Here is a 72,089-nt window from a genome sequence, read left to right as displayed (position 1 = left end):
GTGATATTTTTTGTGTAACATTAAAGATTTTGGTGGTATAAATGTAATTTTCAAATGCAGCCCTTCAGTTGTTGATCGTGGCCCTCTTGTGAGGGAGAGAGCCTCGACGCTCTGTTCCTATGCAAATGCCCTTGCCGGCGACTTGCCCATTCTTGCTCGTGCCCCTCCTCCAAGTTTAGAGTCTTCTTTTGCTATGGGTAAGTTCTGAAAAGTTTCACAATCGTACCACAAGGCTCTTAAAGGTGGTGGTGATCACACTTTTATTAAAAAACTTGGGAAAAAAAATGGAAAGTTTGCACTTATTCTCACTGAGGTTGAAACTGGTGCTCTAGCGTCCTCTTGGGCGTCCTCTTGGCGTTTTTTGGCGTTTTGCTCTAGTGGAGAAATTTCTTTATGGTCACCCAAAATTGCAGATCATTAGGAAAGAATTTGATGCTATGAGACTATTGGATAGTTGGAACATTGGTTTACTAGACGGTCGACATATATTCAACTATCTCACGATGCCGATTACACTCGCATTTTCTCTCGAAAAGTTATCAAGATTGACAATCGTTTTATGAAAATTCTGAAGTGAACCCTGATTATGTGATGGGGATTAAATTAGACATTGAAGGTGATGTCGTCTTACTTAATGGTGCTATTTTGCATTTGGTTTCCTCCTTCCGATGACATTAAAAAACTTATATAGTTATTTATATAATAATATATTACATATATTATTTTTATAATAAAATATTATATATATATATATATATATCGTAACACTTTGTGTGGTAATGTGATTGTGCATTCTTTTGCGTCCAGATTCGAATACAACACTTTGTATCTATTTTTTTAATTTAAACAAGCCAATTCCGAGTCAAACACGAGCCGAACACGAACACGAATATTTAAACCGAGCAGAACACACAAACATTGTTCATGAGCTGATTTTGAACACGATCGTTTACAGCTCTATTTGTGTGTAACTGCTGTTTCCTTGAGTCACTGCTTGGTGTATTATTTTCAAGGAAAGTGCCAAAATAGTCCCGTGATTGTTTACATGTGGTCATTTTAATCCTAGAATTTGTAAAAGTGCCAAAGTCATTTTCAAACTTTTTAAATTGTGCTGAAGTAGCCCTTCGTGGGAATGTTGATTAAATCCAACATGCAAGGTGATTTTGTTCCTGTTCTAGGTGATTTACAGATCTCTTCTCTCGTTAAATGCACATGAAGCAGCTCGGGTGTCGTTGGTTGAGAAAATGCTATTATTTATGATTTTGATGGAACTTAGTTTCTGTATTATTTTACCGATTTTTTGAATGCTCGGTATACTAAAGCCGCAAGCTGCAAGTTAATAGAGACCCTAACTCAAATGGGATGCATAAATATATTAGTGATGCGTCACAATGCTAAGAAAATTAATGACTCGATAGAAAACTTTATGGTACTTTTTTGGCTGCTTTAATATATTTTGAGTTTATTTTGAATTAATATATATTTTTTAAATAAGCTGGCTCACGAGCTAAAGTGTCTGAGTGAAGGTTAGCTTGAGCCTTACTTTTTTTAAGAGCTATACACATTTTCTTGCATATTTTATGATTTGGTTTGTGTTATATGCACGAAATGCATTTCCATCAAGAAAGTCTATGGATTCTTCAAATTTTACCTCTGAATTCCATGAATATCTTTCTCGACAACAACTCTTCTCTGAGTTTCTCCAGCTATGACTTGGGGTTTTAGTATGAATTTTGATATTTGAGTTAGAATTTAGAACGTGGATGAAAGAAGGTGGTTGATGTGTAAATAGCAATGTTTCTACTTCTTTGCCTCATTTCATTATGTGTGTGGAAGTAATATACTTCTATTTTCATCAGATCGCTAGAGGTAGTATCACTAGTAAATTTCAATAGCATGAAATGTATTTGTTACTAGTTGTGGGGCCAAACAAAAATATAAAGATGTTTCACGTCAATGTCTCGTTTTCTCTACTTTTCTGCCTCATTTCACAGTGTGTGTGATATAATTCTCTTTTAATCAGAATGTCACAGGTGGTACCACTAGTAAATTTCGGTCGCTTTGAATCAAATTAGACATATTTGTTATTAGTTGTGAGACCAAAAAATAAGAAAGCATGACTCACATCATTGCCTCATTCTTTGTACTTCTCTGTCTTATTTCATAGTGTGTAAAAATATCCTTCTCTCATCACTATGAATGTGGGATCGAAAGAGGGGTCTGCGCGTAAAAATCTTGAGGATAAACGCGGAGCTGGGTGGCGCTGCCGCCGCGATTTGAAAGCCGCCCCAAATGACGCAATGTCATGGTTTGCTGCTGCGACGCGCTAAAATAACTACCCCAAATAAAGCCTTATTCTTTTTGTCATTCTAAAGCATTCTAAGCCGTTGAATATGTATTATCATTTTTTTTATTTTGTTTGAACTCATCATCTTTTTATTTTTGGCTATACAATGAAGTAATAAATAAATTAATATAACTATATAACTATATCTCTGTCTCTCTCTCTCTCTCTCTCTCTATATATATATATATCAAGCCAAAATATTTGACTCTTGTACTTGTTCGGTTCATTTTTAAATCAAGCTTGAAAAAAATATTGATATCCGATTTAATGAATAAATCAAATTAAAATTATTTAATGAGATTGCAATTGGTTCACGAAGGAGCTATGCGTATCTATGTGTATGTGTTCTTCTTTGAAACGCCTGCCAAGTGCCATCGTGCATATTGTAACAGTGGAACGGATTTTTCAATCTTCAATTACAATCTATCCGAATATCATGTTTACAACTGCTGTCTTCTGTTTTTTTCAGAGTCGTCGTCGTACAAGACCGCTAATGGCCTTTTGGTGCGCGAAGTCCTGTTCTTATAAAGGCAGTCTGTCCGGTGCATTGAAAACCCTAATTGATTTGTTTTATAAAGCTCTTGGAGGATGGCTCAACCTTGACTCTTCTACTAGCCTTCTCCAAGGCGGTTGATTTTCTTGACCTAACCCTTCGAGAGAGCAATCCATTAACTAAATGTCAGCATAACATAAACAGTTACAGCGACAACAACTTCGAAAAAACTGAATACCACTAAAGTAACACTCAGATAAATCCAGAGAAACAACTGGTTGAACACAAATAATGAGACAAATGACAGAAGTATCTCTCCGATAAACTACTAAAAGTAACTATCAAAACATCTAATTAAACCTCCGATATACTCATACAGATGCTACAAATATCCATTAAATAAAACAATAAAACTCACACAAATCCTTGAACTATAAAACCGTCACGAGGTCTTCAAGACAAAAAGAAAAAAAATTGAGCAAGGCCAAACTCACTTAGATCTGGAAGTCGTTGTCATCGACGAAACACTCTGATCGAAGATCTGGAATTCGTTGTCGTTGTCGTTGTCTTCGGCGAGAGAGCAATCCATTTCGGCAGCTCCAAACCCTAAAGTGAGAAAATAATGTGGGGGAAACCTTTATTTTACAAAAAAAGGCTGGTTGGGTCGGGCCGCAGTACCGCAGTAGTTAAAAAATAAGATATTTGAATATTGTGTTAGTGGGCAGGATTCCACGTGGCAGTTTGTAATTGGGTACCGCATGCAAGCCTGCATGTGTTGCACGTACTGAATAAAAATCCCTCTAAAGTAGCTTGGATGGCCTGTGCATCTGTTGTGGGTCACAATTACTTCCGTTGTCCCTGAGAGAGAATCGGTGTTTTGATCTGCCCGTTGATTGAATGAAAAAAAATTTTGAGCCGATTTTCTTTCCCATTTTTCTATAAAACATGTTTTTATATCTTAAAACGGTTTGGTTAGGGTTGCTGGATGAGCTTTAGTTAGTAGAGAATGATCTAAACCTGCCTCCTACTTAGGTTTTAAGAATTTACAGGTATTGAAATTAAATTCTGTTACTTTTTTTTTGATTTTAATTTATGGCCGTTGATCTGTTCTTTTTAACCTTCTATATGTTGATTAGCTTATATTCTTATCATCGAAATATAGTCATGGGTTCATAGTGCCGTGCACTCAGATCAGTTGGTTGGGCGCCTGCTTGTCAGTTGTACGTCCCCTCTGGTCTGGGATTCAATTCCTCCTTAATGCAGGGTGTGGTACTCAAATTTTTAGGCGCATGAGGTATGTCTGGGCTCGTATAATAACCTCTGGTCATTCCTTTAGAAAAAAAAAAGTTATGGGTTCAAAACTGTGCGGTACTTTTCTACCACACAGTAGGCCCAAGCGTTCCTCGGCCTCAACCATCTTTATAGCTTTTAAGCACACACCAAAAAAGGATGTTCCGCGTAGAAGTGTCACAAAATTTACTTTGGATAAAATTACAACTAATCAGAGAAAAACTCTAATAATCAAGGGCTGCATATTAACGTTCAAGACATCTAAAACTGATTTGAACGCAAATTTGCATTCAAATTGTTAAGGATCAGATTTTTATATAAATGAGGATGGTTGAGGTGGAGGACTGCTTCTGGCCTATTGTGTGATTGAAAAATACCTCATAGATTTGAAGAAAGTTGTGTTGCTTTCATTGAGCTGTATGGCATAAAATGGTTGCATGTAAAAGGGAAGCATAAAATTAAGGTCTTGTTGGGATGAGAATGCTCAGGTGCATGCGTGGCTTTATATTTAGAGACAAAATACGAAATAAATATATTTGTGAAAGGTTTGGAGTAGTTCCAGTTGCCCTAAAGTTTATTTTTGCTTCATTTATCCAAATTTTGCCGATTATGAAGTATATAAAGTCAAATATTTCTTTTCTCCCTCTCTCTTTCTCTCTCTCTCTTATATCTATATATATATATATATATTTGCAGACATATATATTTTTGAGCGATGTTGATGAAATCCCTCTGTCAAGGCTATCTTTTTTTGTTCCGTCAGAGATCTGCCCTCTTCTTATGCAGTGGCGAGGAACCAGCTTGGATAGCCCATGTCTTTGTTGTTAAGTGCTGCTTCCATGAGAAAAATGTTGGGAATTTGTTGGATAAATTTTTTGATGGAAGGTTTGTTGAACAAATCTGAGGTGTTGATTCTCCCCTTTTCCACTTTTCTTATCTTGGAGCAATCGAATTAGCTCTTAAAGTTTATATAGTATCTTTGAATTAAGAGAGTCAAAAATTTTTTTTTTTTGGGATATGATTTCTGACGAATTATAGATAAATCCGAGCTTCTGATTGTTTAATTTTCTATATATTCAAGCAACTCAATGAGCCCTTTAAGCATTTAGTTTCTTGTAATTTATGCAAAGTTTAAGTTTGTTTTGGTTCCTTTTTTATGTACAGCAGTTGAATGTTCCTTATATTGGTGCCAAAGGTCGGTTGGGACCTGAAATCCTTGCCTTGTTTGAACACGTGAGTAATGCGTCATCCTCCAAAGAAAACTCCTTTGTTTTACAAAATATATATGACGGGTAGAGTGTAGTGGTCAGTTCATTAAAATATCTCTATTGAGTTTCCTAAATTTCTCTCTCGCTAATTATGCGACATTATTGGGGCCTTAGAAAGTTTGTGTTTATTCAAGCGGGATTTTAAATGATCCATATAATTATGCCACGTGATAATGGTGACTTGAGCCTGGATGGTATGCATTAACGCATCAATGCTGTTTCACTCTTCCAAGATAACTCAATGTTTTTCGGTTACTTTATTGGCCGCATTTTCATTTACTTTTTAGAAAGTTGAAACAGTTATGTTTGATTGTCATTTTCTTGTTTCTTTTTAAGAATTGTCAGTGGTGAGATCTGCATGTGTTTTCATATCTACCTCTAAACTTTTATATTTATTTTTACTTAAAACAATTTTTTTTATATTTCTTTAACATTGGCCCAATTTCTCTCTCTCTCTCTCTCTTCACCTGCGCGCGTGTTCTGCTCTCTTCACATGCAATGGCAATGGAGATGCTTGGAAAGCTTTGTGTCTTTCAGTGTAAGCGCTGCTTCCTTGAGTCATTGGTTGGTGTATTTATTTTTGTGGGAAGTGCAGAAATAGTCCCCTGGTTTCTTACATGAGGCCATTTTAGTTCCAGACTCTTTAAATATAAAAGTGCCAAATTAGTTTGAAGGCATTTTAAATTTGAACTGAAGTTATACTTCATGATGATCTGGAAGGCGATCTTGTTCCTGTCCCTGATGATGTTTAAATTCACTCTTACCCCTACACAGAGGCACACACACGGTCCTTTAGGGATCCTCTCTTCCCCAACTCCTTGACCTTGTGAAATCCATCAACAAAGGCAATCACTTTGCGGTCCTTCATAGATCAACTCTACTAAAGCAGTGTAGATATAGCAGCTTGGATGGCCCATGTGTTTGAGCACAACCACTAACAAAATTGAAGTTTAGCTGTTAGATATGCAAATAGAGGAGTATGGAGTAGCTTGTATGTAGATCTCTCTCTCTCTCTCTCTCTCTCACACACACACACACTCACACACACACACACACATATATATATATGTATATATGTATATATGTATATATATATGGCGGCTTTCTCCCTATTGTTTGTTTGTAATTTTCTGAATTTTAAAAAATGTAGTGACTTGTGTTTTTGCAAGATATATATGGTATATTGGTGAGCTTTTCACAAAGGTCATGAATTTTTGTCTCGCTGATTATGTGATCAAGATTAAATTGAACATTGCAGGGGATCTTGTCTCTTATCGTGGTGGCTTGAAGATCACTGCTTTTCCTAAGCAATGCTCATGGTCAGACTTGAATGACCAATGTCTTACGAAGCCGAGCTATGAGTAGCTTATGGAATGCTCGGCTTCGACTCTAAAGTAAACCCCCATAATTCAAGTTTTTCCTAAATTCTTTCTCTGGTCTTATCCACAAGAAGGATATCATCCGCTAAGAGCATACAGTAAGATACATACTCTTGTAAATGTCCAGTGGGAGCATCCATAACTAAAGCAAAAAGATATGGGCTTAAAGCTGATCCCTGATTTAATCTAATTGAAATAAGAAAATACTTGATCAATCCTACTTCTGCTCAAACAAAAGTAACAGCTCTAGTATACATATCTTTAATGGCTTGTATAGAAATCACATCAACACTTTTCTTTTCTAGTACTCTCCAAAGAACTTTTCCAGAATGTGTTCTGATTGTATTACTTAAATTTTTTATAAGAGTAAATATTAAACTTTAGGTGTTAAATATGTAAATGTGAAGAACTTGTTTGTTATGTCGGTATATCACCCAATATTTTTAGGAAATATCTTAGTACCATGTCCAAATTCGAGTTCATATCAGTCTTAGAGGGCTTTGAACTTTGTTTTAAGTTTCTTAAAATTTTCTTTTTAGGATTTAATCTGATAAAGCTGTTTGCAATACCGGAATGCAGCCCTCGTGATTTTAGATATGTATATACGTAGAAATTGAGTGGTATGCTTATTTATATCTTCCTAAAATGAATCTCTTGATGAATCTCAAAGAATAAATGAATTTCACAGGTTTTATCTCTATGTATTTCAGAACTCTAGTGATTTCCATTAATTAGTATTTCTTGAAGCTTAAAAGCCCAACTCATTAGGCACGTGGAGAATGGTTTGACGCTTGCGCTGAAGCCTTCTATCCATCTCTCATGATTACTTTCAAGCTAACCCTTCACCTTGGACGTTTGTTCTCTCTCTCTCTCTCTCTCTGCAATTGGCTAATGAAGATGAAATCAATGTCATAATACAATCTTGCCCCTTTAAGAGTGGTTCAGGCGGTTATTCTGAAATTGTAATTTTGCTAAGCTATTAGGGTTTGGTTATTGTGAGTTTATTTTAGGTTTTGTTTGAATAGCCGCCGGTGTCTTGTTTCACCTTTTTAGGGTTGTATCCGAGGATGAGTGGTGCTCTGCTTGTATCTCTCTCCGAGGCGGTGGTTGTCCTCGACGTATCCATTCTCCCTGCCAAACTTCCTCCCATCATCCTTCCTGCTGCAGCCAATAGAAATTGAGTGTTATGTATGTAAATCTTCCTAAAAGTAAATCTTGTTAGATTTTCACGAGTTTCTTCTCTATGTATTCTGGAACTTCAGTGTCGTGCATAAAGTGTTATTCCAGCAAGATTAAAAGCCTAACTTATTTTCCCGACTTTAATTTCTATCTTCTCCATGGTTACTTTCAAGCTTACCCTTACCCTACACAGTGGCTCTCTCTCTCTCTCTCTCTCTAGTTGGGCGATGAAGATTAAATAAATTTTGATAATGCAATTTAGCCTCGGTTTATGAATCGTTCTGCGGATTTTCTGTGATTTTAGTTTTGTTAAGCTATTTTGTTGTGATGGTGTAGGAGAGCATCTTGGATGACCCTTGCATGTGGGAAACCGCCGCCGCGCTGCATTTTTTGCGTTAATGGTGAGGTGCATATTCAGTGGATTTGCTTTGATGGAGCAGTGAAGAATGTGCACTCTCTTACTCATCTCTTTGTTCCTTTTCTTAAAAATGTTTTTCTTACTAAGAATTGTGTGGTATGTATGTAAATTCTCTAATATTTTTATATTATAACTAGAATCATGTTGAGCTTTAAAAGTTTGAATGTTTTTTTAAAGGGTTCCGGCATTAATGAGCCTGCTCCAAATGCTAGAGGTTATTATGCCTCTTTAATTTTTTTTTTTGTAATATCGGCCAAAAAGGAAATTTTGGCATATTCATACAAATGAACATAATGTGGTAATGTATGGTTAATGTTGGTTATTATGACGCGTTGAAAGTTAAATTTTCATACTGATATTGGTTTAGTAAAATTTTTGTTGCACTCATTTTAAAAAAGTCTGATGGTTATAAAATTTTTGTTACCTAATTTCAATCAAACATCGTGGCCCAATTTCTTTTTCATTTAACTTGTTCTGGTTTTCTGTTCGTATATTTGAATCAAATGCTTGGATTTCTAATTTTCAAATCCAGATGGGTAATGTTACGCCTACTGAGTTTCCAGCAATAAACTCCTTTGGAACGGTTAATGGCAAGCCACGGAAACCTGTTAAAACAATTTAGTATTACATTTCCAAATTGGCATTGAATTACTCAATGTTTCATCTTTATTAATTCCTTAAATTTCCAACAATTGCCTTCATTATTGTTATTATTATTATTACTATTATTTCTTGAATCCAAATTTGTTCATAAATCATACCTCAATGGTTAGTGTGCATGATAAGAGAAAGTGACAGAGGTTCACAGTAGTTCATTTGATAAAATGATTCCCTATTTATAAGATAGTGGGTACAATATATGAATTTATACGTTTGCTCCTGCTTTAATGGGGCTTTAATAATTCCTATTTTAATTTTGCTCTTGCTATCCTAGCTTTTCGTTTCGCTGTCAACATGATTCCAGCAAATCCTTTGGCTGTCCCAACAACATACAATCCTATTTTAACTTTCTACCTTCGCTCCTGAACGACCAAGCCGACCTCCACCACCCATGGGTCGAGTCCTAGCCTTCTTTCTACTTTGTTGATTGTAAGTTTATATTTGTTTTCGGTAATAATATCTATTTTTTCTACTGTGTTTTTGGCTTAACTCCGGTATCTTCCTTACTTCAAGTTAGAAGCAATCGATGTTGTCGTCCGATCTTCAGTGCAAAAATGATGTTGAATCATTTTTAATTAAAATTGGAACCAGCTGATGATTTATGCTATGCCTCAAGATTCATGTCGGATGATGAAAATTTGTTGATGGCTTCTCCCTCTCTCTCTCTCACACACGCGCGAGCACACACACACACAATAAACACACACACACACACACACATATATATTTTATTTATTGATATATTTAAAAGAAATGACCAGAGGCTATTGTATGAGCCTCCAATCACCCCTAATGTGCCTAACAATTCAAGTACCACGTCCCTTTTAATATATAAATAGTGCTTTTTTTATGAGATAGGAAAGATTTCAGTGATTAACGATCTTTGTGCTGAAATTTGAATTAATTGTCAAGGGAGTAACGATCTTTAAGCTGAATTCACAGCCCTACTCGTGTAATGGCGATGAAGCAGCTTGGATGAGCTACGCATCTGCAGGGAACCGCTGCTTTATTATGTCATTGGTTGAGGATGTGCGTTTGTTTATGATGTTTGATGGAATTAAGGCGAACTCCCTCCCTTTTTTTCTCTCAGTTTCTGTTTTATTTACCTAGTTTTGAATGATGAATATGCTAAAGCCGCAATATAATGGTGATCCTAACTGCGGTGGTATGTATAAATATATCAGTGATGCTTTACTATCTAAAGAAAACTAATGACTGACAGAAAACTTGCATGGTTTCTTTTGTGGCTGCTTTGGCTGTTTTAATATATTTTAGATTATTGATGAGTCGGGAGAGCTTAAACTTGACTTGTTAGTTTATCGAACTCAACTCATGAGCCACTTATCGAGATGAGTCTAAGTGTGCTCACTAGTCTGGTTTGGGCTTTTGGGGCTGTGTGGTGGCGCAATTTCTGCAGTATTGTACTAGTTTTTGGCCTACGTTCTGCCGAAGAGCCAAAATGACAACTTTGAATCCAACAGAATCTTAAATCCGGGTTTTCTTTCTTTTTACTGTTATTGCCAGACTTCATTAGTCCTGGCATCTAACGGATTCAACTCTAATCTGCTGGTCTTTGAGCTCTGATTCAAGTAAATGCCTTGTTGAATCTTAGTTGGACATTTTTCGATGAGACTTTCTGTACCATGCCAAAGATGGTCCAATTTGAGCCCACATGAGCTGAGATCAGAGTATTTGAAGCATTTTTGGGAAATTTGAGACATGAACCTTGATACTTATATATTACACCTCATTCTTTAGCATCATATCAATACTGTCTTATGCTCATTCAACTGATCCGTAGGGTGCACTCTAATTCTGTCTCTCCTCTCTTCTCTCTATCCCGTTTTATCCTCCGTTCGTTCAGTGCGACTCCCGGAAAGATTCGGATTCAGCAATCACTAATAATAACTTTTCTGAAGTGTAATACGCATATTCTTGCATATGTTATGATGATGTTGTGACTTTGAAGAGTTAAAAGCAAGATTTGCATACATAGCACTCAATTCCGATGTATTAACGTTGTTAACAACCAAACTTTTAACTTCTAAGTTCATGCAACTTTACCTATATGAGAGGTGTATGTCACTTTTTAATATATAAATAGTGCATTTTTGATGTGATAGGAAATATTTGAGTGAATGTAAAAAGTAAAGTATAGGTGCCACGTATGTGCATAAGAATTGAGTGGTATGGCTGCATGTAAATGGGCCCAGTAAATAAATCTTCAGTTGCTTTTCTCTCTCTCTCTCTCTCTCTCCAGGTCCCCTCTTTGATGGAATAAATCTTCAGTAAATAAATCCAAATTCTTGAGGGATGATGGAATATTGTTGATGGTATATCACACATAGGGGTGTAAACGAACCGAACACGAACGAACAGAGCTTGTGTTCGTGTTCGGTTCGTTTGAAATTTAGTTTGTTTGAAATAAGCTCGTGTTTGAAATTGTTCGTGAAGTCACTGTTCGTGTTCGTTTCTTAACGAACGAACCGAACACGAATAACACGAGTTTTTCGCAAACAACAAGCCAGTTTGACATCCCTAATATTAATATATATAAATTAATTATTCAACTTATATTATATAAATATATAATATATATATATCAGTATATTACTAATATAGTATATTAATATACTATTATTATTATTTTACTATATATTGTAATTTATAAAATTTAATTTTTTGAATATCATAAATTATATATATATAATTATTTTACATTATTAAATTATTTTATATTTCAAACAATAACGATTCAAACACGAACGAACGCATCACCGTTTATGCTTGGTTCATTTAACTACTTGTTCATGTTCGTCTCGTCTACTTATTGAACAAATCGAACACAAATTTATTGACGAACCGAACACGAACTGTTCGCGAACAACGAGCTTTTTTGACAGCCTTAATCACACACATACATACATATATATATAAATGGCCGGAGGCTATTATATGAGCCCCGTCCATCCCTAAGAGTTCGAGTACCACTCCCTATACTCGGAAGGGAATCGAACCCCAGACCAGAGGGGATTTGCAACTGACAAGTAGATGCCTGGCCAACTGTTCTGATTACACGTTGCATATATATAGATGGATAGATAGATATGTATATATAGGTGAGCCAATCTTCGGATGAAGAATGACAGGTCTATTCCAAGAGAAAGAAGAAGAGGAGGCAAGAATGGAGGCCGACTCGAGCTCGGGAACTTATTGGATGATACATTGGTTACTACTAGCAATGACATTCTTCTTACCAATTTATTAGTTGACTCCTTCCCTAGAACTAGAGGCAGAGGCAAGGCCAAATTGGGTCGCTCTCTAGTCACATGATACTATGTACTTCGATACTTTCAGGCTTTTTTTTAAGTCTCTCATGTACTTTTCTGTATTTTCTAGTTTTGGAACCATTTGTATCTGTATCTTTCTTTCTATTTTTTCTATTTATTATTATTAGCCTTTGGGCTTTATATATATATATCGATATGACTTCATTATATAAGGCGATCATGCTTGTCATGTAGTGATGTATAATTCTTTTCTTGTTGTGCTGCATGGATATGCACTCTTCTTATGCTGTGGAAATATAGCAGTTTGGATTGCCCATTCCTGTGATGGCGTCAATGAGGTAACCAATACATTCATGAATTTTTGCATGGTAATCCTTTTTCTTCTCTAATTTTATGCAGTGCTTTTTTCAGATTCAAGAGAAGGGAGTGAAATGAAATTTAATTAGATTTACGGGCACGCCAGTTATTTCTTATAAATTTACATGCCTCACACCTAATTTTTAATATTTTGGTTGGCCTGGAAGATTATGGTGGCTTTTTTTTTTTTTTTTTTTTCCAATTTTTCTTTTTTTTTTTATTGACTCAGAAGGTCTATTCTCTCTCTCTTTCTCGAGTTTGGGGCAGAAGAAACATGAGAGTGGAGTGGTCACGGGATATGAGAGGGCAGCTGAGTAATAAATTTGCGAGGAAATGCAGGCCGTGGCCCCCGTTTAACATAAATTATTTAGAAACGCTGCTTCTATGAGTCGCTCAGTAATTGTTGTATGTGGTTTCTGATAGAACAGTGGTAAATTTATGGGGATTGTTTGGTTGCATATGGGATTTAGTTTCAATAAGATTTAATAAATTTTGCAAACCCCTGAAAATTGTTTGGTTTGTTAATAAGTTTTAGAAGGATTTAATAAGTTTTATGAGAATAAATAGCAAAAAATAAATATTAAATTAGATAAAATATAAATGAGTATATCAAATGCATAAAAAGATTTTTGATGGCATTCGCGAACATACCTTCACAATATGGTCGGCATTAGAGCTACCTAGGAAGGCAACGATTGGATCGTGGCTTACATAGACCACTGAAACTCCAATCTTTCTCATCCTTTTGCTCCGATCCTACCATAAACCATTGAGGAAGGTAAGTCTGTTCGCGCCATTCTCCCTCTTTGCTCATCCCGGATTTACTAAATCCGCCAATTCACGGGATTTACTGAATCCAGGATTTTCGACAAATTGGCATCATTTTAGGATTTACGGAGATGCATTTTGCTGTTTGAATCCTGCGTAAATCCTGCTTAAAACAGGCTACCAAACAGCCCCTAAGCTTCTGATTCTCCATTTTTTTCTGCAGTTTTCTATTTATTCTGGCAAGTATATGAGCTCTTAAAAATGTATCATTTATTGCAACTAAGTTGAAGTTGAAGTCTTGGCTTCTTTTTTGGGGCATTTACTTAAATACCACAATTTTTATTTATTTGCATATCTAGCACATAAATTTTACTTTATATTTCTTGAAGAAACAAACGGTGGGCATATTTCTTGAATTTGAGTGGCCTATAAAGGCAAATCTCTCTCTCTCTCTCTCTCTCTCTCTCTCTCTCTCTCTCTCACTGTGATTTGGGGATGATGATTAAATTCAACATGGAAAGCAATCTTTTCCTTGTCCATGCTGCTTTAGGTATCTTTTCTTTTCTCATGCAATGGCCGAGCGGCTTGGATGACCTATGTTTTTGAGTGTAACCGCTGCATCCTTGTGCCATTGGTAGAGAACATTTTTTGTATATCTGACTTTTGTTGGAATTAAGGAGAATTTGAGCCACTGTTTTCCGTTTTCTTTTAAATTTTTTATATCTTCAAGCAACCAATTTGGATGTTAAAAGTGGATTGATGTTTGTAATTGCTGTGTTCAACAGCTACCATTGTAATCCCCATTCCATGCTGGTTCAAATGGTGCTCTATATTTTTCCCCCTAATTTCTGAAAGTGTCTTTTCAAATTGAAAAAAAAAGGATGTGAAATAAAACTATGGGAAATTTACATACATACCACTCAATGCCGATATATTTATGAGCAGCTTGGAAGGCCCTTACTGTTGAGGGTAGTCGCTGTTTCCATGAGTTCCTGGGAAAGAACTGGTGGGTGGATATGTTTTGATGGAACAAAGATGAAACATGGCTTCTGATTTCCCATTTCTATGTTTTCAAGTTCCTATATGAGCTCTTATAAGTGTGTTGATCCTTACAATTTAGTCCTAGTTGGAGTCTGTGTTGGTTTCTTTTCTTCTTTCAACCAAATGAGCCCCTTTAAGTGTTGATTCTTACAATTCAGTCATAGTTGCCATCTATATTGGTTCTTTTATATTGCCAAATGAACCGTTTATTGATAATAAAATGATTAATGCTTCACCCTCCAAGAAAACTTTTTTTTTAAGTGCCTGTAGGTGGCAGTTTTCTCACTTTTGTTTGGTTGTAATTTTTTTGTTGATTTAGTGATTTGTGCTATTCTTTCTAGTGGCAATGGAGTAGCTTGTGTGGCCTATGCATCTATTGTTGGCAACCGCTACTTCCATTGCCACTTATTAATAATTGGTGGTTGGAGTTGCCTGTTGATTGAATGAAAATGAATTGGAGCACATTTCCTATCCCCACTTTTCTAGGAAATACACATTTTTATATCTTAAAAAGTTTATTTAGGATTGTTAGATAAGCTTTAATTATTATTGACGGATCCAAACCGGTCTCCTACTTAGGTAGGAAGAACTTGCATGAAATGAAATTAAAATTTGTTACTTCTAAGAGAATTAATTAATTGCTCCAAAAAGCTTCCTCTATTCATTCATGACATGGGCTTATATGGCCCATTACATTGTTTAAGTAAACTTCTAGTCTTCTTCTATATGTTCTTTTTACCAATAAGATCCTAAACTAGATACAAATCTGAACTCCTCGAGATGGGAAAAGATGTAAATGGCAGCATATTAGATTATTTGTTTGTTGTGTGATGTCGTTTCTTGCATTGTTTTGCAGAACATGATTTGGGTTCAAATCAATTTCAAAGCTTGAACTTCAATAGTCAGTCCGCAAATACCAGAGGTTATCCCTCTCATAGTTGTAATTTTTGTCCAATTTTGATTTTTAGGTATATTTCTTCAGAGTTCAGGCAAGTAATGCTAGACGTAATGCATTTCCAACCCAAACGTCTCTTGAAATTTCTGATGTTAGCCACGGAATCTGAGCCAAAACATTAAAGCAAGATTTTCATACATACCACTCAATTTCAATATATTTACATAATTAACAACTAAACTACAATCTTTACATTCATGCCACAACTTTATCTGTATGTGAGAAGTTGTATTTTACTGTTTAATATATAAATAGTGCATTTTTGAGGTGATAGAAAAGATTTGAGTGATATAAATGTAAGTCAAATATGTAAATATATAAGAATTGCGTAGGATGTATCTAAATGCCCCCAATAAATTAATCTTATGTTGCATCTCCAAGAAAAGTAATGAATTTTTGAAATTTTACTTTTACGATATCCATGAATCCGTCCCTACCTCCCTCGCTGTACAGTTCCGCTTTTTATTAGGAAATGTTTAAGTTTTACTTGTATGAATTAAAACATTTTTGTAGCTTCGACAATCCTAATCACGTAGTCTTAAGATGTTAAGGGATGGGGCAAGATTTAAAAATTATTGTTTATATTAAAACATTCTTTGAATCTTTTGAATCTAATTTAATAACTTTGAATCTAATTTAATAAATTTTATTCTTTGTCTTATTTTAAGCCAAAACTAGCTGAACACAAACAAACAAATCTTTGTTCATGTTCGTCTCGTTATATTAGCGAATGAGCCATGCACGGGCTTCATAACGAACTGAACGAGTTGTTCATAAACAACGAGCCATTTTGACAGCCCTAGTTTCAAGTGCTATGTATGGAATTATCCTACTTTTTGCTCATTGGACAAGATGGAGCTCTAAAGTTCAATGCTGTGTAAATAGAACTTTTAGCCCATTAATCCTAAACCCTGATATCACCATTGGATTTAGAGAGTCTTACGCTTTGAAGAAAACTACTTGGGAAACATACCACTCGATTCTTTCGTTTTTTCGTATCTAACACTTTAATTTTTACATACGTGTCCCATTTCCACTAAAGATTTGGGTCCAATGCTTAAGTGCAATGCGTGTATTTCCCTTTCTAAAAGTTAAAATAGTGGTATTTTTTATTTAACATTAAAGATTTGGGTGCTATAAATGTAATAATCATAGTTTAGGAGTTTGATATGTAAATATAAGAATTGTGTGGTATGTATGTAAATTTCCCATTTATTTTTTAACCCGTCATACAACTTGCATCTATATTCGGCAGCGTTTGGTAGCAAGCTAATGCCAGAATTTGTTCATAGATTTAATTTAAATCCACCCATATATCTTTCTTTATGGTACTTCTGGGATCTCTGCTTTCAAATACAACCCTACTATTCTGTATAATTGGTGATTTGGTAGAATTTGTGATCTGTCTTAGTTTGTTGTGTGTGTGTGTGTGTGTGTTTTATTTTACCGTTTTATTTTACCTGGATTTATTTTACCTGGATTCAAAAGATCCATTATGATAATGGTGACTTGAGCCTAGAAGGTATGCATCTCTCTCTCTTTCTCTCACTCGCTGTGTGTTTATATATATTCACTCTTATTTTCTTTCTCTTTATATATTGGGTGATGATGATGAAATCTATCATGAAAGAGAATCTTGCCAACCCTATGGCAGAGCATAACTTCATTCGATGCTGATTCAGTGATGCGTTTTATTCTCATCCAGTGGCAATGGAGTAGCTTGGATGGCCTCTGCATCTGTTGTGGGTAACCGCCACTTCCATTGTCACTGATTGAGAGTTGGTGGTTGGATCGGCCTGTTGATTGAATGAAAACGATTCCGAGCCCATTTCCATTCCCTACTTTTCTAGAAAACATATTTTGATATCTTGATCCTGTTTAGTTAGGGTTGCTGGATGATCTTGAATTAGTAGGGAAGGATCCATACCAGTTTCCTACTTTGGTTGGAAGAATTTACAGAATTCGAAATTAAATTTTGTTATTTTTCAGAATGATTATACCTTTTAGCTTTTGATCTGATCTTTTCAATCCTTTTTATGTTGATTCACGCATATTGTAATCATTTAAGTACAATTACAGTGTTCCTGCACTATTAAATAATTATTCAATATTTATTTTATCAAAAAATTGTTTATCATCATTTTTAAATTTGATCTTTAAAAAATTGAATGAAGATTTGGGTTCATATTAGTTTTAGAGGGCATGAACTTTAGCTTGCAGCTCTTGATTATTAGAGGTATTTTTTAACTGTTGTATGATTGTCCAAAAAGGATTTTTAGTCATGTTTCTGCAAATAAAAACATTACTATTGTATAATTATTCAATATTTATTTTATCAAAAATTTATTTATCATCATTTTTTAATTTTATCGCTAACAATTTGAATGCAGATTTGGGTTCAGATCAGTTTTTAAGGGTTTGAACTTTAGTATGCAGCTCTCGATTATTAGAGGTTATCTTTTAATTGCTGCATATTTTTCCATAATGGATTTTTGTCGTTATGTGGCATATGATGTTATTTATTTTGTGCTTCTTGGTGATATAAATGGGAATTTTATGTGTAGAATTAAAGTTGGTTTTTGGTGGAGGAATACCTCGGGCCTATTCTGTGATATTAGCTTAGACCTAAAAGTAAAATTTTATAAGATGATGTTGAGACCTGCAATGTTTTGACACATAATGATGGCCTGTAAAATATAAACATAAGATTAAGTTGAGTGTTGTTGAGAGCAGAATGCTTTGGTGCCACCAGTGTGATTTTACATTAAGAGACAAAATGCAAAATGAAAATATCCATGTAAGGGTTGGAGTAGCTGCTGTGGGCAACACGATTAGAGAGGGTCGCCTTGAATGGTTTGGTCACATTAAATGTCGACCATTTGTTGACCCAGTTAGGAGAGAAATTATTTTGAATTTGATTTATTTTAAGAAAGGTAGAGATGGACCTAAAAAAATTTGTGCATGTTGTATGAAAATTATTTTAATTTGTTAGAAATAAATGAAATATGAGCCTCAATAGGACAATGGAGAAAAAGGTTTCATGCCGCCGACCCCACTTCATGGGAAAAAATTTGCGTACATAAGACGTACGCAGAGCTGCGTACGTCTGTAACTTGCAAACAGATTACAGGGATGATTTGAGGAGGTTATAACCGCGTTATACATCCTGTAACCTCCCTGTAACCTATCTATATATGAAAACAGAAGCACGCAGAAGCGCGGAACTTACTCGAAGGTACAGGTAGGTTACAGAGAGGTTACAGGATGTATAACGCGGTGATAACCTCCTGAGATCCTCCCTGTAACCTGTTTGCAGGTTACAGACGTACGCAGCTCTGCGTACGTCTTATGTACGCAAATTTTTTCCCACTTCATGGGGGCGAAGTCTTGTTGTTGCTGTATTTATGTAATTAAATTTCAGCTGCACCCTTCTCTAAACTCTTTTTCCAACCAAATTTTAGTAAGATTTTTTCAAGTAAGTTTTCCTTAATCTTCTGCTGGTATAGAGTGACATGATAAAACCTTAAAATTGTTAAATTTTTATTTGGGCATTTCCAAACTAGTAATATTACAACTAATACATTTCCTACAAAAAAAAAAAAAATCTTGGAATTTCCCAATGCATTTCCAAACTAGTAAAGTTCTACTTGAATCTCCTAGAATAGTGATAAATTACTCAAATTTTATATCTATGAATTCCTTGTGTGTGTAGGGTTGTTAAAAAGGCTCATTGTTCGCAAACAACTCGTGTTTGGATCTTTAAGTAGCTTGTGCTCGATTCATTCAATATGCAAACAAGCCGAGCTCGAACAAAAAATTGTTCCTTCATGTTCGGCTTGAAATAATTAAATTGCGCTCGCTATATAAATGAGCCGAAGATGAACATTGGTATTTTTTAATGAGCTAAGCACAAACCGAGCCTGGGGTCGCTCAATCGTGGCTCATTTACACCCGCGCGCGTGTGTGTGTGTGAGAGAGAGAGAGAGAGAGAGAGAGAGAGATTAGTCAATGATGATTAAATTCTTCATGGTTCTTCTGAAATCTCTGCTTATCTCATGCAATGGCGATGGATTAGCTTGGACGGCCTATGCCTACGTAGGTGTCCACATGTAATTGGTGGAGATCACGTGGATATGTTTGTTTTTCATTGGAAATATGGTGAATTTTAGTTAATGACTCCCATTTTCCTTTCTAGTTTAATACAACTTTGAAGATAGAGTGACTTGCTCTTGTTCTCTTTTTTATGACCATTGATATTTATGGCGCTTTTTATACATATTAATGCCTTTTTGCTAGGATGACTCTTACATCTTTGTGCAATCTTTCCATCATTGTCATGTTGTTTGAAAAATGGGTGGATCTTTTTTGTGATGGAACAGAGGCAAATCTTTGTATTTGACTTCGCGCTGTCTTTCCATCCTTTTTAATGCTTGCTTTGGTTAACTGTGTTGAGCATCTTTTTTTGAATTGCTCTTCCATTATGCTATTTTCTGCCCTATTTTTGTTTGGCATTTTTCTGATCCAAATGAAGGAAGGGATAATTATGGGTTGTCTGTTTGTAGGATTTAGACTAATTTCTTCCAAACATAAAAAAATGTCCTCTTTAATTCTTACAGGTTCTTTAGTCCCGGAGCTTCATAGCTCTTTGTGACCTGCCATCCCGTTGTTGCTTTCCAGGCCCGTTCTAATGCGTCTAAATCATTTTGGGGTCCTCTCATAGATCCACTCTTCTCAAAGCAGTGGGGTATAGCAGTTTGGATGGCCCAGGTATTTGCGGGTAATCGCAGATTCAACAAACTAGCTATAGTGAATTTGCTGTTGGATATAAGAGTTGAGGGGTAAGTAATGATGGTGTGAAATACATCATCAATGACAAATGATTTTGTGGTCCTTAGAGATCCACTGCTCTGAATCAGTGGGAATGTAGCTGCTTGGAAGGCCCATGTGTCTGAGGTGCGCATTTTCTGTCCGGGCTCCTGACGTAGCTCTACGTGCCGCAGAGGTTATTCTTGAGTTATTTTCAGGTTATTTCTGGGTTATTTTCGATAGTCCTGAAATAATCCAGAAATAACCTAAAAATAAAGACCGCGGGAATATAGCCCTTAGAAGGCCCATGTGTTTGAGGGCAACAACTGCCTCCATGAGCAAGCTGAAGTGACTTGGCTGTTGGCAATAGGCTGTTTGACAAAATTGAAGTTTAGGTGCTTGATAACATGCAATCACATAAGATAGATACACTCATACATACATATACATGTATGGCTTTGTTCGCACTTTTATTTTTTTTGTAATTTTCTCTATGATTTCGGTGAAATGAATGTAATGAATCTATATGATAACGCCACTTAATAATGGTGACTTGAGCCTAGATGGTTTGCATTAGTGCATCACTGGTGTTTCACTCTTCCAAAATTACTTGTTCGTTTGTGTGTTCCTTTTTGGTGGCTTTCTCATTCATTTACTAGAAAGTTGACACGGTTTAGTTTGATTATCATTTTTACTTCACTCGTATTTATTTTCGTATCTATTGTCTAAACATTTATATTTACATTGGCTGACCCCAATTGTTGTCCTATTTCTCCGTCTCTGGCTCTTTTTGTCTCTCTCTGTTTAAAGGAATGACCATAAGCTATTATACGAACCTTCAACCACCACTAATTTGCCTAACAATTCGACTAACACCTCCTTAAGGCCAACTATGCCAGAGGGGATTTGAACCCCTGACTTGAGGGATCTTATACAGTGGATGCCAATCAACTGGCCCGGCTGAGGTACGCGACCCCAATTGTGTGTGTGTGTGTGTGTGTGTGGATTGTCACATGCAACGGTGGTGACAATCAACGGCGGTGACAATCAACGGCGGTGGATTGTCCACTTGTCGAGCTCAGTTCTCGAGCCAGAGTCAGGGCGGGTTTAGCTTGGCTTGTTAGCTCATCGAGCTCAGTTCACGAGTCACTTATTGAGCCGGCTCACGAGTTGGTTGTGTGGCTTGTGCCTTAAGGGTACTGTTGTTTCTTTGAGTCATTGGTTGGTGTATTTATTTTCAAAGAAAGGTGCCAAAATAGTCTTATGATTGTATATATGGGGGGCATTTTAGTCCCAGTGTTTCTAAAAGTGCCATAGTAATTTTTAGACTTTTTAAATATTGCTGAAGAAGCCCATCATGGGAATGATGATTAAATTTAACGTGCAAGGCGTTCTTGTTCCTGTCCAAGGTGCTTTAGAGACCTCTCATGCATAGGGCGGTTAAGGATCCACATAAATTCACAGCTTTAATATCATCAGAGCTGATCCAATTTCAAGCTTGAATTGTTGTCGGCTCGGAAAAAAATTTTGTCCAAAATTTGACTCATAGAGCCAAAATTTGACTCATAGAGTCAAAATTTCAATCAATTTTTGAGGGATTAACGTTCTTTGAGCTGAATTCACAGCCCTACTCGTGTAATGGTGATTAAGGAGCTTGGATGACCATGCATCTGCATGGAACCGCTGCTTTCCTGTGTCATTAGCTGAGAAAGTGCGTTTGTGTATGTTGTTTGATGGAATCAAGGCGCGTCTGTGTATGTTGTTTGATGGAATTAAGGCGAATTTGAGCTTGACATTTCCAGTTTCCGTTCCTCTTTTCTGTCTCGTTTTCTGTTTTATTTACCTATTTTTGAATGATTAATATACTAAAGCCGCAAGATAATGGTGATCCTAACTCCGGTGGTACATATAAATATATCAGTGGTGCTTCACTATCTAAAGAAAACTAATGACTGAAAGAAAACTAAGGGTCCGTTTGGGGCCGCGTTTTTTGCGCGGCGCAGCCCCAAACCGCGAAGCGGAGTTCAAATTTACTGTTTGGATATGGCATTCGCGCCCGCATGCCGCTAAAATAGGCCGAATGTGGGCCGCGGGTTTAACCCTGCGGCCCCGCATTGTGGAGTGACTCTTCCTCCTTTGCCCTGGCACTCCCTAGTTTCGCTATCGAGCCTTGCTGCCCTAGCAATCAAACGTTGAACTTTGCTATGGCAGACTGGTTTGTTGGCCCAATCATAGATAAGATCATCAATCCTTGCTCTGATTACCTGCAAGATCAATATAGATGGCAGAGGGGCTTGAAGGAGGAGCTCGAAAGGCTGCGATAAAACCACCCTAAGGCTCAAGCTGTCGTCTCTGCTTCCACCCAAGCACAGAGCAGAGATCGAAACCCAACACTCAACAGCTGGATATGGCAGCTATGAGATGCCATCGATGAGGCAAATGTTGTTCTTGATGACTTTGAGTACGTGAAGCTTGAAGAACAGGTTACCAGAAACAAGATGCAGCAAAAGGTGCGTTCCACCATGAGCTCTTTAAAGAAAATTGGCAAAAGTGCTCTCAAGTTGGATCCCAATTTGAAGAAAAGGTTGTGAAGAAACTTGATAATGTTACAGCTGAGGTCAGCACTTTCCTTCATCTCATCGGAAACCCAAAGCAGGAACAACAGGGGCTGTCGCTTCAGTTGTGCGAAGATCTTGAAACTGGAGGCTTGCCTAAAAATGATCTCTTCGGTCGAGGCGAGGGGAAGGACTTTGTAGCATATTCCCACAAGATCATCTGTTTGATAAAGATAATTTAGTCTGAATGTGGATTGCATTGGGTTTCATTCAGGAATCTTCTATTGAAGGAGACACTTTGGAAGATATTGGAGGAAGGTATTTTGATGTTTTGGTCAAAAAAACTTTCTTTGATGTGTTTCAATATTGTGAGAGAACATATTATTATGTGAATTGGCACAATCTATTTCTTCAGAGGAATGTTTCGGATTTGTGGGAGATGTGTTTTATCTTTTAAAATTCCTAAAAATGTTCTTCACTTACTAGTTAAAACTGAAAATCCAGAAGTGTTGAAAATGATCAAAGATGTTAGAAAGCTACACTCTCTTTTTCTTATCAGTGAAAGACATGGTCAATGTTTTACTGAAATACTTACTGAAATTTTTGAAGCATCGAGAAGGATTCATTTGTTGTTCATATGCTCTCCATGTCGGGAAAAGATTTCTGAGGCTATTAAAAATTTGAGACACCTTCCATATTTGAATCTTGCTGAACGTCTAACTCATATGCCAGGATCTCTAAGCAGTTTTTATCATTTGCAGTTCATAATCTACAACAAGTTATTTTGGGGAAAATGTAAAGGATGCTAGCGAGTCTTGTACTGGAGATGCAAGGTAATGGAGACCCCGAACTCGGATCTCAGATGGTATGTCTAAATACATCAGCGTTGCTCTCTGAAGAAAGCTAATGATTCAAGAGAAAACTTGTTGGTTCATGTTTTTAATGGTGGCACCTTTTTCAGTGATTTTCTTGAAAGCTGCCAAAAGTCTGCTTGACAGTAATTATTTTCTGCTTTATAAGAAATTTAAGGGGTAATTTGAAATGGATAGGATGGTTTTCTTGGAGAACCATCTGAGCCCATACTTTTTATTTATATAAAAACAGATGAAAACAAGAGCTAATTTACATAGTACTAGTTCTCTTTCATGTCATGTAAATTGTTTGCCGTATAATTTTTTTGCTATGACATTTATATTATTAGGGTCGTAAATTGAGAACAGGCAATGAGCTTGGAGCTTCTTCTGCTTTTCTGTGGTCTCTAGCTTTAGAGATTGGACATTTTATTAAAATAGATTTTTTGTCATGTTTCTATACCTGTCATTTTATTGTTGAATAATTATTCAATATTTAAGTTATCAAAAAATTGCTTATCATCATTTTTGAATTTGATCATTAACAATTTGATTGCAAATTTGGGTTCAGATCAGTTTTAGAGGGCTGGAACTTTAGCATGCAGCCAATATGCAGCCCTCAATTATTAGAGAGGTTATCTTTTGATAATTGTATATTTGTCCTTGATGGATCTTTAGTCACGTATCTACAGATGATTATATTGTGGGAATATTGTATTGTGGCATATGAAGTTATTTATTTTTTGCTTAATGGTTATAATGATGGGGATGTTATTAGTTGAATTCAAGTTGGATGATTGAAGTAGAGGAATGCATTGGGCCTATTGTCATAGAAAAATACCGTTTAGACTTAAAAAGTAAAATTTTATAAGATGGTGGTGGGACCTATAAGCTTAATGGCACAGAAAATTGGCATGTAAAATAGAAGATTAAAATTAAGTTAAGTTGCTGAGTGGAGAATGCTCAGGTGGATATATGATTTTACATTTAGAGACTGCAAAATGAATATATCCGTGAAAGCATTAGAGTGGTTGTAGTGGGCGGCGAGGGTAGAGAGAGTCGACTGAGATGGTTTTTGGTCACATTAAATGCTAATTACTTGGTGACCGAGTTAGGAGAGTAAATGTTTTAGTTTTAACTTATGTTAAGAAATGTAGTGGTTGACCTTAAAAGACTTGCACATGTCAATCTCTTCCTCCTTTCTGTGACCTCTATCTTCGAACAAATTCGCGCAATTCCGTGGCAAGTAAAGTACTCTCCTTAGTTGTTATCACTATGAATTGCAAGAATCTATGCATTTCTAGCCTTTATTCTCTCTCTTCTCTCTCTTTATGGGTTGGGCGATGTTGATGAAATCTATCATGAAAGACAATATTGCCAACCTTATGGTGGAGCAAACACTTCATTAGATATTAATTCAGTGATTTATGCTATTCTCATCCAGTGGCAATGGAGCAGCCTGGATGACTTGTGCATTTGTTGGGGGTAACGCTACTTTCATTATCACTAATTGAGAATTGATGGTTGGATCTGCCTTGTGAGCTTTGTGGTAACACGATTTGGGGAGGTTTGAAGCAGGATTTAATCTTCATTATCTCAAACAGCGGAGCTGACATCTTTAAATCCTACAAAATCCTAAATGTTGGCTGTCCTCCATAAGTTTAGTACATGTTATTTGCATGTGTTCTCATTTTATTAGGACTCATAAAATGTTATACTAGTAAATATTAAGCTTTAGGTGTCAAATGTCTAAAGCTTTGTAGTTACATCCTCCAATAACTCTCATTGAGAGTTGCTGAAACAAAAAGCGAACAATATTATTTCAAGTATAAAACAACCAGCTTGGGCTTTAATCTATGAGAGTGTGACCTGATCTTTGTGAGCACTCAGTTGTGATAAAATGTGATGTAAAGATTCACTCTTATTTATTACTTGACATTTATAGAAGGATGTACCTTTATGCATGCTTTTCGTTGGTAATATCTTTGTTATGGACAAAATTGAATATATGTCATCTAATTTTAGTAGTGATAGATATAGTGGCGGGGTTTTAACAATGGTTGATCAGGGCATTAAAATAAGTGAATGTTTTAGATATCTGGGTCTATTGTTCAAAATGATATAATGTTAATAGTATATTTCATGTTGGATAGTTGAGGTGCAAGAATGTTTTGAGGGTATTGTTTGATAGAAAAGTTCTTATTTTTTAAAAGGAAAATTTGTTAAGATACTCGTGCGAACTACAATGCTTTAAGGCCAAAATTTTGGCCTGTGTAAGGAAAGCATAAAATTAAGTGTTGTTGAGATGAGGATGCTGCTCGGGTTGATGAGTATTTCTACTCGGTGACAAAGCGAAAAGATTATAACAGTGAAAGGGTTTTTGTAGCTCTAGTTGCCTTGCTGATGATATTTCCTTTATTTCTCAAATTTTGCCTATTATGAGGCATACAAAGTCAAATATCCCTCCTGACCAAGTGCATCTACCTTGTAATGCGGGATCTGAGTTATTAGGTGGAGGGCTGAGGGCTCGTATCATAGCCTGTGACCATTATATATATGTATATATATATATATATATATATATATATATATATATATATATCTATCTGTCCTTTATGGTCCTTCAGAGGTCTACTCTCTTCGCCTGCAATGGGGATGAAGCAGTTTGGATGGCTCCCGTCTTTGAGGGAAACTACTGCTTCCATGAGCTAGAGGCTTGAAATTAGTTGGATGTGCTTTTTGATGGAGCAAAGACAAATCTGGCTTTGATTCTCCACTTTTTTCTATGTTCATGCAACTGAATGAGCCTTAAAATGTATAGTTTTTGTAATTTTAGCTAAGTTGATGTTTGTTTTTGTTTCTTTTTTTTATAGAGAATGTTTGCCTAATTGCATTGGCAGTTATTGTGGTAATTGCTCTTGGACGATCTTTTCAATGAACCAATGTGGTGTTCTCCCCTTTTTTCCTTGAAGGCTTTTATCCGATCAAAGAGAAAGGAAATGGAATTCATGTGTTATTGTATTATGCGAATATTCATGATGTTATAATAACACATCAATAACACATGAATAACACAAAAGAGAATATTCTCCCGTATTACCGTTTCGTTTTTTTTTCTATTGGAAATATTCTGTGTTATTTTGGTGTTTTTGTGTGTTATTCGAGTATAATTGTTCTCAGAATATTCTTAGTGTTATAATAACATGATAACAAATCATTAACACATGAATAACACAATAAAACATTAATAACATGAGAAAGAATATTTTTTGTGTTACCGCGTCTTTTATTTTCTATCGCACGAGGTGTCGTAGCGTGCGCAGTATTGATGTCATATTTTTTCAAGGTAGTAAGACTTAAATGAGAAAGATTTACACATATATACCCAACAATTCTTGTGCATTTACATTTAGAATATCTAGACATCGTGAGGCATTATATATCAAATCCACTCTCTCTCTCTCTCTCTCTCTCTCTCTCTCTCTCTCTCTCTCTCTCTCTCTCTCTCTCTCTCTCTCTCTCTCTCTATGTATATATATAGATGGGGCCTTTACATACATAACCTTTCAATTCCTGTTTATTCGTATATCAGAATTTTATTTAAACAATCATATCTTAATTAAATAGCGTATTTTGTTTCAGATGAAAATCTAATTAAAAAAAATGTTAAAAAAAACATAAGAAAATAAAAAATAGAAGTAATCACAAATGAACCTGTATAATTGGAAAATATGAAAGAATAACGTTATAAATTCATTTGATTTTTTATCACTAATATTTGATTAATTAGAATTTATTTAATTATATATTTATTTGTAATATGATTTTATTTCATATTAATACTCTTGTAAATTTATTATATTTTTATTTCATTGAATTAATTTATTAGTATATAGATGTGTTGTTTAATTGCAAAAATGATTATTTTTAGATTAATTTTTTTAATTTTGTTTTAAAATAATTTGTTGAATGCTTATTTAAAGTAATTTCAAATTTTTTTTTTTTAAATTTGTAAATTCATTTGTTTTATTGTTTATAATATTATATAAAATTTTAGTTCGCTTGGTCTCTGCCGTTTGATCTTCCCGAAAATTTCCATCAGAGGAGTGTAAATGGGTAAACCGGAGATCAAAACCCTATTTCATTTTGAGTGAGGCGTCTGGCAAATATGGCTGACTCCTTCCGCTGATTTCTCTTGATTGAAATGGTCTCTCTCCCTCTCTCTCCCTCTCTCTTTCAAATTTGGCGATTTCATCACACATGTGATTGTGCTGAGGTTTGGTATAATATCCTCTGAATAACCTCTGTACGCAGCGCTGCTTACGTCTTACGTACGCAAATTTTTCTCTGCTTCAAGGGTGCTTTAGCGATCGTAATGCTGTTAAAATTTTTCTTTTCTTCTTGTTGCAATGGTTGTGGAACCGCTTGGACGTCCTGTGCATCTGCAGGCAACTTCTGCATTTCTCTTTGTTATGATGATTAAGAAATTAGAGGGTCATCTTCGGGATGGAGCAGAGTTGAATGTTAGCATTCTGCTCATTATTTTCATTCCTCTTTTTGATCATGCTTGTTAGTTTATTTCTCTTATATGTTGGTATGAATGGTGCTCTCTATCTTCTCCCTGATTTTTTGAAAGGCTTTTTTTAATTCAAGAAGAGGAAATGAAATTAATCTCAGGGGAATTTTTATGCATACTATTAAGTTCATATGTATTTACATATCTGACATCTAAACTTTCATATTTACATTTTCTGACTGCAAATTTTCTGGTATATTTCATCAAGAAAACTAACAGTTGTCCAATTTCTTCCCCCCTCCCTCACTCACTCACTCTCTCTCTCTCTCTCTCTCTCTCTCTATCAATCTATCTGCTTGGAGGGCTTGTGCCTTTAAGAGTAACTGCTGCTTCTATGAGTTACTGGTTCGTAGTAGTGGATTTTGATAGAACAGTGGCGAATCTAAGGGGCTGTTTGGTTGCAAGTTGGATTTTGTGCATTTTCGTGGGGAGTAAAGAAGTACTCCCCTTAATTGTCATCACTATGAATTGCTAGAATTTATGCATTTCTAGCCTTTATTTTCTCTCTTCTCTCTCTTTTTGTCTCTCTTTTTATGGACGGTGCGATAATGATGAAATCTATCATGAAAATCAATATTGCCAACTTTATGGCGGAGCAAAAACTTCATTAGATGTTGATTCAGCGATGTGTGCTATTCTCATCCAGTGGCAATTGAGTAGCTTGGATGGCCGGTGCATCTGTTGTGGGTAACCACTACTTTCATTGTCACTAATTGGGAATTGATGATTGGATCTGCATGTTGATTGAATGAAAACGAATCTGAGCCCATTTATTTTCTAATTGAGGATGGGTGGCATATATGGTGTTCTCTCTCTCTCTCTCTCATGAGGGCAACCATTGCTTCCACTGCTTGTAATTATTTGAGGATGGGTGGCATTTATTTTCTAATTTGAGGGCAACCACTGCTTCCCATGAGCAAGCTGAAGTGATTTGGATGTTGGAGATATCGGCTGTTTGACAAAATTAAAGATAAGTTTTTAGATATGCAATCGAGTAGTATAGATGTAAATCTTCTTAAATAGGTTTGAAGCCTTTTTCCTTTGCTTTCGTTCCATTACATAATAATCTTACAATTTATTTTAGGTACAAAATATTCTGTATATTCTATTTTAACTAACTTAATAATGCATATTCATAATCTAAATATTCAGCTTACAGGAAAATAAATCAGAATAAAGAAATTGAAAATAATTAACTAAAGAAGCTCCTAATTATTAAAAACTCCGAATTTAGCTGCCTTATTTCTGTCATTTCTGATTGAATCGGGACTGCAGTTCTAGCACTTTTATATGATTGTAAGTTTCTTTGTGATTTTCAAGAAATGAATGGAATAAAGCTTTTACAAAAAATATGCGGTATAGTCGTGATTTCATCACAAGAGCTCTCTGAATTTCATTAATTTCTATCACGTTGACGATGCGATGAAGATTGAATTGAACTTTGGAGTTCTTGTCCCTTATTATGATGCTTCATGGATCTCTAATTTTCCTAAGCAATGGTCATGGTGTAATGATGCTTTATGAAGCCGAGTGCGAGTAGCTTATCGAACACTTGGTTTGTTTTCAGCCCTAGGTAACTAAGGCAGCCGTGCATCTTTGGTACAGAAGTGGTTAGTTGGTTCTGTTTGAAAGTTGAATAAAAGTTTAATCAGCCTCCAATTTCCCAATTTCTTTCTCTACTTTTTTATATCTTCAGGCTGCCAATAGGGGCCCGTCATGAGCTTTGTGATAACACGATTCGGGCGGCTTTTAAGCAGGATTTGATCTGCGTCTTTTGAAACAGCGAAGGTGACGTCTTTAAGTCCTACTGAATACAAAATCTTGTTTATGGTCTATTTTGTCCTAAACATGACGGAAGCATCTTATCAAAAGTATCACTAATGTCTACTTTTATAAAGTTGAGTACACCTTTACATGCTTGTGTTCTCTTTTTATCAGTACTCTAAAATATTATACTAGTAAATTTTAAACTTTAGGTGTCAAATGTGTAAATGCGTAAAAATTGTGTGGTTTGTAGGATGGGTTAGATCCATGTTTACATTTCGGATTCAGATCTGTTTTAATCGGTGTTAACTTTTTTTTTAAATTATTTTATTAAAGGGCTTTAAATTTTAAAAACAGTTTGCCAATACTTGAGGTTAGGGGTCATTAGTTGTAATTATGGATGTCGAAAAAACTCATCTTTCACGAGCAACTTGTTTTCATTTCTTTTTTTATCTGGTGCTCTAATTATATATTTATCTTTGATGAGTAGTAATTTTTAAAAATTTAATTGACTACAGGGCTACAAAGATCTATAATCATCTAAAAATATTAACAAAGAAAATAGAATAAAAATTATTAAATTAGATTCAAATGATGCCTTAAATCTTGTTTCAATCCTTAACATCTTATGACTACGTGATTAGGTTTGTCAAAATGTCTTTTTATTTGTGAATGACTTATGTTCGGCTCGCTAAGCAAACGATCCGAACACGAACACACTTTTTGAGCTCGAAATATAAACGTGCTCTTTTACACCCCTACGGCCTGGTGCAAGGAAAACCCTAGCTAATTTCTTTTGTGAGAGAATAGCTTGACCTTGACTCTGCTGCTCGCCTTCTCCAAGGAAGTTGATTACTTCATTTGCGTGCTCTCTCTCTCTCTTCATTTGGAGCCTCTAACTGGGAAACTACAATGAAATCCATCAAGGTAGGTGATCTTAATCCGATTTATGAATGCATCCGGATGGTGCTTCAAAGATCTTAATCATAAGGCTCTCTGTTAATTGTTGGTGTAGAGAAAGAGGGAGGATCTGCTTGTTGATGGAGATGAGGTTAATCAAGACCCTTCGACACAGCATTTTCCTTGCTCATCATTTCTAAACGGGATGCTTATTGCTTGCTTTAAAATAATGGATCCTAAGATATTTTTCAAATTTAAAAAGTCAATTGTGTTTAGAGCTGTCAAAATGGCTCGTTGTTCGCGAACAGCTTGTGTTCGACTCGTTAAGAAGTTCGTGTTCGTTCGTGTTCGGCTCGATTTCGTTCGATAAGTTAACGGGCCAAACACGAACTAAGATGTCTTCGTTCTTGTTCGGCTCGGTTTGGCTGGAAATAGTACTCATCAAGTTTATATATGTATTTCGTTTGACAAATTAACGAGCCGAACACGAAGGTGGTGGCCTTGTATCACCATGATATTTGTTATATATATTTTTTTATAATCCCATATTTATTGAATGGTTTATTCTTTCCGCCATCAATATCTTATTAACAACTCCATGGAATTCCATGGTGAATAATGAATTTCTCACCCTAATTTTCATCATTATGAATCACTCGAGCATCTCTGCACCTCTCACTTTCATCTTCTCTCTCTTTATGTATTGGGCGTTGATCATGAAAGAGAATTTTGCCAACCTATGGTAAAGCAGAACTTCATCAGATGTTGATTCAGTGATGCATTTTATTATCATCCAATGGCAATGGAGTAGCTTGGATGCCTGTGCATCTGTTGTGGGTAACTGCCACTTCCATTATCACTGATTGAGAGTTGGTGGTTGGATCTGCCTGTTGATTAAATGAAAGCGATTCTGAGCCCATTTCCATTCACCACTTTTGTATAAAACATATTTTGATATCTTAAACAAGTTTAGTTAGAGTTGTTGGATGGCTTTAATTGATAGGGAAGGATCCAAACCAGTTTCCTACTTAGGTTTGAAGAATTTACAGGAAATGAAATGAAATTTTGTTATTTTTTAGATTGATTTTATTTTTTTAGCTTTTGATCTAATTGATCTGTTTATCACCCTTGGTTAGTATTTGCAGCTCAAACAGTCGACACGCCTTGGGATTGCATCTCCACGAGCTTTTTTATCATCACTTGCATTTCCCCTATGCCTTCAAAGTCATCGTTCTTTCGACTTTCAACAGAAGAAAATATGTTCTCCATGGTAGCAATCCTTTCTTCCATCCTTAATTGAATTTTCCCCACCTCTTATTCCAGCACATCAACTTTCTTTTCTACCATCCCACCAAGATCCATGCTCTAATACCAATTTGATATGCCTCGACACCAATATCAGCAACAAACCATGACGAAATCACAATAGAGAGGTGAAAAAAATACGCATAAGGGCTTCTCTTAAGAAAACAAATAAAAACAGCAGGATACAATGGTGATCTACTTTTCGTGAGGTAAGTCGGTTGTCTCACAACCCTAAATGTCGCTAGGAATACCACTAAACGAAAGAGCATAACAGCCAACAACAAACATGCATAAAGGAACAAGTCCAGGTTAGTCTTTTAAATAGAATTCTTTATCGGTAATTTAAAAACTTTCATTCGATGCCTTCCCTCCGAACTCATTTAATTTCTCTTTCTTGAATATGTAATTAAAGCCCTCGTGGATCCCCTTTGCTCATTTCCTTTTTCTGTTGCAGCACCCTGCTCCTTTACTTTTTTTGTCGCCTGCTCTGCTCTTCTTGTGGGCGCGTCTGTCCTCCACACCGGTTGGGGGGATGCTTGACTGGTCCCTTCTGGACCGGTTCACATCCAGGTGGCTAACACCTTCCTGGGCCATTTTTGTGTACTTTCATGACTTCGCCCTTCATTTTTGGTTTGAGGGTCCGTAGAAGGCATGGAAGGGGGACAGTTAGGGGCTGTTTGGGAGCAGGTTTTAATCAGGGTTTTACCTAAATCCTGCCAAACAGCAAAAATAACATATTTAAATCCTCCATGTTCTTAATCCCATTTCTATCCATTTTGCCTAAAATTCAGAATTTAGTAAATTCTGTTGGAAAATGGATTTACATGATTTAGAGAAGTTGAAGAGCATGAAGGTGGTGGGCGGTAGGGGAGAAACCCGAATGTCACCTTTCTCATTGGTTTGGAGTAAGAGTGGAGCGGATGGATGAAAATTTGGGAGTTTGGGAGGTTTTTTTACGTAGCGTTCCTGTATTGTTTTCCCAGCTAGCTTTAATCACAGATTGTATTGTGAGGATTCCATAATAAATGCAAGGGTTTTGGGCAAAACTTGGGGAGGGGTGGGATGTAGTCGTTGGTTTTGGGCAGGAGAGGTAGTGGGGAAGATGGGACTGTGGCTTTAATTTGATTTTATTTATATTAGTTTTCATTAATTTAATTGATTAATTACTAAATTAGTTTTCTCATACAACTTTAGCTGGCAGTGTCAGTTGAGCTTCTCTCCTTTTCTTGTTGTCTACTTTCATTTACCTCTGTATGGCACTCTCTGATGTTAAATGCTTCATCGAAGGATTGGTTTATAGGGCGGTCCACAGGACGTAAGAATTGTTTGGTATGGTATGTAAATGCTCCTGTATGACACTGATGTTAAATTTGAAAGTTTAGTTGTTAGACATGTAAATACACAAGAATTATGTGGCATGTAAATTCTCCTTAACATTTATGTTGCACTCGTTTCAAAACATTTTAAACCAAATTTAAGTAAGTATTTTCATGCAATTTTCTCTTTATTTGCTACCGGTGTGTGGTGAAATAATGAATCTTAAGATGGTTCACTTTCTTTTCTGCTATTCTAGACGAGTAATGCTACAACTAGTGTATTTCCAACAATAAACTCCTGGAATTTCTTTTGCAAGCTAAGGAAACTCAAGTTAAAGAAAACATCTAATTGCATTTTCTAGAATTGTAATTACTCATTTTATTTGTCTTTGAATTCCGTGGATCTCTCTCTATTGCTCTATCACTCTCTTTCATTGATTAGGTGATGATGATTGAGTTCTACATTGGATGTGGTCTTGTTCCCGTCTATGGTGGTTTTCTCTTGCCATGACAACGGAGTAGTTTGGATGACCTATGCTTTGCAGGTAACTGCTGTGTCCGTGTGTCATTGGTAGTGAAGATTTAAATTTATCCGCTTTTTGATGGCACTAAGGCAAATTTGAGCTATGGCTCCCGTTTCCTTTAGATGTCTCTATTTCTTCAAGTAACCGATACAGGAGTTGATGTATATAGATGTTTGCCTTTTATCAGAAGTTTTAATCATTCTTAGCTCCCTTTAGTTCTTTGCTTTGTGTGATCTGTTTTCTAATGCCACATCATAATGGAGACATGACTCATGTTTTGTTTTAATGCATCAATGGACTTCACTCTTAGAAATGAAAAACTCTTTAGCTATGGGTTTATCGCAGTTCTTTTTATGGCTTTCTGCACTGTTGTGTGAGATGTTTCAATGGTGTGTGGTGTTGTTTGACTTTTTCTCTATTTGGTGTCTCGTAGTTGATGCAGCTCCCAACTTCGGTCTTTGTGGCCTACGAATAATAATATAGGTCCTCGCTATGACCTCTTTGACCAGCCTGCTTTTTATGAAATACTAGAATTTGCGAGTTGGAAGATGGTTGTTAGCTAACTTTTCAAATAATAATAATAATTATTATTATATTTACAGCAGTTGTTGAGAATTTCACAACAATTTTACAGTTATAGTCGATAATCTCTTCCCGTGGATGTTGGTGGATCTGTGCCGAACAACGGAAATTGCACCGTATTAGCATTTTAATATGTTGTGTGATTTTGTTTTCTCCATTATTTTGCACAATAAGATTTGGGCTCGAAGCAGTTTCAAAGCTTGAACTTCAATAGGCGGTACTCAAATACTAGAGGTTATCCCTCTCATGAAATTTGATCCAATATGGATTTTTGGGTATATTTCTACAGATGAACATCTATCCAGTGACATACGATTGGATCATAAATTGGTTCATTATATATTGTGTAATTCCATGAAAGTGATGCTACACGTATTGCATACCAACCAAATTTAATGAATCCTTCTCTCTCTCTCTCTCTCTGTGTGTGTGTGTGTGTGTGTGTGTGTCTCCTGCTCGCCTGTCATTTGACGATGATTGAGTTTTACTTCTATGAATTTGTTGAATCTTTAGTTGCATCTCCCCTGCGTCATTGGATGAAGTAGGGTGGCTGATTTTTAAATAGCAAATTTTGGGTGGTCTGTACGTAATTGTCCCTTAAATTTAACTTGAAAGGTGATCTTGTTTCAGTCCATGGTGCTTCAGAGATACCTGATTTTCTCGTGCTGTGGCAGAGCAGCTTGGACGACCAATGTTTTTGCTGGTAAATGTTGAGTCAATACATCATTTATAGAGAACGTGTGGATATTTCATTGAGTATCCTTTACATCCTGTGCATCTGTGATATAGAAACGATGGTTGCTTCTGCTTGCAGATTGAACAAAGGTGAATCTGAGTCTCCAATTACACATTTTATTTTCTTCCATTTTTTTTAAGATCTTCAGGTAACAAAGGGAGGCTCTTCTGGTATTGGATTTGAGCTGGATTTAACCTAAATCCTGGGAAACAGCTGAAAAATCAACTTTAAACCGCAAAAGCTAAAGTCCCACTTCTCTTTTATTTTGTCTTTGAATCTCTGATTCGGTATGCCCGGTCGGTCAACATATTTATGTTATATGCCATACTTTATGTTGTGGCTACAAGATGGAGCTCTGAACTTCAATGTCGTGTAAGTAGATCTTTAAAGAGGAATTAGACAATGCTACTCTTTGAAGAAAACTATTTGATAAGTTTTTCTTACCATTATTATGTAACAGTTTGAACTGTAATCCATTGAGATTTTTTGTTTTCGTTTATTCCTGAATTTATTTAACTTCCAATCAATCTGCTTTAAAGTATGTTGTTTTCTGCATTGTTTAGCACAACATGATTTGGGTTCAAATCAATTGCAAAGCTTGACCTTCAATCAGCGATTCTCAAATACCAGAGGTTATCCCTCTCATAGTGGTAATTTTGTCTAATTTGGATTTTTGGGTATATTTCTACAGAGTCCAGGCAAGTAATGCTAGACGTAATGCATTTCCAACCAAAACGGTTTTTGTAATTTCTGATGTAAGCTACAAAAATTGAGCTGAAACATTAAAGCAAGATTTTTGTTGAGAAATTAGGGCGAAGAGAAACAAGAATTGACACAAATCCAGAAGAACGCACAGAGATTTACGAGGTTCGGCAAAGATGCCTCATCCTCGCGAGCAGAGCTGCAGCTTTCTTTTCAATATTCAGAAAAGAGTGCAGAATACAAGATTCAACTCACCTAGGGTTACAGACAGGATATACATATATATATATATATATATGTAATTACTTAAGTTACTATTGTATTAACTCTCGGGGTGTTACCCTTGCACCCCCAACCCACATATTAAAACTCCCTCAATTGGACAGATCATTCCGCTCCACTCCGCTAATGGGCGCCGCTCCGCTCCAACATCTGTCCCATTTATGGTATAGACATACCTAACAAATATCCACCTTGGCGAATATCTAACCCCTTAGGAGAAATATATGGAGTTTCTCATGCACCAGTGTGGGTTGGGTCACTACGCTTCCACTCTGCCCTTGCTCCCCCCTAACCCACTAAATTCCAAGAGGCACATCTTCAATTCCAAGAGTAATTTCTTCATTTCAAGAGACTCCAAATTTTGGTGTTATGAGCCATACCTAACAATTTTCGTACATACCACTCAATTTCAATGAATTTACATTATTAACAACTAAACTACAAGTTTTACATTCATGCCACATTTTTATCTATATGTGCGAAGGTGTATTTTACTTTTTAATATATAAATAGTGCATTTTTTATGTGATAGAAAAGATTTGAGTGATACAAATGTAAGTCAAATATGTGAATTGGGTAGTATGTATCTAAATATGCCCAATAAATTAATTTTATGTTGCATCTCCAAGAACAGTAGTGAATTTCTGAAACTTCTGCCTTCAATGAATCCCTCCCTTCCTCTCCCGCTGTGTGTGTGGGTCCAGCTCCCCTCTCTGTGATTGGGAAATGATTAAATTTTACTTCTATGAATTCCATGAATCTTTAGTTGCATCTCCCCTTTGATTGGATTAACAAGGGTAGTAGATTTGTAAATAACAATTTTTGGGTGGTCTTTATGTAATTGCCTTTAAATTTTAATTGAAAATGCAGATATAACAAATTTAAATCTGAGCGTCCAATTTCACACTTTGAAGAAAACTATTTGAGAAACATACCACTCAATTCTTTTGCTTTTTTGGTATCTAACACTTATACTTTAATTTTTACATATGTGCCCCATTCCCACTAAAGATTATGCTGAAGTGCAATGCCGTGTATTTCAATTTGTAAAAGTTAAAATAGTGGTATTTTTTATTTAACATAAAAGATTTGGGCGTTATAAATGTAATAATCAAAGTCTAGGAGTTTGATATGTAAATATAAGAATTGGGTGGTATGTATGTAAATGCCCCATTTATCTTTGATCCCCTCCTACAACCAAGTGCTGCGTTAATGTGATGTCTGCATTTTATTTGAACTGAGGCAAATACAAGCCTACCATTCTGCATTTTTTTCCTCTTTTATGATTTTAAGCATCTAATTGGGGCCATAAAGTGGAAGAATATTTGTAATTTTGTAGAATTTGTGATCTGTCTTAGTTTGTTGTGTGTGTGTGTGTTTTATTTTACCTGGATTCAGATGTTCCAGTATGATCTCTCTCTCTCTCTCTCTCTCTGTATATATATATATAGATATATATATATTTATCTATATTCACCTTTATATTTTTGTTTCTTTATGTATTGGGCGATGATGATGAAATCTATTGTGAAAGAGAATCTTGCCAACCTTATGGCCGAGCAGAACTGCATTAGATGCCGATTCAGTGATGCATGTTATTCTCATCCAGTGGCAATGGAGTCGCTTGGATGGCCTGTGCATCTGTTGTGGCTAACCGCCACTTCCATTGTCACCGATTGAGCGTTGATGGTTGGATGGCCTGTTGATTGAATGAAAACGATTCTGAGTCCATTTCCATTCCCACTTTAAAGTAAAACATATTTTGATATCTTGAACCAGTTTAGTTAGGGTTGGTGGATGAGCTTGAATTAGCAGGGAACGATCCATATCCGTTTCCTACTTAAGTTGGAAGAATTTACAGAATTTGAAATTAAATTTTGTTATTTTTCTGAATGATTATACTTTTTAGCTTTTGATCTGATTTTTTCAACCTTTTTTATGTTGATTAGCGTATATCCTTTTCATTGAAGTACAATTACAGGGTTCCTGCACTATTAAATAATTATTCAATATTATTTTATCTATAATTTATTTATCATCATTTTTAAATTTGATCGTTAACAAATTGAAAGAAGATTTGGGTTCCAAATCCTAAGAAGATTTGGGCTTGAATTTTAGTATGCAGCTCTTGATTATCAGAGGTTATCTTTTAATAGTTGTATGTTTGTCCAAAATGGGCTTTTAGTCATGTTTCTGCAAATGAACACATTGCTATTGAATAATTATTCAATATTTATTTTATGAAAAATTTATTTATCATCATATTTTAATTTTATCGCTAACAATTTGATTGCAGATATGGGATCAGATCAGTTTTATAGGACTTGAACTTTAGCATGCAGCTCCCGATTATTAGAGGTTATCTTTTAATAGCTGTATATTTTTCCATAATGGATTTTTTGTCATTATGTGGCATATGATGTTATTTATTTTGTGCTTAAATGTTGATATAGATGGGAATGTTATGAGTAGAATTCAAGTTGGATTGTTGAAGTGGTGGAATACATCGGGCCTATGCTGGATAATAGCTTAGACCTAAAAGTAAAATTTTATAAGTTGATGTTTAGACCTGCAATGCTTTATGACCACATATTGCTGCTTGTAAAATATAAACATAAAATTAGGTTGAGTGTTGCTGAGAGGAGAATGCTCAGGTGCCACCAGTGTGATTTTACATTAAGAAACAAAATGCAAAATGAAAATATCCATGAAAGGGTTAGAGTAGCTGCTGAGGCAGGCACGATTAGAGAGGGTTGCCTTGGATGATTTGTTCTCATTAAATGTTGACCATTTGGTGATTCAGTTAGGGCAGAAATTATTTTAGATTTGATTCATCTTAAGAAAAGTAGAGGTAGGCCTAAAAAAACTTGGGCATGTTGTATGAAAATTATTTTAATTTATTAGAATTAAATGAAAATATGAGACTCAATAGGACACAATGGAGAAAAAGGATTCATGCCACTTCATGAGGTAAAGTCTTGTTGCTATTGTTGTATTTATATAATTAAATTTCAGCTACACTCTTCTCGAAACTTTTTCTCAAACCAAATTTTAGTAAGATTTTTTCAAGAAAATTTCTCTTAAATCTTCTATTGGTATAAAGTGACATGATAAAACCTTCAAATGGTTCAATTTTTATTTTGGCATTTCCAAACTAGTAATAATACAACTAATGCATTTCCTACCAAAAAAAAATTCTTGGAATTTCCCTTGCAAACTATAACACTTTAATTTAAATAAAGCTACTTGAATCTCCAATAATAGTGATAAATTAATCAATTTTTTTCTGTTAATTCCTTGTTTGTGTAGGGCTGTTAAAATGGCTCATTGTTCGCGAACAACTCGTGTTTGGCTCTTTATGTTGCTCGTGCTCGATTCGTTCGATAAGCAACCGAGCTGAACACGAACAAAAATTTTTTCGTTTATGTTTGGCTTGAAATAATTAAATTGTTCTCGATATATAAACGAGCCGAAGATGAACATTGATATTTTTTATTGAGCTAAACACAAACTGAGCCTGGGGTTGCTCAAGCTCGGCGCATTTACTGTGTGTGTGTGTGTGAGAGAGAGAGAGAGAGAGAGAGAGGAAGGGAGAGAGATTAGTCAATGATGATTAAATTCTTCATGGTTCTTCTGAAATCTCTGCTCGTCTTATACAATGGCGATGGATTAGTTTGCATGGCCTATGCCTACTTAGGTGTGCACGTGTCATTGGTGGAAATCATGTGGATATGTTAGTTTAAATAAGGCGAATTTTAGTTAAAGACTTCCCTTGTCCTTTCTACTTTAATACAAGTTTGAAGAAAAAGTGACTTGCGCTTATTCTCTTTTTCATGACCAATGATATTTATGGTGCTTTTTAGACATATTAATGCCTCTTTGCTCTAGGAAGACTTCTGCAATTTTGTGCAATCTTTCAATCTCTGTCACGTTGACTGAAAAATGGGTGGATCTTCTTCGTGATGGAACAGAGGTAAATCTTTGCATGACTTCGCTTTGTCTGTCCATGCTTTTTAATGCTTGCTTAGGTTAACTGTGTTGAGCATTTATTATGGAATTTCTGTTCCGTTATGTTTTTGAATGTGGGCCCGTATTTTCTGCCCTATTTTTGTAGATTGAATGAAAATGAATATGAGCCCATTTCCATTCACTACTTTTCTATAGAACATATTTTAATATCTTAAACCAGTTTAGTTACGATTTATGGATGAGCTTTAGGATCTGTTTGGGGCAGCTGCAGCTTATTCAGCTTATGCATATAAGCAGCTTATCTTGATAAATTGACTGACTATTTGGGGTTGTTATTTGAAAATAATAATGATCATTCTGTCATTCTTAAGTAATGTTGTTTGTAGAAGCAAACAATTAAATTCTTTTTTTTAGTGTATCTATGTTTTGATTGTTTTGATTTTTAATCCCTAAAAGCCTGATTAGAATATGTTCATCATGCTTAATTAACTAGACACAGTTTTTCATTTTAATATATAAAAGTGGAGATCAAAGATACAATTTTAATCAATTCTATTTATTATAATTAACTTATATTTAATTAAATTAAGAAGAACTTAAATTTAAAAATATTCCGATTAATTTACATCTAGTAAAGAGTTTATAATTAAGCAAATTAAAGCATAAATTTTAACTTCTCTCAAATAGCCCTTGCTACCTTCTCCTTCCCCCTCATCCCCCGAAATCTTCACCAACTGTAAATTGAAGCTAGCTGGGAAGTTTGCCATGTAATCTAAGTGTCCGAGGAAGGCGATCTCCATTACTCTTATCTTTCTCCACCTTCTCTGCTTCTACTGTAGTGTTTCCTCGCATCCCCTTTTGTACTGTTCGATCAACGTGAATCCTGTAAATCTGTCACAAGCTTCATCTCCAAATGCCCTCGCTTATTCAACCGTCCCTTGCTGCTCAACACGACATCTCTATCTAGCGAGTGCAGTCGAGCCCTCACAAGAGCAACAGAGAGAGGGGATCGATTGTTGTTCGGGAGGGCAACAAAGAGAGATCGATTGCAGGAAGAAACAAAGGTTTCGAGAGGCACGTATGACGGAGGGCAGCAGAGTAATTGAGAGCAAATCGCGATGAGGGAACGCGGCCCACGAAAACGACAGTTTTTAAAACGCTTATAAAACGTGGATAACAAACACTAGGGTGACCCCGTGCGAGGAAAACCCTAGCTCATTTGTTTTGTGTGAGAATAGCTCCACCCCGACTCTGCTGCTCGCCTTCTCCAAGGCTTTTCTGCATACGCTGTCCAACAACAACAACACCAACATCAATAACAAAGTCTTAATCCCACTACGTGGGGTTGGCTACATGAAGCCTTATTCTCCTTTGCGTTCTATTTAATGTCATATTTTTATTTAGTTCTAATAAATTAAGATCATTTTTTATACAATATGCCCAAGTCTTCCTAGGTCTACCTCAACTTTTATTTTCATTTATCTAATCACTTCAACAACAACAACAACAACAAAGCCTTAATCCCACTACGTGGGGTCGGCTGGATGAAACCTTTTTCTCCATTGCGTTCTATTTAGTGTCATATTTTCATTTAGTTCTAGTAAATTAAGATCATTTTTAATAAAATAAGCCCAAGTCTTCCTAGGTCTACCTTTGCCTTTCTTAGCACAAGTCGAATCTAAAACATCTACTCTCCTAATCGGATCATCAGATGGTCGACATTTAATGTGACCAAACCATCTAAGACGACTTTCTCTAATTTTGTCTGTCACAGGAGCTACGCCATCCCTATCACGAATATATTCATTCCGCATTTTCTCTAAGTGTAAAGCCACTCATCCACCTAATCATTCTCATCTCAGCAACACTTAAAGTAGTATTATGCTTCTCTTTTAAAGGCCAACATTCAGCGCCATAGAGCATTGTAGGTCTCACCTCCGTCTTATAAAATTTTCCTTTCAGTCTTAGGGGTACTTTTATATCACACAAAAGGTCCGAAGCATTCCTCCACTTCAACCAATCAACTTGAATTCCACTATTAACATCCCTATCTATACACCATCGCTTTGAACAACGGAGTCAAGATATCTAAATCGTTCACACCTTTTAATAATTTGATCACCCAAAGCCACACTTCTGTCACTAGAGCTATTACTACTAAAATTACATTCAATGTATTCAGTTTTAGTTCTACTTAAACGAAGGCCTTTAGACTCTAATGTAGAGTAGATGTCCAGTAAGACCATCCATAACTAAAGCAAAAAGATATGGGCTTAAAGCCAATTCCTGATGTAATCCGATAGAATTTTGTCAATCTTCCTTCAGTTTGAACACAAGTAACAACTCTAGTATACATATCTTTAATGACTTGAATATAAGTCATATCAACACATTTCTTCTCGAGAACTCTACAAAGGATATCTTTTGGAACATTTTCGTAAGATTTTTCTAAATCAATAAAAATCAGATGTAGATTCTTCTTATTATCTATGAAATTCTCCATCAAACCTCTCAATAAATGTATAGCTTCCATAGTAGACCTCCCCGACATAAATCCAAATTGATTATGAGAAATTTTTGTGATGCGTCTTAATCTATGCTCAATTACCCTCTCCCATAATTTTAAAGTATTACACATGAACTTAATTCCTCTATAATTTGCACACTCTTGTGCATCCGCTTTATTATTAAAAATGGGGACGAAAATACTCTTCTTCCACTCAGGCATCTTTTTAGTTTTTAAAATAATATTAAAGAGTTTAGTAAGCTAAGAAACTCCCAAATCTCCCACATATTTCCACACTTCAATTGGGATATCATCAGGTCCTACAGGCTTTCCACCCTTGGTTTTCTTTAAAACCTCCTCAACTTCTATTTTGCTAATGCGACGGTAAAAATGAAACGTTTTGATATTATTCATAATATTAAGATCACTAAGGTCGATCGTATTTTCAGAAATTTAATTAAAAAGATTATCAAAGTAACTCACCCACATATGTTGAATATCTTTTTCTAAGAAAAGTATTTTTTTATTTTTATTTTTAATACACTTTACTTGAGTTAAATCTTTTATTCTTTTCTCTTTGTTTGGCTAGTTTATACATATATTTTTTACCCTCCTTAGTATCTAATCTATTATAAAGATCATTAAAAACAGAATTTTAGCGTCACAGATTGTTCTTTTAGGCTCCCTACGAGTCGTTTGATATTTTTCCCAGTTCTTTAAGCTTTTACATTTAAACCAATTTTTATAACATAACTTCTTATATTTTTTCTTTTCTTGGACATTATTATTCCACCACCAATTATTTTTATTTGTAAATATTTTTTTCTTTTGGTTCTCCAAGCACATCTTTTGCTACTTGTTTAATAGTGTTTGTTACTTTATCCCACATAACATTTGCTTTTTCATGAAATTTTGAGTCATAGTAGTTTTTATTTTGAAATCTTGAGTTTTACTCATAAAAATAATTTTATTTGGTCTTTTAAGTTTCTCCATCTAATTTTACGATATTGAGTCATAGTAGTTTTTATTTTACAACTCTTAATTTTAAAATTTAAAACTAATAAACGATGTTGGGTACTTAATTTTTCACTTGGAATAACCTTGCAATCTTTTAAATCGCGACGATCTCTTCTTCTCATAAGAAAATAATCAATTTGTGTTTTATTAGATCCACTCTTATAAGTAACAAGATGTTTTTCTCTTTGCTTTATTAAAATATGAGTAATAACAAAATCATACGTTATAGCAAAATCTAAAATAGCGCTACCTTCTTTATTAGTTACTCCAAAACCGTAGCCACCATGAATATTTTTGAAATCTTCTACCACTCTAACGACATGTCTATTTTAAACTCCTCAAATAAAATTTTTTTCTTAAAGATGTATCATTTGTTTTAAGTTTTGTAAGTCTTTTCAAAATTTATCTTTAGACCCTGTATCTAAAATTACTTTAGGAGCATAAACACTTATATTATTAAAAATCTTTGTATCAATAATAATCTTAAGGGCTATAATTTTTTCACCAATTTTATTAATTTTTACAACGTTATCTTTCAGACTCTTATCTATAGTTACACCTACACTATTTCGAGTGCGACTATTACTAGAGTACTAAAGTTTAAATCCTAAATTTTCAATCTCCTTAGTCTTTTCTTGAACCCACTTAGTTTCTTGAATACATAAGATATTAATTTTTCTATGAATCATAATATCAACTAATTTCTTTAATTTACCATTGAGAGTGCCTATATTCCAAGATCCTATCATAATATTAGTTTCATTAGTTTCATGGACTAACTTCTTTTCCCGCATTCGCCCATAATGTGAGAACCTTTGCTTATTTAACACTATAGCCGGGCACCGATGTATCGGCCCTTTCACACTTTTCACTGTATTCAGGTTATACAGCTAGTCGCTACCACTTACACAATGATCAAAAGGATTCATGTCATGATTTTTTTTTCGCATCCGGGCTTGGGACCGGTAACGACCGTGTTCAAGGATTCATTTCTTTATGCATACGCTGTCCGCATGAAGTAATTTAAACTACAATGAAATCCATCAGGGAAGGCGATCTTAATCTGGGTTTATGAATGCATCCAGCGGTGCTTCGGATAACTTTTTCATAAGGCTTTCTCTGTTAGTCGCTGGTGTATAGAAAGCGGGAGGATCTGCTTGTTGACGGAGATGAGGTTAATCAGGGCCCTCCGACACGCATTTTCCTTGCTCATCATTTCTAAACGGGGTGCTTATTGCTTGCTTTAAAATAATGCATCCTACGATATTTTTCAATATTTTAAAGTCAATTGTGTTAATATTTGCCCAAAAGATCATTCATCCTGATGTTGTTTATCATTTTGGGGCTATTTAGGATTCATGCAGGATTTTAGCTAAATCCTGCCTGCCTCCATAAATCCTGAGCTGCAAATCCCAAAATGACGTGGATTCACGAATAAATCCGGATTTATTAAGTCCTGCGAATCGGCGGATACCTTTCTCTTTGTTTTATGGTAGGGCGGAGCGGAAGGATGAGAAAGATGGGAGTTCTGGAGGACTCTGTAAGCCACGACCCGGTCGTTTTCTTCCCAGTTAGCTCTAACGGCGACTGTATGGTGAAGGTTCGTTTATGAAGGCGATGGCATTCTGTCCTCCTTTCTTTTAACTAAACGTTTACAATTTATAGTCATCTCCTCCTACGGGCTTTAATGTAGGTTTTATAGTTCTTTTTGTGCTTTTGAATGCATGATTTGAATGAGAAAAAAGTAATACTTTTGCATTGAACTTTATGAATTTTAACTCTCATTGAAAGTTGCTCAAACAAAAAGGGAAATATATGATTTCAGTAAAACAACTGTTTTGGGTTTTAATATATGAGGGCGTTACTTGATCCTTGTGAGCACTCATTTGTGATAAAACATGTGATCTAAAGATCTACTCTGATCTATTACTTGACATTTATAGGATGTGCCTTTGGGCATGTTTTTAGCTGGTGATATCTTTGTTATGGACAAAACTGAATACATGTTATCTAATTTTAGTAGTGATAGATCTAGCGGGGGGTTGTAACAATGGTTGATCAAGGCATTAAAAGAAGTGAACGTTTTAAATATCTCGGGTCTATTGTTAAAAGTGATATAATGTTTAATAGTAGAATTCAAGTTGGAAAAGGTGCAAGAATGTTTCGAGTGTATTGTGTGATAGAAAAGTTCTGCTTATGTTTAAACGAAAAATTTGTTAAGATATTTGTGCAACCTACAATGCTTTATGGTGCAAAATTTTGGCCTGTGGAAGAGAAGCATAAAATTAAGTGTTTTTGAGATGAGAATGCTTGATCAGTTGGATGAGTTTCTACACTTGGTGACAAAGCGAAATGATTATAACCGTGAATGGATTTATGTAGCTCCAGTGGCCTTAATGTTTATATTTTCTTTATTTCTCTAAAATTTAACCTATTTTTAGGCATAGAAAGTCTAATCTCTCTCTCTCTCTCTCTCTCTCTATATATATCTCTCTCTCTCTCTCTCCTTTAGAGATCTGCCCTCTTCTCCTGCGATCGCGATGATGCAGCTTGGATGGCCTATGTCTCTTTGAGGGTAACTGCTGCTTTCATGAGCTTGAGGTTGGGAATTAGTTGGATTTGCTTTTTGATAGAGCAAAGGCAATTCTAATTTTCTATATTGGTTCTAATTTTGTTTATGATTATGCAATAATAATTAAATTATTGAGGATCGTCAATGTGTCATTGGTTGAGAATATGTGCATGCATCTTCGTTTTGATGGAACTAACTCTGAGCCTCTATTCTCCCATTTTTATTTAGTTTTACTCTATATTGGTGCAAGTCATAGATTTCTACTTTCTCATGCAATGGCGATGAAGCGGATTGGACAACATGTGCCTATGATGGCTTATATGAGGATTACTGTTGTTTCCATGATATATTTATGTTTTTAAGATCTAAACTTCAATATTTATATTCGTCTGAAAGATTATATTGGCTTCCTTTATCCAAATTTTTGCTGTTATGAGCTATTTAATGTCAAATATGTTCGGCCAGATGAACAAACCAGAAAGTCTAAGGAACAGCTGTTTTCTAGTTTAATGGTTTATCATAGTTTGTGTTTAGATATGTAAATATATAAAATTTTTGTGATATGCATGGAAATTGCCCAAATTGCTTGTTATGCAGGTTTTTGATGGCCGGAACTTGAAGAATTATCCCCTTATTATTTGGAGTGGTCTTATTTTGTGCAGATTGGACAAAATGGATTTGGAGGCATTTTTCTACAAATGAACAAAATGTGGGACTTCATGGGTAATTACTCATTATTTTGCATATGAATTGAGTTGTATTTTTTTATTGGTTAAATTTTATATTGGACTCGCTTTTTAACATTTGTTTAGGCCTAATTGTGTTGCGCGGTTATTGTGGTAATTGGTTTTCCATGATCTTTTGAATGAATCAATTCCGTGTTCTCCCATTTTTTTCTGTAGGCTTTTATCTGATCTAGGAGGAACCGAGACTCAAAGAGAAGGATTTACACATATATACCAAACAATTCTTATGCATTTGCATCTAGAACACCAAGGGATTTTTCTGACGCATTATGAATTAGGAGTCGGCAAATGTAGCTTATTGACAATCTTCTGATAAGCATCCAGATAAATCCACACACACACACTCTCGCTCTCTGTAGGGGCATTTACATACATAACTTTCAATGCATATTTATGTACATGTCGGAACAAAGTTAAAATAAAAATAAGAAAATAAAAGGATAGAAGTAATTACTAATGATCCCTCAAGGGATTGCCTGTATAACGAGAAAATGTGAAAATATAGCATTATAAATATATTTGATTTATTATTTAATAATATTTGATTAATTAGAATTTATTTAATTATATACTTATTAGTAATATATTTTTATTTAATATTAATATTCATGTAAATTTATTATATGTTTATTTACTTCAATGAATTAATTTATTATTAAATATTTATTTTATTTAATTGTAAAAACGTTATTTATAGTTTATATATTATTTTATTCATTTGTTGTAAATTAACTTATTCAATGCTTTTAAAAAATGTTTTCTATTATTGTTTTTTTAAATTTGTAAATTCATTTGTTTTATTGTTTATAATTTTATATAAAAATTTGGGCGAACTGCAGTGTCATGCGTAAATGGGTAATCCGGTGAGTTTAAACCCTAGCTCATTTTGCATGAGGCGTCTGGAGAAAATGGCTTTCCGTTGATTTCTTTTGAGCCGAATGTTCACCCTGTCTCTGTCTCTCTCTCTTTCAAATTTGGCGATCTCATCACATATTTGATTGTGCTTAGGTTCAGGGATGCATCAACGGTGCTTCAGCATTCGTAATGCCGTTGATTTCTTTGACACGAGCCAAACACGAACACGAATATTTAAATCGAGCCGAACACGAACACAATGTTCACGAGCCGATTTCGAACACGAGCAGATTTCGAACACGAGCTATTTCGAACGAGCCGAACACGAGCCAAGCCTGAGCTCGCTCAAGCTCCGCTCGTTTACAACCCTATTGAGAATGAATCTTTTTACAGAATGATTTTTAGATTTTTAGGCTGTGTTATTCATCTTTTCAAAAATAAAAACAAAGGGATTTACATAGTTTCCATTAAATGCTTATATATTTTTAGTTTACAATTACAACACCCTCGAAACACCAAAGGTGTCATAAACCCTCAAAACACCAAAAAAGGTTGTTTTCCCTCTTCAGTTCTATTGCATTTTTAAAAGTTTTATCTCTATAAATTCCATGAATGTACCTTTAGCTCCCCCTCTTCCTTTAGAAAATTTTCCATGGTGCTTGTGAAATTTTCGGCTTTCCCATGCAATGGTGGAGCATTGGCGGAGCTAAAGAAATTCATCGACACCATTACCCTGTTATAAAGTTCTTTATACCTTCAAGATTCCAATTGGGCCGTTAAAGTGGATTGTGGCTTGCAATTTAGCCGAAGTTTTAATATTGGTTTCTTTCACTTTCTTAAACCTTGCTCTGAATTACCTATATTCATACACTCTCAGTGTTTAGAATACTGGACTGAACATACATTCTCAACTGGTTCGACCATGAACCGACCGGTTGTTCGTTTTGGGCTGGCTTATAAACTGCCACCGCATCGAACCGTGTTGAACCGGTTTGAACCAGCTTTGATGCAGCAAAAACTGGCCGGTTTGATCCTAAAATTGGAAATTTTTTTTTTAACATTTATACCATCAGTTTTATGAAATTTAAATATCTAACTCCTAACTCTATTTTTTACATTTATACCTGCCAAATCATGAAACTTGATGCATTTTGGTTAAGAGATTTACCAAGTTCAACTGCTGGATCATGTTAGTTTTGATTTCAACAAATTTACAGTAAAATTGAGCACCTTGGCGATACAAGTCTAATTACATTGAAAGTGATTCAATTTGAGTCCAACTAAGTTCAGATCAAACATTTGAATAATGGGAAAAAATTTTGGTGTATTAATGGGAATGTCAGATAATCTCTAAATTTGACATACTTATATTCGAACCAAGCGGCTTAACGAAAGAAATCCAGGGAGCCTAAAGATTATTTATTTTTAAGTTGTTTAAGTCTCTTAAATGTTGAAAATGGTATGTGGTTAAAAGAATTAACAGAAAGAGCCCCAAAGATGTACCTCTACTTTTTACATTATAGAGGCTGAACGACCATTGCTTGCTAAGGTTCATGATTTTCTACTTTTGAGAATTTTCTAATACAGAGTCATAGTGACAAAGGCTCAAGTCAGAAAATTTCTAAATCTCAATGCATGTTTAATGATTTTAAAATCCAGTGAAGAAATTCTTAATTTTTTTCAGAATCTCACGTTTACTGTATGGTTCTTGATGTTTAGCTACCAACGCATTTTGCTTCATTTTTTTCTCATTTACCCAGCTGAGATATATGAATTATAAAATGGTTAATTTTTTATCCTGTAACCTGAAGAGTAAAATGTTTCATTGTAATGATTCTTCAAGTGCACGTATTTTTATGAGCAAATTTCGAGATTTTAAGATTTGAGATATTTATGAAGAAACTAATCCTTTGTGGGATAAAGTAACAATTACTATTAAACAAGTGACAAAAGATATACTTTGAGAATCATATGAAAAAGTTTTAATAAATTGAAATAATTGATGGTGGAATATTAATGTGCAAGAAAAGATGAAATATAAGAAATTTTGTTATAAAATTTGGTTGAAATGTAATTGCTTAAATTGGAAAAATATAATATGGCGTGTAGGTAGTCTAAGAGAATTATTTGTGATGCTGAAAATTTTATTTTTAGTAATTTTTATAATAGATTAGATGCTAAAAAGGATAATATATATATAAGAGAGAGAGAAAGAGCTAAACAAATAAAAATAAATGTAAAAATTTAATTCAAGTAAAGTGTCTTAAAGATGAAAAATATAATGTGTTTCCCTTAGATGAAAATTTTCAACATAGGTGGGTGAGATATTTTTATCAAATTTTCAATGAAGTTTTTGAAAATACGATTAATTTTAATAATCTTAATTTTGCTAATTATAAGAAAAAAAATTTTTTTTTCTTGTCGCTGTTGTGGAAAAGAGGTTTGTGAAGGCTTATAAAAAGTCATGGGTGGAAAGAAAATAGAAGATGATGGTGTCCCAATGGAAGTGTTGAAATATTTAAGAGATTTGAGAATTTTTTGTTTTGGTAAACTTGTAAATTTTATTTCAAAAATTTAAAAGATACTTGTGGAGTTGAAGTAGAGTATTTTGGTCCCCATTTTTAAGAATAAAGTTGATGCACAACAGAGTACAAATTATAGAGGAATTAATAGGTTTGCTGGAGTAGTATCGAGAGAGCAAAGAGGATCTAAATATGATTTTTATTGATTTAGAAAAAAACTTATGATAATGTTCCAAGAAAAGTTTTGTGGAGAGTTTTTGAGAAGAAAGGTGTTGATATGACTTCTATTAAAGTTATTAAAGATATGTATGCTAGCGCTGCTACTTGTTCGAATAGAAAGAAGATTGATCAAGTATTTTTCTATTTCAGTTGGATTACATCAGGGATCGACTTTAAGCTCATATCTTTTTGCTTTAGTTATGGTTTCTCTTATTGGACATTTACAGGAGGATGTACCTTAATGTATGTTTTTCGCTGATGATGATCTTCTTAAGATTAAGACTAGAGAAAGAATTTAGGAAAAACTTTAGATTTTGTGGCATAGTTGTATTAATAGGTGCTCAAATCATTAGAAAAACTCTACTTGCGACTCCAATAGTGGTAATGCCTTGCTCAAATTTGGTAATTAGTCAAATTTATATTTATGAATTTCGTGAATCTCTCCCTCTCCCTCTCACTCTCCCTCGCTCTCTGATTAAGTAGATAATTAAATTCAACATCAATGGTAATGTTGTTCCATTCCAAGTTGCTTCAATGACTTGTTTTTCTCGTGCAATGGTAATGTAGCAGCTTGGATGGCTTATGCTTCTGCAGGGAATTGCTGCTTTTATGTGTAATGCTTATACTTAAGGCGAATGCGTGCTTCAGATTTCCCATTTTGTTTCCACTTTTATATATATTTCTAAGTTGCTATATTTTTTACCTGTTTTTGATCTAAATCAAAAACAGGTAAAAAATATAGCAAGATAATGGAGACCCCAAACTTGGACCTCATATGGTATGTCTAAGGCCCCATTTGGGGCAGCTTATTTCGTGCAGTGCGTTTTGAAAGGAAATCGATATTTGGCAGAGCCCAAATATCGATTTCTCATATGCTTTTTGGCCTCATGATGAGAGCCCGCGCCATGCGCCTAAAATTTCAGAGCCTTCGCACGTGGCATTACGTGGTTGGATTCCGCACGCAAGCTTGTATACGTTGCCCGTATGGAATAATTTTTCCGCTATAACATCGATATCAATACCCTCTCAAAGAGTGCGTACGCAGAGCTGCTTACGTCTTACGCATGCAAATTTTTCTTTGCTTCAAGGGTGCTTCAGTGATCGTAATGCTGTTAAGATTTTTCTTTTCTTCTTCTTGCAATGGTTGTGGAACCGCTTGGACGTCCTGTGCATCTGCAGGCAACTTCTGCATTTCTCTTTGTTATGATGATTAAGAAATTAGAGGGTCATCTTCGGGATGGAGCAGAGTTGACTCTTAGCATTCTGCTCACTGTTTTCATTCCTCTTTTTGATTATCCTTGTTAGTTAATTGCTCTTCTATGATGGTATGAATGGTGCTTTTTATCTTCTCCCGGATTTTTTGTAAGGCTTTTTTTAATTCAAGAAGAGGAAATGAAATTAATCTCGGGGGGATTTTTATGCATACTATTAAATTCATACGTATTTACATATCTTACATCTAAACTTTCATATGTACATTTTTCTCACAGCAAATTTTCTGGTATTTCATCAAGAGAACTAACAGTTGTCCAATTTCTTCCCCCCTCCCTCCCTCTATCTCTCTCTCTCTTTATCAATTTATCTGCTTGGAGGGCTTTTGCCTTTTGAGAGTAACTGCTGCTTCTATGAGTCACTGGTTCGTAACAGTAACAAATCTAAGGGGCTGTTTGGTTGCAAGTAGGATTTTGTGCACTTTCGCGGCATGTAAAGAGGTACTCCCCTTAATTGTCATCACTATGAATTGCGAGAATTTATGCATTTCTAGCCTTTATTTTCTCTCTTCTCTCTTTTTATGGACGGTGCGATAATGATGAAATCTATCATGAAAATCAATATTGCCAACTTTATGGCGGAGCAAAAACTTCATTAGATGTTGATTCAGTGGTGTGTGCTATTCTCATACAGTGGCAATGGAGTAGCTTGGATGGCCCGTGCATCTGTTGTGGGTAACCGCTACTTTCATTATCACTAATTGAGAATTGATGATTAGATCTGCATGTTGATTGCTCGAAAACGAATCTGAGCCCATTTATTTTCTAATTGAGGATGGGTGGTATATATGGTGTTCTCTCTTCTCTCTCTCTCTCTTTATATATACATATGTATTATACATCAAAAATATGACCACAAAAATTTTGAGAAAATGCAATGGATCTCGTCAAATGGACATCGATGGATTGCATCTGGATAAGCCAAAAGATTGATACGAGGGAAAGTTAGCTATGCCTGGCTCTTTTGACAGATTCCGGTATTCTTCAGAAAAATAGTGAAAGGGCACCCTCATTTAATGTCTTTCCAATTATCTGAGAAGACTCATCGTCTAAGGAGAGCTGCCCGTTAGGTTAAGATGATACACTCTCTGCCTGATAGTCCAAGTTCACCCTAACGACAAGATTGCCTCTACCGATACTCTCGAGGGGGCTTACCAAAGAATTTTCTTCTGACCGAAGAATTATTGGGCGAACTAATGACAACACCGGGATAGTCTTAAGTTCATCATCATTGAATCCTTTATTGATTCACTCTTCTCAAGCAGTGGGATATAGCACCTTGGATGGCCCAGGTATTTGAGGGTAACCACTGCTTCAACGTGCTTGCTATAGTAAACTTATTGGATGTATGCTGTTTGACGAAATTAAAGTCTAGGTATTATATATGTAAATACATAAGTGTTGAGTTGCTAGTATGTAATACACCCACACACCTACACATTGATAGTGTGAAATCCATCATCATAGGCAATAATTTTGTGGTCCTTCAGAGATTCACGCTTCTCAAGCGGGTGGGGAAATAGCAGCGTGGAAGGCCCATGTGTTTGAGGGCAACTACTGCTTCCCATGAGCAAGCTGAAGTGATGTGGATGCTGGATATATAGGCTGTTTGACAAAATTAAAGTTTAGATTTTAGATATGCAATCGAGTGGTATGTATGTAAATCTTCCTGAATAGGTTTGATGCTTTTTTCCTTTGCTTTCATTCTATTAAATAATAATCTTACAATCTATTTTAGGTACAAAATATTCTGTATAATCTATTTTAACTAACTTAATAATGCATATTGAACTAACTTAATAATGCATAAACTTAATAATGCATATTGATAATCTAAATATTCAGCTAATAGGTAAATAAATCAGAATAAAAAAATTGAAAATAATTTAACTAAAGAATCTCCTGATTTAGCTGCCTGATTTTGGTCATTTTTGATTGAATATATATATATATATATATATAGTATGGCAGTTTTAGCACTTTTATTTGATTGAAATTTTCTTTGTGATTTTCAAGAAATGAATGGAATTAAGCTTTTACAAAAAAGATGCGGTATAGCCGTGATTTCTTCACAAAAGCTCTCTGAATTTCATTAGTTTCTATCACGTTGATTATGCGATGAAGATTAAATTGAACTTTGGAGTTCTTGTCCCTTATCATGATGCTTCAGGGATCTCTGATTTTCCTAAGCAATGGTTATGGTGTAACTGATGCCTTATGAAGCTGAGCACAAGTAGCTTATCGAACACTTGGTTTGTTTGCATCCCTAGGTATTTAATGCAGCCATGCATCTTTGGTAGAGTAGTGGTTAGTTGGTTCTGTTAGAAAATTGAATAAAAGTTTAATCAGCCTCCAATTTCCCAATTTCTTTTTGCACTTTTTTGTATCTTCAGGCTGCCAACAGGAACCGCTCATGAGCTTTGTGATAACACGATTTGGGCGGCTTTTAAGCAGGATTTGATCTGCATCTTTGTGAGCCAGCGAAGGTGACATCTTTAAATCCTACAGAATCCTACATCGTGTTGTCCTCCATTTCGTCTTAAATATGACGGAAATATCATATTCAAAGTATCACTAATGTCTACTTTTATAAAGTTTAGTGCACCTTTATTTGCTTGTGTTCTCATTTTATTATGACTCTAGAATGTTATACTTGTAAATACTACACTTTAGGTGTGAAATGTGTAAATGCGTAAATGTAGGATGGGTTAGATATTTACAAGTATAGGGTTTAGGGTTTACATCAATAAGATTTTAGGGTTTAGGGTTTAGGGTTTAGGGTTTAGGGTTTAGGGTTTAGGGTTTAGGGTTTAGGGTTTAGGGTTTAGGGTTTAGGGTTTAGGGTTTAGGGTTTAGGGTTTAGGGTTTAGGGTTTAGGGTTTAGGGTTTAGGGTTTAGGGTTTAGGGTTTAGGGTTTAGGGTTTAGGGTTTAGGGTTTAGGGTTTAGGGTTTAGGATTTATTTATTAAATAAAACATTCTAGAATAAAACATTCTAGATATATATATATGATTTATTTATTGGTATTTTTTATATTTTTATAACTAAATTTAAATGTGACCATGATATGTGTTTTATTGGTAGAAATGGTTCATGTTGGAATTTAATATCCTTCATTTATTTTTCTAATATCAATTTCGAGGTAAACACATAAGAATATTTAAATCGAGTTGAATACAAATTAACTCTTTATGAGTAATTTTGAATAAGATTTAACGAGCCCATCACAAGTCAAGCCTAAGATTAGGCATACTCGGCTTGTTTACAGCCTGTGTTTTAATTTTCTGCATATTTATACAAATGAACATATTGTTGGTACGTTTGTCTAATTACTAGCTTTGAGGCATATATGGTTATATTTACCTATGTTTGAGATTAATTAAATACATTCAGTTAGCCTTAAGAAGTTTGGATGTTAGATATGTTAATGCATAGAAATTTAGTGGTACGTATGTAAACCTTCTTAAAAATAAATTTCTTGTTGGATCTCGGTTGGATCTCAAGGAATTGTAATGAATTTTACAAGTTTTATGTATATGTATTCCTGAACTTTAGCGGTGTGCATAAATTGATCGTACAGCAAGATTAAAAACTTAACTGATTAGGCATATTGAGAAAGGCTTGCCGCTTCTGCAGAAGCCTTCTTGATCGCTCATCTTTACTTTCAAGCTAACCCTTTGCCTGCACGTCTCTCTGTCTCTATGGACGTTTAGGATAAGGATACTTCTGACGATACTTCTTTGATTGCAATATTGCTAAGCTATTTTTTTGCGATGGCGTCAGCAGCGTAAACGGTCCATGCATTAGGGAATTCACAAACAGTTTGTGTTCTGCTTGTTAAGCAAACGTGCGGAACATGAATACACTTTTTTGTTTTTGAAATATGAACAGATCAAACACGAATAGTGATATTTTTTAACAAGCCCAACATGAGTTGAACCTGGGTTTGCTCGTGTTGTGCTCGTTTACAACCCTATTCACTAGAAATTGATGGAATTATTTGAAAGCTGAAAGATGTTCAAAAGAAATGGAAGCCATAGGCTTAAATTTATTTCTTGATGTTACTGGTGTTTGTTTCTCAGGATGGTCGGCATAGATTTTTAAAAGAAAAATTTTGAAATGTTCCAATTGAATTAATATGACACATCACTTGAGCCTTTATATTGTGCATTCCTACAACAAATGTTTAAGCATGCTTAATCATCCATATTATTGTAGTACTATTTAAACTAAAAAAAGGCGCTAATGCACTTTATTATTCATTCATAAGGGAAATTATTTTATTTAAACATAAATGATTTTTGTTTTGTTTTATTTAATTTGTTATTTTAAATTTAAATTAGAAAAAAATTATGATGAATTCATTTATACATGGAACTGGGGAACAGTTTCGTCAATCTTCAATTACTATTTTTTCCGAAGATGAAGTCCGCAATTATCATGCTCTTCTTTAAGCAGACGGCCCGTGCAAGGAAAACCCTAGCTCATTTGTTTTGTGAGAGAATAGCTCGACCCCCGACTCTGCTGCTGGCCTTCTCCAAGGCATTTCTGCATACGCTGTCCGTATGAAATAATTTTTCCTAATTGGGAAACTATAATGAAATACATCACGGAATGCAAACTTAATCCGGTTTATGAATGCATCCGGACGGTGCTTCAGAGTACTTAGTCATAAGGCTGTCTCTATTAGTCGCTGGTGTTTGGAAAGTGGGAGGATCTGCTTGTTGACAGAGATGAGATTAATCAGGGCCCTCCGACACGCATTTTCCTGTCCTCCATAGGAGGATGAGAAAGATGGGAGTTTCGGTGGACTCTGTAAACCACGATCCCGTCGTTGTCCTCCCAGTTAGCTCTAATGGCGACTGTATGGTGAAGGCTCCAGGCGATGGCTTTCTGTCCTCCATTCTTTTAATTAAACGTTTACGATTTATAGTCATCTCCTCCTACTGGCTTTCATGTTTTTTGGTTTGTAATGTAGGTTTTGCAGTTATTTTTGTGCTTTTGAATGCATGAATTGCATGAGAAAAAAATAATATCTTTGGATTGGAATTTATGACTTTTGACCTCATTGAAAGTTGCTGAAACAAAAAGGGAAAAATATTATTTCAAGCAAAACAACCGTCTTGGGTTTTAATATATGAGGGTGTTACTTGATCCTTGTGAGCACTCATTTGTGATAAAACATGTGATGTAAAGATCTACTCTGATTATTACTTGACATTTATATGAAGATGGCGGTGAAGAGAGGTTCGAGGGAGGGAGTCAGGGTTATGATGAGGATGAGAATGAAGAGGGTGAATGCTATGAAGTGGAGGAATCTGAATCTGAATACGAATCAGACTCAGATGAGGACTAAAATGAGCATTGCTTTTTTCTTATTTTACTTGATAGGAAGCTGGATGATTTGTCATGGGGGAGTTCTGTCCATGTGTGGTATTTTCTGCAGCATTCATGGTCAGTGCATGTAGTGCAGGCGAGCAGCAAGAAAGTATAATTCCTGAACTTTCTCCTGTCATATTTATTAGCTTGTTTTTCTGTGCTTTCTTTTTCCTTCAGGACCCATTCTTTGTCTGCAGTATGTTTTCTAGATTTCGCAGTATGATCTATGTTGTGAGATATACACAAGTTAATGTGGCATATATATAAATTAAATAGGAGAATGATTGATGAAGCGAAAAATAGAACCAGAAAATTCACACCAGAAAACAGTAATACAGCGGAACACAGATTTACGTGGTTCGGTAAATTGCCTACGTCCACGGAGTTGCTGAGTATTTTACTACTTGAGGAATTTACTCTAGTCTATTGTCTTGACTTACAAGAGGAATCTCTCACTTCGTTGCTCTCTGTTCTTCTCTCTCTACACCGAGATACACCGAAGAAGACAAACTTACAAGAGAAATAAACTCAATTTCTCTTCTGTCACAAGCCACCAAGAAGAAGCCAAGGGAGAACAATCTTCTTCTTTTTCTTTCTTCTTCCTTCTGCCGCAAGGAATTACTGCTTGCACTTTCCTTCCTCTATCCCGAGGAAGCCTGAAGAAGATCACCAAAAACCGTGACTTCTATAACTGAAGGAGAGTCGTCCGAAGCCTGTTATCACAAACATGAAGGGAGATGTCGGCACTATTCGCTATAGAGGAGCGGTTCGCGAACAGCAGGGTCGCGTCCCTTTGCGAACGGGAGCGGGAACGGTTTCAAGATCAAGCGGGAGCGGGATTGTGATCTTTCACGATCGGGAGAGCAAGAGCGGGAGGGGGTTCGAACCGGGCTCCAACATAACACGTTTTAAATATCTCGGGTCTATTTTTCAAAGTGATATAATGTTTAACATTAGAATTCAAGTTGGAAAGTTGAGGTGCAGGAGTGTTTCGAGTGTCTTGTGTGATCGAAAAGTTTCCCATATGTTTAAACAAAAAATTTGTTAAGATATTGGTGCAACCTACAATGCTTTATGGCGCAAATTGTTGGCCTGTGGAAGAGAAGCATAAGCTTAAGTGTTTTTGATATGAGAATTCTGATCAGTTGGATGAGTTTCTACACTTAGTGACAAAGCGAAATGATTATAACCGTGAATGGGTTTATGTAGCTCCAGTGACCTTAATGATTATATTTTCTTTATTTCTCTAAATTATGCCTATTTTTAGGCATATAAAGTCTAATCTCTCTCTCTCTCTCTCTCTCTCTCTCTCTCTCTCTCTCTCCTGCAAAGCTTGGATGGCCTATGTCTGTGAGTGTAACTGCTGCTTTCATGAGCTAGAGTTTGGGAATTAGTTGAATTTGCTTTTTGATAGAGCAAAGGAAAATCTAATTTTCTATATTGGTTCTAATTTTCTTTATGATTATGCAATAATGATTAAATTATTGAGGATCTTCAATTTGTCATTGGTTGCCTATGATGGCTTATATGAGGATTACTGATGTTTCCATGATATATTTATGTTTTTAAGATCTAAACTTCAATATTTATATTGTTCTTAAAGATTATATTGGCTTCCTTTATCCAATTTTTTTCTGTTATGAGCCATTTAATGTCAAATATGTTTAGGCCAGATGAACAAACCAGAAAGTCTAAGGAATAGCTGTTTTCTAGTTTAATGGTTTTTTTGTGGCAGCTGATTCATTAGCTTACTAGAAAGTTACTGCAGCTCTGTTTGATTGTCTTTTTTTCCTGCTCTCTAAAATTCAGTGGGGAGATTAAATTGCTAGCAATGATATATGCTCAAGTATCAAAGTTTGGGTTTGAAAATGTAAATATATAAAATTTTTGTGATATGCATGAAAATTGCCCAATATGCTTGTTATGCAGCTTTTTGAGGACCTAAAATTTAAGAATTAGCCCCTTATCATTTGAGGTTGTCTTATTAGTTGTAGTTTCATCCCATGGTGGATTTGTAGGCATTTTTCTACAAATGAACTTAATGTGGGAATGTATGTGTAATTACTCATATTATTAGGGTTATTAACTGAGTTGTTTTTGTGTTTTTTTTATTTGTTAAATTTTATATTGAACTCGCTTTTTTCATGTTTGGTTAGGCCCAATTTTGTTGAGCATTAATTGTGGTAATTGCCCTTCCACTATCTGAAGGCTTTTATCTGATCGTAAGAGGAAGTGAGACTTAAAAGAGAAGGATTTACACAATCATAACAAGCAATTCTTATGCATTTGCATCTAGAACTCCTTGGCATTTACGAGACATTATAAATTATGGGTCTATTTGGGGTAACTGTTGTTTATTGACAATCTGCTTATCAGCAGCTGATATAAATCCACTCTTTATATATATCGGGGCATTTACATGCATACCTTTGCCTATTTATTTACTTGTCAAAATGTATTTTAAACAATCGTATCTTAATTAAATGTGTCGAGCATATATTGTTTTAGATCAAAATCTAAATAAAACAAAGTTTAAATAAAAATAAGAAAATAAAAAATAGAAGTAATAAAAAAATGCCCCCTCGAGGCATTGCCTGTATAATGAGAAAATGTGAAAATATAGCGTTATAAATTTTTTTGATTTATTATTTAATAATATTTGATTAATTAGAATTTATTTAATTAAATAGTTTTAGTAATATATTTTTATTTAATATTAATATTCATGTAAATTTAGTATATTTTTTTTTATTTCAATGAAATAATTTATGATTAATTATTTATGTTATTTAATTTTCAAAAAAGTTATTTATTATTTATATATTATTTTGTTTATCTGTTATAAATTAATTAATTCGATGCTTTTTTATAATATTTTTAATTATTATTTTTTAAAATTTGTAAATTCATTTGTTTTATTGTTTATTATATTATATAAGTTATGTTCGCGGGGGCATCTGTGTTGTTGGATACTCGAAAAAAATTCGAACAGGAGCCAACTGCAGTGTCATGCGTAAATGGGTTATCCGTTGAGATCAAAACCCTAGCTCATTTTCCGTGAGGCGTCTGGAGAAAATGGCCGACTCCTGCTGAGTTCTTTGGAGCCAAGTGTTCACCCTGTCTCTCTCTCTCTCTCTTTCAAATTTGGCGATTTCATCACATATTTGACTGTGCTTCGGTTCAGGGATGCATCAACGGTCCTTCAGCGATTGTATTGCTGTTAAGCTTTTTTTTTTTTTTTTCCTTTCAATACAGGGTTTATATCTGGGTTATACCCAAACCCCTGTAACTTCTTTATAAATTACCTGTAACTTTCAAATGAGTTCCGTGTTTCTGTAGTTTCATGGATACAAATAAGTTACACAAATATCTGGATATAAGCCCCCTTGAATAACCCCTGACGACGTAAGCAGCGCTGCGGATGTACTCAAATATTTTAAGTGCATCTGTGGGGCACTGCATTTGTCTTTGTTGTGGTGATTAAGAAATTAGTGGGTCATCTTCGAGATGGAGCAGAGTTGACTCTTAGCATTCTGCTCACTTTCATTCCTCTTTTTGATCATGCTTGTTAGTTGCACTTCTGCGATGGTATGAATGACGCCCTTTATCTTCTCTTTATCTTCTCCGCTAATATTTTGAAAGGCTTTTAAATTCAAGAAGAGGAAATGAAATTAATTTCAGGGGGATTTTTATGCATAGAAAGTTTATATGTATTTATATATCTGACATCTAAACTTTCATATTTATTTTTTCTCATTGTATGCATAAAATGATTTGGTATGTTAAAAAGTTTTAGAAGGATTTAATAAGTTTTATGAGAATATCAAATATATAAAGGTAAAATCCTAAACTGACGCCAATTTGTACGAGATGCATACTATGTATACATATAAATCCTAAAATGACGCCAATTTATATGTATTTAAGGAGATGCATTTTCCTGTTTGGCTGGATTTAGCCTAAATCCTGCCTAAATCCTGCTTAAAACAGGCTACCAAACAGCCCCTAAGCTTCTGATTCTCCATTTTTTTCTGCAGTTTTCTATTTATTCTGGCAAGTATATGAGCTCTTAAAAATGTATCATTTATTGCAACTAAGTTGAAGTTGAAGTCTTGGCTTCTTTTTTGGGGCATTTACTTAAATACCACAATTTTTATTTATTTGCATATCTAGCACATAAATTTTACTTTATATTTCTTGAAGAAACAAACAGTGGGCATATTTCTTGAACTTAAGTGGGCTATAAAGGCAAATCTCTCTCTCTGTCTCTCTCTCTCTCTCACACACTGTGATTTGGGGATGATGATTAAATTCAACATGGAAAGCAACCCTTTCCTTGTTCATGGTGCTTCAGGGATCTTTTCTTTTCTCATGCAATGGCCGAGCAGCTTGGATGGCCTATGCTTTCGAGTGTAACCGCTGCATCCTTGTGCCATTGGTAGAGAACATTTTTGTATATCTGACTTTTAATGGAATTAAGATAAATCTGAGCCACTGTTTTCCGTTTTCTTTTAACTTTTTTATATCTTCAAGCAACCAATTTGGATATTATAAGTGGGTTGATGTTTGTAATTGCTGTGTTCAACAGCTACCATTGTAATCCCCATTCCATGCTGGTTCAAATGGTGCTCTATATATTTTCCCCCTAATTTCTGAAAGTATCTTTTCAAATTGAAAAAAAAGGAAGTGAAATAAAACTATGGGAAATTTACATACATACCGCTCAATTCTTATATATTTATGAGCAGCTTGGAAGGCCCTTACTGTTGAGGGTAGTCGCTGTTTCCATGAGTTCCTGGGAAAGAACTGGTGGGTGGATATGTTTTGATGGAACAAAGATGAAACTTGGCTTCTGATTCCCCATTTCTATATTTTCAAGTAACTATATGAGCCCTTATAAGTGTGTTGATTCTTACAATTTAGTCCTAGTTGGAGTCTGTATTGGTTTCTTTTCTCCTATCAACCAAATGAGCCCCTTTAAGTGTTGATTCTTACAATTCAGTCATAGTTGCCATCTATATTGGTTCTTTTATATTGCCAAATGAACCGTTTATTGATAATAAAATGATTAATGCTTCACCCTCCTAGAATACCTTTTTTTTTTAAGTGCCTGTATGTGGCAGTTTTCTCACTTTTGTTTGGTTGTAATTTTTTGTTGATTTAGTGATTTGTGCTATTCTTTCTAGTGGCAATGGAGTAGCTTGTATGTCCTATGCATCTATTGTGGGTAACCGCTACTTCCATTGCCACTTATTAAGATTTGGTGGTTGGAGTTGCCTGTTGATTGAATGAAAATGATTTGGAGCCCATTTCCTATCCCCACTTTTCTAGGAAATATACGTTTTTATATTTTAAAAAGTTTAGTTAGGATTGTTAGATGAGCTTTAATTATTATTGACGGATCCAAACCGGTCTCCTACTTAGGTTGGAGAACTTGCATGAAATGAAATCAAAATTTGTTACATCTAAGAGAATTAATTGCTCCAAAAAACTTCCTCTATTCATTCATGACATGGGCTACATTGTTTAAGTAAACTTCTGGTCTTCTTCTATATGTCCTTTTTACCAATAAGACCCTAAACTAGAGACAAATCTGAACTCCTCGAGATGGGAAAAGATATTCACTAAGCCCATCTTGTCACATAACATAGACAAATCTAATGGGATAAGTCCTTTTGTGAAGTAGGCAACAACTTGCTCCCCAGTGGCTATATGAGTTAGCTTCAGTTGTTTGTTGTTCAGCTTTTCATGGATGAAGAACCTACCAATCTCCACGTTTTGTTCTATCGTGTTGCACCGGGTTGTTGGCAATGTTGTTTGATGCCTTGTTGTCGCACCACAACTTTATTTGAGTTCCTTAGTTGAGCTTTAGCTCTACCAGTAGGGCTCTCAACCACATTATTTCGGCAACTCCTTAGACCATGACTGTGTATTCCTCCTGTTGAGGAAGGTGGAGACCCGGTCCACTTCCTATTACAGCAGATTCTTTGATAAATTGATTCTAATTTATCTGCTCTTAATTCTTTTCTTTATGTATTTTATTCTCTGTCATAGCTTGATGATTCCCAATTTTTTATTTAAAGCAGTTGCCTTCTTATGACAGGAAGAATTAAGGAAAACTTAATCAATTAAGTTTTACCAGATTAATTTCCCGCCCCTCCTGTTATAGAGAAAAATGCAATGAATTTGATAGCTTGTCTTAATGGGCTTTATATGGGTCATTAAAGCATGATTCCATGGAATCACGAAATTAAGGATTACCAAAACAAGCTGGATACTTTGAAGCTTTAAAAGGGGCTCAAGATTACAGGGATGTGCATTACTCTCCAAACAGTTTAAAGTTATATTTTCTTCTTCTTGGTGTGACTCTCGGTTTAGCGAGAGAGAGAAGGTGAGAGAAAGAGACAGAATTCTTTCTTGTAAGTCGACGTGGTCGACGGTGTAATCCTCAAAGCTAATAAAATCCTCTGCAACTCCGTGGACGTAAGCAATTTGCCGACCCACGTAAATCTTGTGTCGTCTTTTCTTGTGTCGTCTTTTCTGGTGTGATTTTTCTGGTGTGATTTTTCTCGATCTATTTTTCGCTTTATTGTCGTCATTTTTCATAACACCTCCAATTTCATTTGGTATTTTTTTTTTGGCACCTATTGATAGTGGACGTGGTCTACAGTGTAATCCTCAAAGCTAATAAAATCCTCTGCAGCTCCGTGGATGTAGGCAATTTGCCGAACCACGTAAATCTTGTGTCGCATTTTCTGGTGTGATTTTTCTGATTTTTCTCGATCTATTTTTCGTCTCGATCTATTTTTCGTTTTATTGTCTTCGTTTTTCATAACACCTCCAATTTCATATGGATTTTTTTTTGGCACCTATTGATAGTGGAATAATCCTTCCCTGTGGATGTTGGCGGATTTGTGCCGAACCACGTAAATGGCACCGTATTAGATTATTTGTTTGTTGTGTGATGTTGTTTTCTGCATTTTTTGCAGAACAAGATTTGGGTTCAAATCAATTTCAAAGCTTGAACTTCAATAGGCTGTCCTCAATAGTCAGTCCGCAAATACCAGAGGTTATCCCTCTCATAGTTGTAATTTTTGTCCAATTTTGATTTTTGGGTATATTTCTACAGAGTCCAGGCAAGCAATGGTAGACGTAATGCATGTCCAACCCAAACGTCTTTTGGAATTTCTGATGTAAGCCACGGAATCTGAACCAAAACATTAAAGCAAAATTTTCATACATACCACTCAATCTCAATATATTTACATAATTAAAAACTAAACTACAATCTTTAAGTTCATGCCACAACTTTATCTGTATGTGAGAAGCTGTATTTTACTATTTAATATATAAATAGTGCATTTTTGAAGTGATAGAAAAGATTTAGTGATATAAATGTAAGTCAAGTATGTAAATATTTAAGAATTGGGTAGGATGTATCTAAATACCCCCAATATATTAATCTTATGTTGCATCTCCAAGAAGAGTAATGAATTTCTGAAATTTTACTTATACTATATCCATAAATCCCTCCCTACCTCCCTCGCTGTTTGTGTGTGTCCAGCTCCGCTTTTTAATGTGAAATCATTAAATTTTACTTGGATGAATTAAAACCTTATTGTAGCTTTGACAACCCTAATCACGTAGTCTGAAAATGTTAAGGGATGGGGGAAGATTTAAAAATTATTGTTTATATTAAAACATTCTTTGAATCTAATTTAATAATTTTTATTCTTTCGTCTTAATTAATACTTTTAATTGATTATAAATCTTTGTAGTTTTGCAGTCAATTAATTTTCTTAGAAATACTATTCATCAATATATATATATATATATATATATATATATATATATATAATTGTTGAGTAATATTTAAAGCCAAAACAAGCCGAACACGAACGAACAAAGCTTTGTTCGTGTTCGGCTCGTTATGTCAGCGAATGAGCCATACACGAGCTTCTTAACGAGCCAAACGAGTTGTTCATGAACAACGAGCCATTTTGACAGCTCTAGTTTCAAGTGCTTTGTATGGAATTATCCTACTTTTTGCTGATTGGACTAGATGGAGCTCTAAAGTTCAATGCTGTGTAAATAGAACTTTACACCCATTAATCCTAAATCCTGATATCACCATTGGATTGAGAGAGTGTTACTCTTTGAAGAAAACTACTTGGGAAACATACCACTCAATTCTTTCGTTTTTTTCGTATCTAACACTTATGTGCCCCATTCCCACTAAAGATTTGGGTCCAATGCTGAAATGCAATGCGTGTATTTCCTTTTGTAAAAGTGAAAATAGTGGTTATTTTTATTTAACATTAAAGATTTGGGTGCTATAAATGTAATAATCATAGTTTAGGAGTATGATATGTAAATATAAGAATTGGGTGGTATGTATGTAAATTCCCCATTTATTTTTTAACCCCTCATACAACTTGCATCTATATTCGGCAGTGTTTGGTAGCATGCTAGTACCAGGATTTGTTCATAGATTTAATTTAAATCCACCCTTTCATCTTTCTTCATGTTACTTTTGGGATCTCTGCTTTCAAATACAAGCCTACTCTTCCGTATATTTTTTCTTCTCTTCTATGATTTTAAGCTTCTAATTGGTGCCTTAAAGTGGATGAATATTTGTAATTTGGTAGAATTTGTGATCTGTCTTAGTTTGTTGTGTGTGTGTGTGTGTGTTTTATTTTACCTGGATTCAAAAGTTCCATTATGATAATGCCACATGATAATGGTGACTTGAGCATAGATGGTATGCATCTCTCTCTCTCTCTCTCTCGCTGTGTGTATATATATATATATTCACTCTTATTTTCTTTCTCTTTATATATTGGGCGAGGATGATGAAATCTATCTTGAAAGAGGATCTTGCCAACCCTATGGCAGAGCAGAACTTCATTCGATGCTGATTCAGTGATGTGTTTTATTCTCATCCAGTGGCAATGGAGTAGCTTGGATGGGCCGTGCCTCTGTCTGGGTAACCGCCACTTCCATTGTCACTGATTGAGAGTTGGTGGTTGGATCGGCCTGTTTATTGAATGAAAACGATTCTGAGCCCATTTCCATTCCCCACTTTTCTATAAAACATATTTTGATATCTTGAACCAGTTTAGTTAGGGTTGCTGGTTGATCTTAAAATAAGTAGGGAAGGATCCATCCCAGTTTCCTAATTAGGTTGGAAGAATTTACAGAATTTGAAATTAAATTTTGTTATTTTTCAGAATGATTATACCTTTTAGCTTTTGATCTGATCTTTTCAACTCTTTTTATGTTGATTCACGTATATTCTAATCATCTAAGTACAATTACAGGGTTCCTGCACTATTAATTATTCAAATTTTTTTTTATCAAAAATTTATTTATCATCATTTTTAAATTAGATCTTTAACAAATTGAATGAAGATTTGGGTTCATTTCAGTTTTAGAGGGCATGATTTTTAGGTTGCAGCTCTTGATTATTAGAGGTATCTTTTAATAGTTGTATATTTGTCCAAAATGGATTTTTAGTCATGTTTCTGCAAATAAACACATTACTATTGTATAATTATTTAATATTTATTTTATCAAAAATTTATTTATTATCATTTTTTTAATTTAATCGCTAACAATTTGAATGCAGATTTGGGTTCAGATCAGTTTTAGAGGACTTTAACTTTAGTATGCAGCTCTCGATTATTAGAGGTTATGTTTTAATAGCTGCATATTTTTCCATATTGGATTTTTTGTCGTTATGTGGCTTTTGATGTTATTTATTTTGTGCTTATTGGTGATATAAATGGGAATTTTATGAGTAGAATTCAAGTTGGATTGTTGGTGGAGGAATACGTCGGGCCTATTCTGTGATCATAGCTTAGACCTAAAAGTAAAATTTTATAAGATGATGTTGAGACCTGCAATGCTTTGACACATAATAATGGCCTGTAAAATATAAACAGAAGATTAAGTTGAGTGTTTTTGAGAGGAGAATGCTTAGTGCCACCAGTGTGATTTTACATTAAGAGACAAAATGCAAAATGAAAATATCCATGTAAGGGTTGGAGTAGCTGCTGTGGTCAACACAATTAGAGAGGGTCGTCTTGGATGATTTGGTCACATTAAATGTCAACCATTTGTTGACCCAGTTAGGAGAGATTATTTTTAATTTGATATATGTTAAGAAAGATAGAGATAGACCTAAAAACTTGGGCATGTTGTATGAACATTATTTTAATTTATTAGAATTAAATGAAATATGAGACTCAATAGGACACAATGGAGAAAAAGGTTTCATGTCGCCGGCCCCACTTCATGGGGGCAAAGTCTTGTTGCTGTTGTATTTATGTAATTAAATTTCAGCTGCACCCTTCTCTAAACTTATTTTCCAACCAAATTTTAGTAAGATTTCTAAACTCTTTTTCCAACCAAATTTTAGTAAGATTTTTTCAAGTAAGTTTTCCTTAATCTTCTGCTGGTATAGAGTGACATGATAAAACCTTAAAATGGTTGAATTATTATTTTGGCATTTCCAAACTAGTAATAATGCAACTAATGCATTTCCTAAAAAAAAAAAAAAAAGTCTTGGAATTTCCCATGCAAACCAACCAAGACACTTGAGTTAAAATAAAGCTCTACTTGAATCTCCAAGAATGGTGATAAATTACTCAAATTATATCTCTGTGAATTCCTTGTGTGTGTAGGGCTGTTAAAAAGGCTCATTGTTCGCGAACTACTCGTGTTTGGCTCTTTAAGTAGCTCGTGCTCGATTCATTCAATAAGCAAACCAACCGAACAAGAACAAAAAATTGTTCCTTCATGTTCGGCTTGAAATAATTAAATTGAGCCCGCTATATAAATGAGCCGAAGATGAAAATTGGTATTTTTTAATGGGCTAAACTCAAACCGAGCCTGGGGTTGCTCAATCGCGGCTCATTTATACCCCCTGTGTATGTGAGAGGGAGAGAGAGAGAGAGAGAGAGAGATTAGTCAATGATGATTAAATTCTTCATGGTTCTTCTGAAATCTCTGCTTATCTCATGCAATGGCGATGGATTAGCTTGGATGGCCTATGCCTACGTAGATGTCCACATGTCATTGGTGGAGATCATGTGGATATGTTTGTTTTTCATTGGAAATATGGTGAATTTTAGTTAATGACTCCCATTTTCCTTTCTAGTTTAATACAACTTTGAAGATGGAGTGACTTGCTCTTGTTCTCTTTTTATGCCAGTGAAATTTATGGCGCTTTTTAGACATATTAATGCCTTTTTGCTCTAGGATGACTCCTGCATCTTTGTGCAATCTTTCCATCATTGTCATGCTGTTTGAAAAATGGGTGGATCTTCGTTGTGATGGAACAGAGGCAAATCTTTGTATTCGACTTTGCGTTGTCTTTCCATCCTTTTTAATGCTTGCTTAGGTTAACTGTGTTGAGCATCTTTTATGGATTTGCTCTTCCATTATGCTTTTGAATGATGGCCCGCATTTCCTGCCCTATTTTTGTTTGGCATTTTTCTGATCCAAAAGCAGGAAGGGATAATTATGTGTTGTCTGTTTGGATGATTTAGCCTAATTTCTTCCAAACATAAAAAATGTCCTCTTTAATTCCTACAGGTTCTTTAGTCCCGGAGCTTCATAGCTCTTTGTGACCTTCCATCCCCTTGTTGCTTTCCGAGCTCGTTTATTTCGATCTAATCTTGATTCTAGCCAAAATTCAAATCAATTTCTTAGCAATTAATGATCTTCGAGCTAAATTAACAACTTTAACATCATTAGAGTTGTGAATGATCCGGTTTCGATCTTGAATTGTGGTCAGCTCTTAAAAAAATTGTCCAAAATTTGACTCATAGAGCCAAAATTTGACTCATAGAGTCAAAATTTCAATCAATTTTTGAGGGATTAACGATCTTTGAGCTGAATTCACAGCCCTACTCGTGTAATGGCGATTAAGGAGTTTGGATGACCTATGCATCTGCATGGAACAACTGCTTTCTTGTGTCATTAGCTGAGAAAGTGCGTTTGTGTATGTTGTTTGATGGAATCAAGGCGAATTTGAGCTTGAGATTTCCAGTTTCCCTTCCACCTTTCTGTCTCATTTTCTGTTTTATTTACCTATTTTTGAATGATTAATATACTAAAGCTGCAAAATAATGGTGATTCTAACTCCGGTGGTACGTATAAATATATCAGTGGTACTTCGCTATCTAAAGAAAACTAAGGCTCCATTCGGGGCCCCGTTTTTCGCGGCCGGTGGCCGCGGGATCAACCCTGCTGCCCTGCATTGTCAAGCGACTCTTCCTCCTCTGCTCCGGCACTCCCTGGTCTCACTATCGAGCCTTGCTGCCCCAGCGATCGAGCCTTGAACTTTGCCATGGCAGAATGATTTGTTGGCCCAATCATGGATACGATCATCAATGCTTGCTCTGATTACCCGCAAGATCAATATAGATGGCAGAGGGGCTTGGAGGAGGAGCTCGAAAGGCGGCGAGAAAACCACCAGAAGGCCCAAGCTGTCGTCTCTGCTTCCACTCAAGCACAGATCAGAGATCGAAACCCAACACTCAACAGCTGGATATGGCAGCTACGAGATGCCATCGAGGAGGTAGATGATGTTCTTGATGATTTTGAGTACTTGAAGAACAGCTTACCAGAAACAAGAAGCAGTAAAAGGTGCGTTCCACAGCTCTTTAAAGAAAATTGGCAAACGTGCTCTCAAGTTGGATCCCAATTTGAAGACAAGGTTGTGAAGAAACTTGATAATGTTACAGCTGAGCGTTCCACAGCTCTTTAAAGAAAATTGGCAAACGTGCTCTCAAGACGGATCCCAATTTGAAGAGACTGGAGAAGGTTGTGAAGAAACTTGATAAAGTTTCAGCTGAGGTCAGTACTTTCCTTCATCTCATCGAAAACGCAAAGCAGGAGCTTTCATCTCGTCGAAAACCCGAAGCAGGAACAACAGGAGCTGGAGCTTCAGTTGTGCAAAGATCTGGAAACAGGATGCTTGCCTAAAAATAATTTCATCGGTTGAGGTGAGGGGAAGGATTTTGTGGCGTAATCCCACAAGATCATCAGTTTGATAATAGATAATTTAGTCCGAATGTGGATTGCATTGGGTTTCATTCAGGAATCTTCTATTGAAGGAGAGACTTTGGAAGAGGAGAGACTTATTGAAGGAGAGACTTTGGAAGATATTGGGGGAAGGTATTTTGATGTTTTGGTCAGAAAATCTTTCTTTGATGTGTTTCAATATTATGAGAACATATTATAAGATGCATGATTTATTACGTGAATTGGCACAATCTATTTTTTCAGAGGAATGTTTCGGATTTGTGGGAGATAATATTTTATCTTTTAAAATTCCTAAAAATGTTCGACACTCATTTGTTAAAATTGAAAATCCAGAAGTGCTGAAAATGATCAAAGATGTTAAAAATCTATATTCTCTTTTTCTTACCAGTGAAAGACATGATCAATGTTTTACTGAAATACTTACTGAAAGAACCATCGAGAAGGATTCGTTTGTTGTTCATATGGTCTCTATGTCATGAAAAGATTTCTGAGGCTATTAAAAATTTGAGACATCTTCCATATTTGAATCTTGCTGTACGTCTCACTCATATGCCAAGATCTCTAAGCAGTTTTTATCATTTGCAGTTCATAATCTATAACAAGTTATTTTGGGGATTTTTTGGGGATTTTGTTATTTTGGGGATTTTGCTCTGATTATTTCTTGCCTGGCAATGCGAGTGATCTTTCTAATCTGCGTTACTTGGAATTGCCCAAGAATGTATTTTCTACTAGTGCACCTGGAATTGGGAAATTAAGGTCAATTCAAGAACTAAATGAGTTTAATGTTAAAAAATGAGAATGGCTATAGAATTTGAGAGTTGGAACATACAAGCGAGTTGCGAAAATTAAAAATACATTTTATGGAAAATGTGAAGGATGCTAGCGAGGCTTGTACTGCAAAATTATTTGAAAACAGAAAACTCACGGATTTATCTTTGAATTGGGGTGAAACTTTAATAAATACTGACTTAGATGTGAATGTGCTTGAAAATTTTAAACCATACAAAAATCTGAAGAGATTGTCCATAGTTTCATACAAAAAAAGTAGTTGAGCTCAGTTTGTGCATAAAAAGATACTGCAGAATAGTTCATCCTTTTTTATGCTCTCCTAAATTTAGAGATTCTATTTCAGTATGGGGGAAATATATAAAGTTAATCTTTTGTCGTCTCTGGAACAGGTTTAGGTATTCTTTGGTAATCGAAGCTTGTTTTGCCTTTCAATGAATTACTGTTGGTATATATTGACAAGCAGTATGTAATACTCTTCACCAAGTTTTGTTCTTTCTATAATCATCCACAACATGAATGTATGCTATTAGTACTTCAAATTGTGTTTTGTCTGCTTGCAAGTATAATGCAGACCCTATGGTGTGGGAAAAATGAGTCATTTTATGATAGCTTGAAACTGTTGAGAATATGTTCGAGGCATCGAATTGTGTGTTATGTATAAGAATTGTGTGTTATGTATGTAAATGCACATTTTATAAATGAAGTAATCATCATTCGCATGAAGACGAACGGGTTACTGTACAGTTTAGAGAATTAAACAAGGTTAAGAGAATGTTAATTTCATTCTCACTTATTTTTTGTTCTGAAAATATATTTATCTTGAATTTCTACTTAAGAAGTATTAATAA

At 35.1% G+C, this 72,089-nt stretch overlaps 1 protein-coding gene and 1 long non-coding RNA gene across 8 annotated transcripts; both read left to right on the top strand.

Annotated features, from left to right (window-relative positions):
- Window positions 1-27,771: 27,771 nt before the first annotated feature.
- On the top strand, window positions 27,772-54,215 carry LOC110031664. Of its 7 annotated transcripts, none has more exons than XR_002294763.1 (8): window positions 27,772-28,180; window positions 33,961-34,063; window positions 35,255-35,327; window positions 35,414-36,010; window positions 38,641-38,702; window positions 40,233-40,317; window positions 47,006-47,131; window positions 54,192-54,215. It is a non-coding gene; the product is annotated as an uncharacterized LOC110031664 (long non-coding RNA). The 7 variants fall into 7 exon arrangements; XR_002294762.1 differs by having other exon boundaries at window positions 35,255-35,732; window positions 35,924-36,010; XR_002294759.1 differs by having other exon boundaries at window positions 35,255-36,010.
- Window positions 54,216-69,781: 15,566 nt separating this feature from the next.
- Window positions 69,782-70,392, top strand: LOC110031559. Its single transcript, XM_020734808.1, has 2 exons — window positions 69,782-70,053; window positions 70,167-70,392. The coding sequence occupies exons 1-2, from the start codon at window positions 69,782-69,784 to the stop codon at window positions 70,390-70,392; spliced, it is 498 nt and encodes a 165-aa protein (XP_020590467.1).
- Window positions 70,393-72,089: the final 1,697 nt, after the last annotated feature.

This window comes from Phalaenopsis equestris, unplaced genomic scaffold, assembly GCF_001263595.1.
Source record: "Phalaenopsis equestris unplaced genomic scaffold, ASM126359v1 Scaffold000840, whole genome shotgun sequence".
In the NCBI taxonomy this organism is placed as follows: domain Eukaryota; kingdom Viridiplantae; phylum Streptophyta; class Magnoliopsida; order Asparagales; family Orchidaceae; genus Phalaenopsis; species Phalaenopsis equestris.
The sequence above is the reverse complement of the archived record's forward strand: the minus strand, read 5'-3'. Positions and strand labels throughout refer to the sequence as shown.

What these genes read in the sequence shown, in the direction of transcription:
- LOC110031559 (XM_020734808.1), top strand. Translation starts at nt 69,782, where the DNA reads ATGGATACGATCATCAATGCTTGCTCTGATTACCCGCAAGATCAATAT. An exon ending in GAAACAAGAAGCAGTAAAAG is followed by an intron (nt 70,054 to 70,166) that starts GTGCGTTCCACA and finishes AGCGTTCCACAG; the next exon opens with CTCTTTAAAGAAAATTGGCA.